This window comes from Saccopteryx bilineata, chromosome 6 (assembly GCF_036850765.1).
Source record: "Saccopteryx bilineata isolate mSacBil1 chromosome 6, mSacBil1_pri_phased_curated, whole genome shotgun sequence".
Taxonomy (NCBI): Eukaryota; Metazoa; Chordata; class Mammalia; order Chiroptera; family Emballonuridae; genus Saccopteryx; species Saccopteryx bilineata.
Window position 1 is genome coordinate 115,263,279 of NC_089495.1, and position 72,089 is coordinate 115,335,367.

The 72,089-nt window shown below is 40.5% G+C and overlaps 1 protein-coding gene across 1 annotated transcript; it reads left to right on the top strand.

Moving 5' to 3' along the window:
- The first annotated feature begins 22,163 nt into the window (after positions 1 to 22,163).
- On the top strand, positions 22,164 to 39,504 carry RFC3 (replication factor C subunit 3). Its single transcript, XM_066234972.1, has 9 exons — positions 22,164 to 22,356; positions 25,073 to 25,210; positions 29,187 to 29,254; positions 32,169 to 32,266; positions 33,941 to 34,122; positions 34,503 to 34,639; positions 34,721 to 34,819; positions 37,216 to 37,285; positions 39,214 to 39,504. The coding sequence occupies exons 1-9, from the start codon at positions 22,270 to 22,272 to the stop codon at positions 39,403 to 39,405; spliced, it is 1,071 nt and encodes a 356-aa protein (XP_066091069.1). The 5' UTR covers positions 22,164 to 22,269; the 3' UTR covers positions 39,406 to 39,504.
- The last annotated feature ends 32,585 nt before the right edge of the window (positions 39,505 to 72,089 follow it).

The window sequence follows — 72,089 nt, forward strand, 5'->3', positions numbered from 1 at the left end:
GGCCAGGGCACATAGGAGAAGCGCCCATCTGCTTCTCCACCCCTCCCTCTCTCCTTCCTCTCTCTCTCTTCCTTCTCCCGCTGCTGAGGCTCCATTGGAGCAAAGATGGCCCGAGCACTGAGGATGGCTCTGGATGCAACAGAGCGATGCCCCAGAGGGGCAGAGCATCGGCCCCTGGTGGGCATTCCGGGTGGATCCCGGTCGGGCGCATGCAGGAGTCTGTCTGACTGCCTCTCCATTTCCAGCTTCGGAAAAATGCAAAAAAAAAAAAAGTTAATTATTGATGTTTCTCATCTATCTCCGTTCCTGTCTCTCTGTCCCTGTGTATCCCTCTCTCTGACTGAAATAAATAAATAAATAAATAAATAAGAAAAATCTCCAGTAGCAGCTAATATAACAATTGTTATATTTTGCCTTCATGAGACAAAGGAGAAATCAAACTCCTGAAAAAGTAGAAAATTTCCCCCAAGTAGGCATTTATTATAATTATTATTTTTATTGCTACTTTTGGTATTTCTAGTAGTTAATGTTGTTACCATGGAGTTTAAAACCAACTGATGGCACTGACTGGCATGAGTGTGAGTGTTCTTAACAAAGAACACACACTAAAAGAATGCTTTCTTAGATCTGACTGGGAGAAGTTACTGCCTTTATGTTCTAGAGCACTTTTAAGTATTGCATTTTCCAATTGCTTTATTTATTTATTTATTTAATTCATAAGAGGAGGGGAGGCAGAGACAGACTCCTGCATGAATCCCGACCAGGATCCACCAGGCAAGCCCACTAGGGGGCTATGCTCTGCCCATCTGGGTGTTGTTCTGTTGCTAAGCAACCAAGCTCTTCTTAGTGCCTGAGGCAGAGGCCATGGAGCCATCCTCAGTGCCCAGGGTCAACTCAATCCAATTGAACCATGGCTGCAGGAAGCGAAGAAAGAGAGAGAAGCAAGGGGGGGGGTGGGGTTGGAGAAACAGGTGGGCGCTTTTCCTGTGTGCTCTGACTGAGAAGCGAATCTAGGGCTTCCACACACTGAGCCGACGCTGTACCACTGAGCAAACCAGCCAGGACCCCAATTGCTTTATAAATCTAAAATCTTCCTAAGTAGTAAATACATTCTTCTCCAATACTCTTTTCTTTTTCTGGTTTTATTTTTTTTAATTTGAAATTAATACTAATGCATGGTATTTCATGTTTGGCATCTTCCAAATATTGTTTAGGGAGGTACTTATCTTTTGGAAGCTCAGCATTATTGGATGGAAGTAATTTTAAAAATGATCTCATAGCCTGACCAGGCAGTGGCTCAGTGGATAGAGCGTCAAACTGGGATGCAGAGGACCCAGGTTCCAAACCCTGAGGTTGACGGCTTGAGCATAGGCTCTTCTGGCTTGAGTGTGGGATCATAGACATGACCCTATGGTCACTGACTTGAGTCCAAAGGTCGCTGGCTTGAAGCCCAAGGTTGCTGGCTTGAGCTCAAGGTTGTTGGCTTCAGCAAGGGGTCACTTGCTCTGCTTAGCCCCCAGTCAAGGAACATATAAGAACACAATCAATGAACAAATAAGGAGCTGCACAAAGAATTGATGCTTCTCATTTCTCTTCCTTCCTTTCTGACTGTCCCTATCTCTCTCTCTCTCTCTCTTTCTCTCTCTCTCTCTTTCTCTCTCTCTCTATCTCTCTCTCTCTCTCTCTCTCTCACACACACACACACACACACACTAATCTCACAAATTCTCATGATACTGGGTTCTTGGTATGATTTGGGCAGAGTACTACCATTTATGTTACTGATATTCAGCGCTTAACTTTAATAATAGTATACTCTAGAAATTTATGGGTTTACCATTTACCATCACAGCTCTAACATTAAAGGTGGTGACATGAAAATTTTCATACCACAAAGATTGAGGCTGCTATATAGGTGTGGGTCACTTGACTTCTGAGTACACCTAGCCATTGGCCTAGAATCTACTATTTGGCTGCTTTTCATGAAGTTGAATGCACCCTTAACCTATTAACCTGGCAATTTCACTTAGGCATTTACGCAAAAAAATAATAATAATAAAAAAGAAGTGTCCACAAAAGACCTATACCTGTATGGCAATAACATCTTTATTTATATTAACACAAAACTGGAAACAACTCAAATGTCCATCAAGATGTAAATAGATAAATTATGGTATAGCAATGCAATGAAAAATTTCTGAGCTATTAAAAGTAATAAACTACTTAACCTGACCAGGTGGTAGCACAATGGATAGAGCATTGGACTGGGATGCAGAGGACTGAGGTTCAAAACCCCAAGGTTGCTGGCTTGAACAAGGGGACATTCGGTCTACTGTAGCCCCCCAGTCAAGATGCATATGAGAAAGCATTCAATGAACAACTAAGAAGCCACAACAAAGAATTGATGCTTCTCATCTCTCTCCCTTCCTGTCTGTCTGTCTTTCTCTCTATCTCGGTCACACCCAAAAAAAAGTAATAAATTACTTAAATATGGAGGAATACAGATAAATTATCAGAAAATCCATTCCATTCCAAAAGATAGGAATCCATTTGAACCTCTAGGAAAGACAAATTTATAGGGACAGAAAGTAGACCAGTGTTCTAGGGACTGAAGATGGAGGACAGGAACAGATAGGGAAAGACCACAAGAAAAGCCTTAGGGTGAAGGCAGTACTTTGTATCTTGATCATGTGGTGTTTACACAGATGTTGACATTTGTCAACAATGATTGACTTGTAAAGATTTTATGTCATGTAAATTATACCTCAACACAATGACTTTTAAAAAGAAGAATGGGAAGCCAAAAAAAAAAAAAAAAAAGTAACAGTGATCATTGATTTGGTTTTATACAGAATCCAAAGGTTGACTTCCAATGCAAAGTGAAACTCCAACCATAGCCTCAAGGTAAGTATTCTTCTGGATTCTTCTATCTGGGTGCAGCACTGAGAAACTGAGGTAATAAATTGAAAATCCTTTCTTTGCTTCTCAACCTCAAATTAGGCTCTTTTTGTTTTGTTTTCTTCTTCTTTGTGATAGAGAGATAGACTCCTGCGTGCACTCCGATGGGGATCCACCTGGTAAACCCTATCTGGGGCTGACACTTTGCCCATCTGGAGCCATGCTCACAACCGAGCTATTTTTAGCACCTGAGGTGGAGGCTCCATGAAGCCATCCTCAGTAGCCGGGGCCAATGCTTTAGAACCAATTGAGCCATGGCTGCGGGAGGGAAAGAGAAAGAGAGAAAAAGAGAGAAGCAGGAGGGGGCGGGCTGGAGAAGCAGATGGTCATTTCTCCTGTGTGCCCTGACCGGAAATCAAACTCAGGACAGCTATACACCAAGTGGATGCTCTACCACTGAACCAACTGGCCAGGGCCAGTTAGGCTCTGTTTTATGTCCTGCTCCCTTCTGCTTTTCTAGCTCAACTCCTCTCAGCCCCAGGTACTGTAAAGATTTATAATGTGAAACTGTGCTGCTGTGAGTCAGGATCAGGGAGCAACAGCTGGGTAGAGAAAGTGTTCCCAGTATTCCAGTTTAAGCCCCTACTTACCACTGTTTGCTGCTGAGATTCTGCTGCTGTCATACCCAGAACTGATAGAATAGAATTGCATCTGGGCAAAGGACCACAGGCCTGGACCTGGAGCACTCCTAGTTGATTGCCAGCCATATATATAAGGTCATTTCTGGGCATAAGCATCAGCTCTAGGATGAGTCATTAGCTTAGAAATAAATTTTCTGGCTCAGATCTTATTCTAAAGCATTTGACATCATTCTTCTTCCTTTAAACTTGTGCTTAGTGTGGGAATGAATGCATTTGACCTTGCTAATAACAATGTTAGCCACTTTTGCAATATTAAAAGTACCTTTTCAATCTTGTCTCAGTTGTAGCATCATCTCCCAGGGAGGGCTTCCTCATTTACTGCTGCAGACACCTCTCACCCCACAACAGTCACACTCAATCACGTGACTGCACACTCTTGTCTTCCTTGAACTCTTCAATAGCTGAAATTATCTTGGTGCTTATTTACTGTCTGTCTTCTGCTGGAATTATATCCCTGTGGAGGGGGGAAAGGACCTACATTGCCTGTCTTCAGTATCCTGAAAACCATGCTCAGCTCTGAGCAGGTACTCCATGAATATTTTGGGAAGAATTTAACTATACAAGGTAGGGAGAACATTTTTTAAAAACCAGTGATGAGGTCCTGGCCGGTTGGCTCAGTGGTAGAGCGTTGGCCTGGTGTGCAGAAGTCCCAAGTTCGATTTCCGGCCAGGGCACACAGGAGAAGCACCCATCTGCTTCTCCACCCCTCCCCCTCTCCTTCCTCTCTGTCTCTCTCTTCCCCTCCCACAGCCGAGGCTCCACTGGAGCAAAAGATGGCCCGGGCGCTGGGGATGGCTCCTTGGCCTCTGCCCCAGGCGCTAGAGTGGCTTTGGTCGCAACAGAGCGACGCCCCGGAGGGGCAGAGCATCGCCCCCTGGTGGGCAGAGCATCATCGCCCCCAGGTGGGCAGAGCGTTGCCCCCTGGTGGGCGTGCCGGGTGGATCCTGGTCGGGCGCATGCGGGAGTCTGTCTGACTCTCTCTCCCCGTTTCCGGCTTCAGAAAAATGCAGAAAGAAAAAAAAAAAAACCCAGTGATGTAGAATCTACATTTAAATTCTTTCAAACATCTGTAATCACACTCCTGATGATTTAAAACCATTTAAAATATAAAATTGTTTTCCATGTTTCTTGTCACCTACTGATGAGAGTTCTGTAAACAAAAGCTGCAAAAATGCAAACTGCGCTGTAGTTTCTTTTTACTTAAATTCCCTTCAAAAGATCTTTTAAATTCTTAAAGTGAAACTAAAGTTTAGTTTCAATATTTAACACCACAGTATTTAGCTATCAAGTAGATACACACAATTGCTTTACGTAGGTGTCAAAGAACTTCAGGTGATTTTTTGCCCTTTTCATGGTTCAGAGGTTTCTATTTCAAAACTGTAAATAAAAGTTAAATGAAAATATGGAAATGTTCAGGGTAAAGTCACCTAGTGAATACAACTGGAATGAAGAGAAGGTGTATAAGCAAGATAGGCAATGTTCCATCTTCTTTAATTACAGTAAAGGAAAGAAAAAAGTAATGATGATTCAACAATTCCAAAGACCTTTATCATTTTAAACTATTGCTTCAGATTGCCAGCAACCTCAGAGGAGATAAACCAGGAGAGAAGCACAGATGGATTTTTCCTCTGAGCCTCCAGAAAGAAGCAACCCGGCCAGCCACTACCTATCTAGGACCTCTAGCCTACAGAACTATGACAGCGTGCATTACTATTGTTTTAAATCACCAACTGCCCAGCTTAAGTTTCATGTGGCAGCCCTAGGAAACAAACCGTTTTGTACCGTTTTCAATAGGCTTTCTTTTTGGTGTTCAAAATGTTGCAGAAGGAGATGTCTTCTTACTTTGCAGGCCACTCTGGGATGCTGTAACCTGTATCTTTGGGAAGTAGCCCTCTCATGTTCTTTAATAAAAAGCTTCTGGCCTTATCTGTGGTGGTGGGGCAATGGATAAAGTGTTCACCTGGAATATTTAGGTTGCTGGTTCCAAAATCCAGGCTTGCCCGATCAAGGTCAGGGCGCATATGACAAGTGACTACTATGAGTTGATGCTTCCAGTTGATGCATGATGTTTGAAAAGAAACAAACCAACAAGAAAGAGACAAATTTTAAAAATTGGCAAAAAGACTTGAATAGGCACTTTACAAAGTATATACTGATCACCAATAGGCACATGGTGAGATGCTCAATATCATTAGTTACCAGGATAATTAAAACCATAATGAGATTCCTGTACAAACCCACCAGATGCCTAAAATTAAAAAGGCTTGCTTTTGGTGAGTATGTGGAGACATGGAAACATTGCTAGTGGGAATATAAAATGGTGAAGCTATTGTAGAAAAGAATATGGTGGCTACTCAAAAAATTAAATACAGAAGCCTGACCTGCGGTGGCACAGTGGGTAAAAGCATTGACCTGGAACACTGAGGTCACCGGTTCAAAGCCCCGGATTTCCCTAGTCAAGGCACATATGGAAGTTGATGCTTTCTGCTCCTCCCTCCCTTCTCTATCTGTCTCTCTGTCTCCTCTCTCTAAAATAAATAAATAAAATCTAAACAAAAAATTAAGTATAGAAATAAACATATGATACAACCATTCCACTTCTGGGCATATACTTCAAAGAATTTAAAGCAGGGACTTGAACAGATCCTTGTACATCAATGTTCCTAGCAGCATTACTCACAAAGGCTAAAAGATATAAGCAACCCAAATGTCTATTGACAGATACATGCATAAACAATTATGGCATACATGTACAATGCAGTATTATTCAGCCTTAAAGAGGAATAAAATTCTGGTATGTGATGCAACATGGATGAATCTTGGAGACATCTGGTAACTGAAATAAACCATACAGAAAGGACAAATATTATATTCTACCATTTATATAAAGTACCTAGAATAGTTCAATTCATGCAGAACAAAAAGTAGAAGGGTGGTTGTCAGGGCTTGCAGATTACCAGCACAGAGAGGAACCTTTCAAAAGGCAGAGAGTTCCAGTTCTGAAAGGCACCGATGCAGGAGTTGCAGAGATGGAAGGTGGAGATGGTTGTACAACAATGTGAATGTCCTTATTGCCTCTGAACTGTACACTTAAAAATGGCTCAAATGGTACATTTGATGTTATGTGTATTTCACCACAATAATAAAAAAAGAGATTGGTTCGGTAGGATGTGAAATGTGTTAATTTCATTCTTTGGTAATGGGTGTGTGAATTGGCCCAAATATTTTTATAAACTCTTGTCAGTATCTGCTGCGGCTGAAAATGTGCCTACCTTTATCCTTTATCACCCAGGAATTTCATTCCTAGATGTATATAGCCAGTAGATATTAGCACATATCTCAAAAATATGTACAAGAAAGTTCAGCAATAAAATTCCTATGATATGAGCTAAACATGAAAACATCCAAACGCTTATCAATAGTGAAATGCATAAATACATTGAGATATCTTGATGATGACTGGCATCATAATAAACAGGTTTCGGTGCAAAATGGAAAAGCATGTGCCTTGTTAAGAAATTATTAAGAATGTCAAGATATCAACAGCAGAAAATTAAACCAAGCAGGAGGCTATGTGGCACTCCATTGCTGACATTCCCATGAAGACTGCCTTGATATTGATACAAGGGAATACTGCAGAGCAATAAAAAAGAACAACCTGCTGCTACATATAACAAGTGAATGAATTTCAAAGATATATGATGAGAAAAATAAATCAGACACAGAAGGAAATAGGCTATATGATTTAATTTATGTGAAGATTAAGACCAGAGAAGACTATATATAATGATAGAATTTAGATTTGTAACTTCTTCAGGGGTATACTCAATGAAAAGAGGTAGGAGAGAGCCTTTTAGGGTTGTCAAAATGTTCTATATCTTGACCTGAATGGTGGATAAACAAGTATATACATGTGTAAAAATCATAGTTATTATTTCTATTATGATTACTGGTGAAAGTTGTATTTATTGAATATTATCATGGGATATTTTATTATTGTGTGGAAATTTAATATAAAAAGTACAAACCCAATATTAGTAATTTTCAAAAGAATGGATGAATACATGGATAAGGAAGTGGATGATGGATAAGGAAAATAAAAAATGTTAGGATGCTTGGGCTTTGATGACACTGGCACCAGCAGGACTCTGCTCAGCATTCAGGTTCTGTATGTGTGTGTGTGGAGTACCCTCAGGGGAAGCCCTTAGGCAATGGAGTATGGAAACCAGTGGATGAATGTTTCTCCTTATGACTTTCTGATAGACAATTCAAGGAAATCTTTTCCTTCCTTCCTTTCTTCCTTCCTTCCTTCCTTCCTTCCTTCCTTCCTTCCTTCCTTCCTTCCTTCCTTCCTCCTTCCCTCCCTCCCTCCCTTCCTTCCTTCCTTCCTTCCTTTTTTTTGTGACAGAGACTGAGAGAGAAACAGAGAGAGGGACAGATAGGAACAGACAGGGAAGAAAGAGATGAAAAGCATCAATTCTTCATTGTGGCACCTTAGTTGTTCATTGATTGCTTTTTCATTTGTGCCTTGACTGGGGGTGGAGTGAGGGATTTGGGGGGGGGGTTCCAGCAATTCAAGTCACCCCTTGCTCATGCCAGAGTCCTTGGGCTTCAAGCCAGAGATATTTGGGCTCAAGCCAGCAACCACGGGATCATGTCTATGATCCCACACTCAAACCAGTGAACCCACGCTCAAGCTGGTGAGCTCATGCTCAAGCCAGATGAACCTGCGCTCAAGCCAGCAACCTCAGGGTTTTGAACCTGGGCCCTCTGTGTCCCAGTCTGACACTCTATCCCCTGTGCCACTGCCTGGCCAGGCTCAAGGAAATCTTTTATACATTCCTCAGAAAGTCTACAGAGGTTCAAGCCCCAGCTTTCCATAGAAGTGACCTTAAAGACACCTTCTTCCTTTTACTTTATTTCTTCCCCTATTTTACTTTCCTCAGTCCATTTCTGCTGATATGCAATCATCTCCCAAATAAATTACCTCATTTGCTTTTGGGGCAGTGCTGTGTTGGGAGAGCAATGGGAGTGAAGAAGCAGGGACTCAGGTTACTTCCATTTGAGCTTCAACTGTCCCCTAGAACTTCTGTGCCCTTCACTAGATTCTCTGCATTAAACTGGACAATAAGCGAAGAAAGTGTGGAGGAACATCTAGAAGTTTTAATGGAACAGGAATGGACATGGTGCCCATAATTAGGCACTAGTTTCCATTGGCCAGGACTTAGTCACAGATTCCACTAATTACAGAGGAAGCTTGACAAAATACCCTGGAGAAATCTCTGTTCAATTTTTTCTCCAGCTTACTATTTAATGTTGTTTCTAAGGTGCAGAGAAAAATATGCCCATTGGTCCTGCCTCAAATAAATAAATGGAATTATAACTGGACACTATCATTGCCTATCAGAGAACAAGTAATAAGAAAGAAAGGTCCAGAAAACTCCTTACTTTTAAATAGAAGTGAAGCAGGTGACGGAAAAATTTGCTGGGTTACTCTCTGGGAAGAAAAGTCAAATCTACTTAGCCATCTAAAAAAGAAAACAAAAGCATGGGTGAAGTCAAAGTAATACCCATTTTTTTAAGGATGTAAAATTATATACACCCCCTTGATTAGTCTCTAGGCCTCTTAATTCATGATGTAACTACCTTATCACTTCTCTTTAAAGAACCAAAATTATATTCTGCCTATGGAAAGACCTTACTCCTGATTCTGAGCAAGAACCATTACAGGTTTACCCCAGAGATGTGCATTGTGATAAACTGCTAAGGGTTAGAAACAGAAATGTAGGCAGTTCAATCCTTCAACTTGAGGGCCTTGGGAAGTTTCAGTTCATTCTGCCTAGTTCTCAGTTACAGGTACAAGATGACAGCTTTATCACTTTTGTTCAGATAAGCTCAATGCAGATTTAACCCTGCTGAGTTCTCATACCCTGTCATCCTCTATCACCAGTACTATGTCTCTCCTCATTAAAATATAACCACTACTTATTAAGTGACTTCTTTGTGGTTGGGTCTGCATTACCTCACTTAATCCTCAAATGAGCCATGGAAGGCAGGTTTCACCAGCCCTGTTTTAGAGCTGAGGAACCTGAGCCATTGTATAACTGGAGTTATAGTTTGCTGGCCAATCCTTTATATTCATAGCCCCTTCTCTGTAGACTTCTATCATGTTCTGGCTCTCCCTGAAAGATTTTATTTCCTCTGCAGCCATTTCTTGCATCCCATATATTCAAGGATCTGGAGTAGGACTGTCAAATAAAATACAGGACACCCAATTAGGTCTTAATTTCAGAAAAATGATGCTTTTGTTTGTTTGTTTGATTAGTTATTTTTTGTTTGTTTGGGTTTTTTTTTTTCAGAATTATGCCTGTGCAATATTTGCATTAATATTTAATAATACTAAAAAGTTATTGAAATTCAAATTAAATTGGAACTCCTGTATTAATATTTGTTAAATCTGAGAACCCTAAGTGAGCTAAGCGTTATTCTTGTGTATTGTTGTCCCCTCCAAACCATTTCTCCTTCCTTAGAACTTCTGGCAATTTTGAAAACACATGTCTTAAGACTGCACCCTCCACTACCCTTCCTTATTGAGTTTGTCATGCTCATGGTTACTCTGGTCAATTCATTGATCATTTCAGTACCTGGTGTAATTATTTTCATTATTACTTTTTATGATTTCAATATACATATCTATGGCATTTCAGTATCCTTGCTTCTGATTTTCTTTATCTCCTAATTTCAAACACTTTTTCTTCCATCCCAGTTCAAGAGGGGGCAAGCATGGGGAGTGTGGAAAGTTTTGAAGTATTAAGTGAGGTGGTCAGGGAGGCCTCACTGAAGAGATGACTTTGAGCTACCACCATAAATTGTTGTGGACCGGTAATGGCAAAAAGCCATTATAGATTCGAGGCTTGGCAGGGGGCTAAGTTCTCCCCCTTCCATCTCCATATTTGGCTTTGATGCTGAGTGTTTGCACCCACTCCACTTCCTTCCTTGGGTTGCAGGAAGCAATATACATGCCCTTCCTCTGACTCTGTTTTCAGATGTTTGTAAAATTCACTAATGTATACTGTTTTTGCCTTGGGAGAGTTCCTGTCTTAGCCTTTGATGTGCAACTTTGTATCAGGGTCCTTGATTTGCATAGGTCCATATAATAAAGCGAACTGGGGCTGTGAGGCACTCAGATGCTGCCAGGCAGTTTGAGGAGTCCTCCCGGTCCCATCGGTTTTGTTCTGACAAAGTGTGTTTCCTTAATTCCGCACCGTTATTTGGAAGCTGCGCTGGTCCGCGGCAAGTGGCGCCCGAACAGACGACTTGAGTATGAGGAAACTAAAACTGAAGGAAGGTGACAGAACTCCCCAAAGTGAAGTGTGCACAGTGAGTAAAGAAAGTTTTGGGGGAAAGTGTAGTTGGGAGTAAAAGAATATGGGACAGATAGGGTAAAAAATAAGGGACCTTTTTGTAAAAATGTTTCCATATGAAGACAAATCGTTGTCTGAAGAGTATCAGGGTAAGCCGGAAACAGAGGGATGTGAATATGAGGATAACTTGAAGTCTGAGGATGACAGGGGAGATGAAAAATCCGTGGCTATGGCTGCCTTAGCCGCGGGGCCTCTGCTGCCCTCAGCTCCTTCCTACTTTCAACCCTCTGCTCCTCCGTTCCCTTATCGGGCCGATTCCATAGTCTATAGCTCAAAATCTGGGAAATCTCCTCTCCAACAATCTATAGACCAGGCTTGAAATATAGGGGAAACAATAGATGGCTTTGCCTGTTTTCCTATTGTGGAAAGATAGGATGATACAGGGAGACTAGTGCGAGAACATGAACCTGTACCTTTTAAAACTCTGAAAGAGCTTAAACTTGCTTGTGCTCAGTATGGGCCTACTGCCCCTTTTACACTTGGTTTATTAGATACCATTAGTGCAAAGGCTCTTCCCCCAAATGACTAGAAGGCGATTGCTCGTGCTTGTCTCTCTGGGGGTGATTATTTGTTGTGGAAGTCAGACTTTCATGAAAAGGCTATAGAGCTGGATGAGAAAAATCAGCAAGAGGAGGTTGCTGTTACTGTAGATATGTTAACTGGAGAAGGACAGTATGCCCATACGGCAACTCAATTAGAGTATCGACCACCTATTTATGATATAATTAATCAGCTAGCCACACAGGCATGGAAATGCCTGCCTATTCCAGGGACCAAACCAGAAGAATTTGGTAAAATTAGGCAGGGTGCAGACGAGCGATTTCAAGACTTTGTCTCACGGCTAATTCAAGCAGTTGAAAGAATAGTAGGGGATAAAAATGTGGGAAAGGTTTCAATAAAACAACTAGCCTAATTCTGCTTGTCAGGCTGCAGTTCAGCTTCGCCGCAAGAAGGGAGATATAGAGGATTATATTAGAATATGCGCCGATGTTGGGCCTTCATACATGCAAGGTCTTGCCTTTACCACAGGTAATAAGGCAAGATTTCCAGGACAAAACTTTGATAAAGGACAGAACAAGCGAAGGAAGGAAGGTCAGGGAAGTACTTTTGCCCATGGAAACTGTTTTCAATACGGGGGTTCGGGGCATTTTGCTAAAAATTGCCCTGCTTTCCCCGGATATTGGTCTCAGCCTTTTCCTCAAGGACAGCCAGCCCTTAAGGCTCCGGACCTCTGCCCACTTTGTAGACAAGGGAAACATTGGAAGAATAAGGGGAGGCCTAAATGTACTACCGCAGGGCAGGGAAATGGAAAATGGGGCCCTCCCCGGCCCCATCAAACAATAGGGGCAATGTCAGTGTTTCCTCAGCAAATTCAGATTCCAGTAGGCCAAACATTGCCCAACTATCCCAGGCAACAACAGGCAGTACAGGACTGGACCTCAGTCCCACCTCCCAATTCGTATTGACTCCAGAGATGGGACCTCAAGCCATACCCACTGGAATTTTTGGGCCACTTCCCAGTAACACAGTAGGAATCTTGTTAGGCAAAAGTAGTTTAACTATGAGGGAATTCTTTGTTCTTCCTGGAGTGATAGACTCTGATTATGCAGGGGAAATTAAAGTAATGGCTCACACTTTGAGGAATATAGTCACTATCTCCCCTAATATGAAAATTGCTCAATTAATCCTTTTACCTCTTTTAAGACAAGGCCAAACCCCGCTAAAGGGACCCCGAGAGAATCAAAGATTTGGTTCCACTGATATTGCCTATTGGAATAAAAAAATAGGTCAGGAACGCCCTGAAATGGAACTAACAATACAAGGGCGTAAATTTAAAGGGCTTTTAGATACTGGGGCTGATGTATCTGTTATTGCAAAGCTACATTGGCCTCCTTCCTGGCCCACTCATGCAGCAGCCACAGAATTACAAGGTATAGGGCAGAGTAAATCCCCTCAACAAAGTTCTAGTTTTTTGCAATGGAAAGATAAAGAAGGTCATTCTGGATTTTTTCAGCCTTATGTGCTCCCTGGATTGCCAGTTAATTTGTGGGGTAGAGATGTTTTGAAAAATATGGGGGCATTGCTTGTCAGTCCTAATAGTTTAGTTAGCACTCAAATGCTTGATCAGGGATTTTTGCCCACTAAGGGTCTAGGGAAAGAACAGCGAGGAATTCTCACCCCCATAGAAGTGGCACCCAATACCAGAAGGCATGGATTAGGATATCAAAATTTTGCATAGGGGCCTTGGTAGCTCCTGCTACCCCAATAATGCACTGTGCAGACCCAATTACTTGGAAATCAGATAATCCTGTATGGGTAGACCAATGGCCCCTTTCTCAGGAGAAACTTAGGGCAGTTGCTCAATTGGTACAGGAACATCTACAGCTTGGGCACATTGAACCATCTAATAGTCCATGGAATATGCCTATATTTGTCATTAAAAAGAAATCAGGAAACTGGAGGCTATTACAAGATTTGAGAGTAATAAATAAGACTATGGAAATTATGGGTCCTCTCCAGCTAGGACTTCCTTCTCCTACTGCCATTCCATGGAACTATCACCTTGTAGTTGTTGATTTGAAGGATTGCTTTTTCCTTTAAGCCCTCATGATTGCAAGCGTTTTGCATTCAGTGTTTCTTCACTTAATTTTCAGGCTCCCATGGAGCGATACCAGTGGAGAGTTTTGCCTCAAGGTATGGCTAATAGTCCTACCTTGTGCCAAAAATATGTTGCTCAAGCCATCTCTCCAGTACGAAGGCAACACCCTAAGGCATACATAATTCATTATATGGATGATATTCTTATTGCTCATCCAGATAAAGACACTGTGTTGACCATTTTGCAACAACTAGAATATTCTCTGAAAAAATCAGGACTTTATATAGCTCCTGAAAAGGTACAGCAATCCTTACCTTTTTCTTATTTAGGACAAATTATTGAGGGACAACAAATTCGCCCACAGAAAATAGAAATCAGGACAGATCATTTGCAAACTTTAAACGATTTCCAGAAACTGTTAGGAGACATTAATTGGCTTAGACCTTCCTTGAAATTAACTACTGGAGAACTGAAGCCACTTTTTGATATTCTTAGAGGCTCAGCTGAACCAGCTTCTCCTCGGCTACTTACACCTGCGGGACAGCAAGCTTTAAAGCTTGTAGAAAAGGCCTTGCAGCAAGCACAACTAAAACGCATAAATCCTGAGGAATCAATTGCCCTACTAATATGTCCCTCAAGTTACACTCCAACAGGACTATTGTGGCAAGCTTCAGGTCCTATTGAATGGATTCATTTAGCTGTTACTCCTAAGAAAGTTTTATCTCCATATTTTGATCTTGTTGCCTCCTTGATTATCAAGGGGCATAGATGACTCTTGCAGCTTATAGGTTTTGAGCCACAGACTGTTGTTGTTCCTTTTTCAAAGGATCAACAACAATGGCTCTGGGAAACTTCCACAAAATGGCAAATCGCTTTTGCAAATTTTACAGGCCAAATTGATTCTCACTACCCAGCTGATAAAATAGTTCAATTTTCATTAATTACTACCTTTTTATTTCCTAAGACAATTGTTAATGAGCCCATTCCTGAAGCACCTACAATCTTTACTGACGAATCCAGCTCAGGAATAGCAGGCTTAATAATCAATGGACAGCTTTATACTGAAACAGTCACCTTAAAATCAGCCCAAAGAGTAGAATTACATGCCATTATCATGGCTTTTCAGCATTTGCCATACTCCTCCTTTAATTTATATACAGACAACAGATATTTACTTATGGTTGTTTCCACTATAGAGACTGCTATCTTAGGGACAACTGCTGATGAGGAACTATTTCAGCAGTTCCTCCTTCTTCAAAGACTTGTACGTCAACATACAGCTCCGTGTTTTATAGGACATATTCAAGCTCACTCCATGCTCCCTGGAGCTTTAGCGCAAGGGAATGCCCTTGTTGATCAAGCTACCCAAAAGAAAATTATTGGAGCAACCATGACAGATCAAGCAATTCAGTCTCATACTATCCATCACCAGAACGCTGCAGCCCTGCATAAACAGTTTCAACTTTCTCGGGAAGCAGCATGGCAGATTGTTAAATCTTGTCCAAGGTGCCCTATAGTACAATCTGTCCCTTCGTTTGGAATTAACCCTCGAGGACTCCTACCGGGACAACTTTGACAAATGGATGTTACTCATATACCTTCATTTGGCAAACAATCCTTTGTCCACGTTACAGTAGATACTTATTCTGGATTTATAGTAGCCTCTGCCAGAACAGGAGAGGCTGCTAAACATGTTATAGCTCATTGCTTGTATGCATTTTCTATTATTGGACTTCCTAAACTGATTAAAACTGACAACGCTCCTGCATATGTAGGAAAAGCATTTACTACATTTTGTCAGACTTTTGGACTTGACCTAAGGACGGGAATTCCTTACAATCCCCAGGGTCAAGGCATTGTAGAGCGTGCACATCAAACACTTAAAAACCAATTGGAAAAAATTAAAAAAGGGGAATTATACCCTCGAACTCCTGCAAATCTTCTTTGTCATGCTCTTTTCACTTTAAATTTTTTGAATACTGATGTACAGGGTCATTCAGCAGCAGAGAGACTCTGGAACCCTGCAAGGAAAGCCTTCCCTGAAGTGCAATGGAGGGACCCACTCACAGGAATCTGGCAAGGGCCAGACCCTGTTCTCTTATGGGGCCGAGGATATGTGTGTGTTTTTCCTAGGTCTGCTGAAGCTCCGAGGATCCCTGAACGACTGGTGAGACACCATGATTCTAGATGAGAGACTCACTTTAGAAGAGCAATTGCATAAGACTTCCTATGCTCTCTTCCCTTTCTCAATTATTATCTAATTTTTTTAATGTTTTAGATCATTTTATTTTCCTGATCCATTGCTTGAAAAGAGGGCGAAAGGGGGACCTGATTTGGGTATTGCTGAATAGAAATCTCATACGGCCGTCTTGAGATTTTTCGAGAGAGATCTCTGTTTAGTATAGATCCTTATTACGTTCCTATTAAGATAGCCCTACTTAAGATCAAGCAGGCCATAGTTTAATCTCTAAAACCTCGGGTTTCACTCTTGATTGTGTGATTGTATGTGAAGTCTTTGTTTAATGTCTAAGTGTTTTTGTTTATAAGGCCTGAATTAAGTCCTTACATGAAAAGTAATGATGATAATAGTTTTGGAAGTGCCGGCTGTAGTATTGAAAACAAAATGGGAATAATTTCATTTCCCTATATAAATATAATTTTGTTTGGAATAAGTAGAGCATGCTCATTTTGGATCCAAAAGACTTGCTGGTTTGGCCAGGCTGCTCCAGGCCGCAAGTGAAAGGCTTGAAGCAGCATAGATTTACATAATAAAGGTGTAAAGATTTTTTTGCTGTAGAAGAATAATGAAGATCACAATGGGATTTTTCAGTTTTGATATGTACTCTCTAAAGTGCCCATTAATTAATGTTAAGGGGGTGTTTTGATAAGTGTGGGAATGTTGTTTGGAGGTGCTTTTACTCTATTTTTGTTAAAAGTTAACAAAGTCAAGAATTTCTTGCAATAGAAGTCAAAATATTGTAAAGTGTGATTCAATTGTAAATAATATAAAAAGAAAGGGGGGGGGGGGGAGTCATGTCCTGGAGCTCCTGCAGGTCTACCCTGTTATGCTTTTTACTTCAAACAGTTTATCTTGAATGCTGATGTACAAGAGATGCCCAAATTTTTGTCCTGCAAACTACTACCCTTTTTTTATTTTTATTTGACTCCAGCTAATAACACTGTTTTGTTCTTTTCTGAATAGCTCCAGATATATAGGCAGATAGGGACCCTCAAGCCCCTCAGCGAGATCTTCTGAGCATGGCTTTTAAGGTACCAAGAAAGCCCAAAGGAGATCAGGTAAAATACTAGCTCTTGGCATACGCCCTCAGAGGCTCCAACGCTCCAACTGGAACTTCATCAGGGCCCTGCTTCAATAGTGGAAAGGATGGTCATTTGAGCCAAAGCCTGCCAGGCTTACATGCCTTTGCTGTGAGGAAGAAGGGACACACTGGAAGGTAGGCTTCCCCCTCACTCCTCTAAGGGAGGGTTCAGTCTCTTCCAGCTCTGCTCCAGCCACCTGTGACCTAACCTTGCCCAGAATACTGGGATTTGCCACTGATGGCTAAAAGGTGCCCGTCGGCCCCTTCTACGACACTGTGAATGAGCCTGGGGTATTTCTTCCAAGTAGCCGGTAGACTGGTCTCATTTACACAAGGGCCATTTAACTAGGTCTTGCCTGAATATTCAGGTTTTTTATTCTTCCCTCGAAGATCTCTGTTGTGGGTATTGATAGTCCTGTTTTCTGCTGCTTTGATTAATATATAGTCTTTCCTTTATTCCTCCTGCCTCAATGCCCCACTCATAGTTTAGGCTAGGACCTACTCCTAATTCAGAGCTCCTTTTTTCCCTTTTTGCCAACTTACAAATTTACCTCTGCCACCCAGCTTAGTGTATCCCAAGGTTCTCCTCACCACCCCATGGCTGTAAAGCTCCAGTATAGGACCCCTGGGTTCATCTTTCCAGTTTGAGGAAAACGGAAGCTCCGTCTTCATGCGTGCTGCAGATGGCTTTTCCAGTCTACCTGGGTCATTGCCAGCTGGGAGCAGCGGTCATTGGGACTTTGACGCTAACTGCAGAGTGTGGAAGTGTGACGGCAATTCCAGTGCCATGAGGACTTCTCCTGAAAGTGGACTTTTCCTGGACTCCTGCTCTTGTGACAATTTTTGATGGACTGAACTGGGGTTGGGTTGCATTTGCAGAGATTTGGAATGGTGTTGGTGCCAACTTGGACTTGGTGAACACTTTGAGGATATTACTCTTTTATAGATTCTTGTTGTATTATTAGCTTAAAGAGTTTGCTTAAAGGCTTTAATCACTGTGATGTATTAGTATACTTGTTTTGGGTATCTGTTAGCATTGGCTATACTAATTTTGTGTTTGTTCTGTATTTTTTCCATCTGCCTCCAAATTAGAAAATCAGATGAGTGCAAATCTCAGCACACAAATTAAAAAGAAAAGGGGGATATGTTGTGGACCGGTAATGGCAAAAAGCCATTATAGATTCGAGGCTTGGCAGGGGGCTAAGTTCTCCCCCTTCCATCTCCATATTTGGCTTTGATGCTGAGTGTTTGCACCCACTCCACTTCCTTCCTTGGGTTGCAGGAAGCAATATACATGCCCTTCCTCTGACTCTGTTTTCAGATGTTTGTAAAATTCACTAATGTATACTGTTTTTGCCTTGGGAGAGTTCCTGTCTTAGCCTTTGATGTGCAACTTTGTATCAGGGTCCTTGATTTGCATAGGTCCATATAATAAAGCGAACTGGGGCTGTGAGGCACTCAGATGCTGCCAGGCAGTTTGAGGAGTCCTCCCGGTCCCATCGGTTTTGTTCTGACAAAGTGTGTTTCCTTAATTCCGCACCGTTATTTGGAAGCTGCGCTGGTCCGCAGCAATAAATGAAGTGAGGAACACAGCTCTTTGACACTTGGGTAAAAGTGGTCTAGAAAAAGGAAATTGTAAGTGCAAAGGCCCTGAGGTTGAAGCTTTCCAGGCTTGTCTCAGAGTTTGAGAACAAGAATTAACTTTTACCTGATTGTGTTATTTACTGTGCCCAATAATATTTTACAGAATAACTCAGTAAATGTGTTGATAAATAAATTGTTGTTTAATAAGTAAATGAATGAGAGCTTGTTGGTCAAATAAGTTTGTAAATATGATATATGTGTTTTCTCGCTTATAGTTTGCATTGTGTGTGGGGGACAGGCTGTAAGACAGCCAGGTTGTTATAGCCTAAGGCAGGGGTCCCCAAACTACGGCCCACGGGCTACATGCGACCCCCTGAGGCCATTTATCCAGCCCCCGCCGCACTTCCGGAAGGGGCACCTCTTTCGTTGGTGGTCAGTGAGAGGAGCATAGTTCCCATTGAAATACTGGTAAGTTTGTTGATTTAAATTTCCTTGTTCTTTATTTTAAATATTGTATTTGTTCCCATTTTGTTTTTTTACTTTAAAATAAGGTATGTGTGGTGTGCATAGGGATTTGTTCATAGTTTTTTTTATAGTCCGCCCTCCAACAGTCTGAGGAACAGTGAACTGGCCCCTTGAGTAAAAAGTTTGGGGACCCCTGGCCTAAGGCTTACTTTTAAACTAAGCTTTTCCCCACACCCTTGACTGATTGCATGATATAGGTTGGTGCACTCTCATGAGGAATCCCATTATGCCTCAGATAAGTAACTTTGTATCAGAGACTTCTTTGTTTGTATATTGGATTAAAGCAGGGGTCCCCAAACTTTTTACTCAAGGGGCCAGTTCACTGTCCCTCAGACTGTTGGAGGGCCAGACTATAAAAAAACACTATGAACAAATCCCTATGTACACTACACATATTTTAAAGTAAAAAAACAAAACAGGAACAAATACAATATTTAAAATAAAGAACAAGTAAATTTAAATCAACAAACTTACCAGTATTTCAATGGGAACTATGGGCCTGCTTTTGGCTAAAGAGATGGTCCATGTCTGGTTCCATATTTGTCACTGCTAGCCATAACAAGTGATATGATGCACTTCCAGAGCCATGATGTGTGCATCCCGCGTCACCGGAAGTAGTACTGTACATGAGCGACGCCACATACAGTACTCTAGGAGCACAGGATGTGCATCCTGTGCTCCTCTCACTGACCACCAATGAAAGAGGTGCTCCTTCTGGAAGTGCTGTGGGGGCCGGATAAATGGCCTAAGGGGGCCACATGCAGCCCCTGGGCCATAGTTTGGGGACCCCTGGATTAAAGGTTTGGATTTCTACACTATAAAGTGGGGCAGACCAAGAGCTTGCTCTCTCTAGGTTCCTGAGATTAGCATTAGAGGAGAGAGCAGAGAAGGGCCACATGGAGGAGAGGAGAAACAGCCACGATGGTGGAGTGCTGAAGGAGAAGCCAGTTTGTGCAGGGAGAAGGAAGGAGATGGGGAACAGAGGTGAATAAGTTTGGTGAGCTAGAAACCTTTGATTCTAGGAAACTCAGATAAGTCAGTAGCTTTGTGAGCACTGAATTAGTGGGTTTTGGAGCCCAGTGTGTGTTTTTACTTGCCCGCTAAGTGCAAGCTAGGATTAAAGATGAAGGCCCACCAGTTCTTGGCTCCATTGTTTCATTACTGTCTGTCCGAATCTAATGCGAACCTGCATGGGCCAGGCTGCTGTGATGGTGGCTGTGTTTACTGGCTTTACAGAGCTCCTTGATATAAGTTTATTAAATATGTTTGAAAATCAATTGTCTCCTGTGAGGTCTTGCAATCAAATGACAGCAGTTAGGATTCTTTACAATATATAAATTAAAAGCATAAATTAAATAAGGAATTGATATTATGCACAACTACAAAAGTGCATTTGAGAGGCACAGTTGTCAATGGAAAAAAACTTCCAAACCTGTAAGAATTTTTTAAGAGTTTATTTGAGCCAAGCTGTCGACAATTGCTAAGAAGCAAAGTCTCCACAGATTGGGAAAATGGCAGTTTCACCACCTATTTTATAAAGGGGAAGAAGTAAGAGGGTTACATGAAATTGATTGATGATAGATTAGGGAGGCGGGAGAAAGCAAAACCGGGAAATCTCTGGGATTGGATAAAAGTGAAAATGTATACACTAAAACCTCTCTAACAGAGAGTGGCACAAAACAGGTTACTTTAATTAACATGATAATAATAACAATGATCGGCCTGGCGTGAAGTCCCGGGTTCGATTCCCGGCCAGGGCACACAGGAGAAGCGCCCATCTGCTTCTCCACCCTGCCCCCTCTCCTTCCTCTCTGTCTGTCTTCCCCTCCCGCAGCCAAGGCTCCATTGGAGCAAAAGATGGCCCGGGCGCTGGGGATGGCTCCTTGGCCTCTGCCCCAGGCGCTAGAGTGGCTCTGGTCGCAACAGAGCGTCGCCCTGGAGGGGCAGAGCGTCGCCCCCTGGTGGGCGTGCAGGATGGATCCCAGTCGGGCGCATGCGGGAGTCTGTCTGACTGTCTCTCCCCGTTTCTAGCTTCAGAAAAATATAAAAAATTAATAAAATAAAATAAAATTTAAAAGACAAAATAATAATAATAATAATAATAATAATAACAACAATGAAAGGGCTTGTTGTCCTGCTCAGGTAGGATGCCTGCCCTGAGGGGGCAGAAAATGAAGATAACTCCCATACCTCAAAGGCTTGTTACCAGATACATTATTGCAGGTGCAAAAGGCAACAGACTTCAAAGCAAATATTTACCCTCATTCACAAAGAGATTAACTCCCTCCTAGGACAGGATTACCACCATAAACTGCTTTTAGTAAAAAAGTCTAAATTTCAGATTATCCTGTGTGTTTACTTTTAGGTCCCAGAATTCCCAAAGCCATTGTGTAGGCTTTCCCTGAGCTTGTCAGGTTAAGTTAGTGGCCACATATTTATTAAAAAAAAATTTTTTCTTTTGTTTTTTTTCTTTGTCCACACAGTTAAAGGTACAATTTTAGGGGCACAATGAATGTTTTATATAGGTTTGATATGCAAAATATTCCCCCAAAGGTTTCACATTTTTCTCCTAATTTTAATCAGAAGGGTTGCCAAACATTCTGGATTTAGCATAATTTGTTAACCTTATGTATTTTCTCCGATAGGCCACATTTCTGTATTTTTTTTTATGACCTTTACATGTTAAATCCAGTAAGAATCTTGAGAATGGAGGCAAGATAGTGAAGATTAGCTCTCATTTTTAGCAATTTATTTACTATATTTATTGATTGTCAAGTGAGAAAAGCTCTAAACCTGATATAATTCAGTGTCATGTACAGAACTGAACACAATAAATGTTTTGTTTCTGTAGCACTGAGTAAATGAACGAATAAACGCAATGAGTCAAGGAAAAATTTGACGTCCAGTGTATCAGAGCCAAATTTCGCATTTTGCTTATAGTTCCTGGACTAGCACGCCGCAGAAGAACAAAGGGAAAATGGTTAAATAAGACAATAAATCTAATGCCCACGTGGCACCGATGTTGCAGCTAAGTCCGGCTCCACTAGGCCTCCGTAGTCGTTCCGTCCTAGAGTCGCGTACGCGCCCGAGGCCGGTAGTGACGTCGGGAGACTTGGGTCTCGCGAGCAAAGTTGTTTGGACGCCTGGGCACAGGATTTTCGCGGGCGCGCTGGCGCGCGCGGGACTTTCAAGCGTCGGTCGCGGGAGCTTCAGCTGCAATGAGCCTCTGGGCGGACAAATACCGGCCCTGCTCGTTGGGGCGGCTGGACTACCATAAGGAGCAGGCGGCGCAGTTGCGCAACCTGGTGAGTGTACCGAGCGGGGAGGACGGCTCGGCTGGAGCCTTTGTCGCCCTGTGGGGCGGGGCGGGGCGGGGGTGCAGCGGCGAGTGCAGCGGGGCGGGGCTCCGTGGCCCGGAGCATGTGAGCGGAAGGGGCGGTGTCCTGCACACTTCGCTACCAGTTTCAAAGTTCCTGCTTCGAAGTCATTGCCCGCATTTACAGGGAGGAAGGGTTTGGGTATATTCATTTTTAAGGCCACTTCTAATCCTGAAATAGGTTGTCCTTAAGTTCCATTTATTGTAGAGGATTTTCCCCCCTCCATCCCGCTGCCTGTCTTTATATTATAGCTTATAAAAGTGGCTGCTGGCAACGTTTTATAAAAAGCAAAGCGAATTAGGGAACGGACAGGGAGGAAGGGCCTTGAGAAAGAGCTGTCGCGTCGGTGCAGGCCGTTTGCCCGCTCCTAGAGGAACCGGGAGCTGATGACGGTGTTTTTGCCGGCAGTACTATCGAGGCACTTTTGGGAAACGAGAACTACATTGTTTACAAAAATTAGGGGATATTTTACAGCTTCGTGTTCATTTTGAAATATCCCCTAATTTTTGTGAGCAGTATGTACAGTAACAAAGGGACTCCTGGTTATAGGCGAGTCATTGGGAAAGTTGGTCGTCTTGTGAGATAGACTTTTTCTCTTCTAATATTGATATTTTATCTATTCTAATGTAAAATAAATCTGTTATACACCTGTCTGCTTTCTTTATAGACAAATTGCTTTTTCTCATATTAGCCTTTAATTTCCTTAGAGAAAGGTTACATTTTAGTTTTATTTTCTATGGCCTTTTTTTTTTATATACGAGATTTGGAAAAAATTTAATGTATTCATGTGTTAACAGATTTGCTTTTAAAAAATGTTTACCGGAGGATGTATTTGGGAGGGGACACTAGAATCTATGTAAACACAATAAATTAAAATAAATTTCATGTTTAAAAAAATGTTTACCTATTTACTGTTGAATCTCCAGTTTAATAAAATGAAACATTTAAAGCATGGCCTTTGTTTTTGATGAGATCGATGTTTTAGTGAACTAGGCAGCTAGTGTGTGAGGAACATGAACTATTTTCCATGCCCTGTATTGTATTAGGTGAATAATTCCTTCCTCCCAGTGCCACAGGTAGGGGAGTTTATAAAGTATTAAAATTTACTGTAGTAAGTACTGTACAACTGTTAAGATACTGATTTCAGCCTGACCAGGATGAGGTGCAGTGGATAGAGCGTAGAACTGGGATGCAGATGACCCAGGTTTGAAACCCAGAGGTCAGCATGGGCTCATCTGGTTTGTGCAAGGCTCACCACCTTGAGCCCAAGGTTGCTGGCTTGAGCAAGGGGTCACTTCGTCTGCTGTGGCACACCCCCCCCTTAGGCGCATATGAGAAAGCAATGAACAACTAAGGTGCCACAATGAAGAATTGATGCTTCTCATTTCTCTCCCTTCCTATCTGTCCCTCTGTCTCTGTTACCAAAAAAAAATTTACTGATTTCATTTTTTCTATAATGTTTACTTACAAATTTGTGCTCCACAGGATTTTATACACCTGAGAGCACAGACATGTTCTCGACTCTAGCCTTCTTATTGTTGATTCCTAAATCTGGCTGATCATCAGAATCACCTGGGAAGGTTTTTAAGAACAGCCTTGTCCTCCAGTGCAGTGGGGTCCATGCTCGGGGCCCCCAAACTTTTTACAGAGGGGCCAGCTCACTGTCCCTCAGACCGTTGGAGGGCCGCCACATACAGTGCTCCTCTCACTGACCACCAGTGAAAGAGGTGCCCCTTCCGGAAGTGCGGCAGGAGGCCAGATAAATGGCCTCAAGGGGTCACATACGGCCCGCGGGCCATAGTTTGGGGACGCCTGCTGTTGTCCCCTACTTCTAACTGATAAGTGCACCTCCCTGTGCTTGCGCTTCCTGGGCTTTCTCTTGCTGACACCCCTGAAGCTGACTGGAAGTACCTGGGGAGTAATGTCCTCCCTCCCCTGCTGCCTGCCCCTCCCTCCACTTTTCAGTTTGGGCTTGGACAAAGGATTGATGAGAGATGGCACATCCAACTTCAGCTTCTGCACCCCTGAGTGTTCAGTGCTGTGGTCTGCTTTAATATGGGCTTCAAGAGCAGCCCCAGCAGGAGCAAGCCCCAGGTGCCCACCATGGTATTTCAGTTGACAATATACTGTGCTTTCTTTTTCTTTTTCTTCCCTACAAAATTTTTCTTTACCTCTCAAATAAACCGAATGCAGTCAGTTCTTATCAAAGGTACTGTTTGTGGAAGCCCAAACTAAGACAGCTATTAATCAGTGATTAAATCATAATTTGATTGGGTGAGTCCAATAATTAGTCTTTTGTTTTAAAAAATTCTCTAGGAGATGCTAACAGCCAGGTTAAGCATATATGGTGTTGTATCAAGTATGTACTGTGCTGGGCATATAATTATATAAAATGAATGCCAGGGAATAATCAACATTCTAGAATTAATTTGCAAATATGTTTCTGTGTATACATGCACAAACGTGTGTATTATGTACACTCATACACGTGTGTTATTTATTTTATATTTATATATATATATACTTGAAGCTTCATAGTAGAGACGCAAAATATTGATACTTAAAAAGAGTTTAAGTCTACCTAGAACAGTTGTGTGATTAGGGAAAATGCCTCATTTTCATTTTTTGTTTTATTTTTTCCTAGGTGCAATGTGGTGACTTTCCTCACCTGTTAGTGTATGGACCATCTGGTGCTGGTAAAAAGACAAGAATTATGTGTATTCTACGTGAACTTTATGGTGTTGGAGTGGAAAAATTGAGAATTGAACATCAGACTATCACAGTAAGCATTTCACTTTGTGAACCTCCAAATATTTATAGCACAGATTTTTAGTCCTCATTATCTATTCCAGTGTTTCGACCTTTTTGCACTGAGGACCCAAGAAAACAGAATTATTTTGAGGAGTGCTCAGGCAGAAATCACTTTGAGCATAAGTGAATTTGAATAAGATCATTCGTTGGGTCTATAACTTTCATACAACAATATCAGGGTGGTTAACCCTTTCCTGGACTGGACAGTATTTCTGGCAGACCAGTTTGGGGTCCAGCAGTTAAGAACACTAGTTTATACCCCCACCCCCGCCTGCATAGCTGCCCCCTGAGTGATTTAAGTAAGGATTTCACAGGTAATCTGTCTGCACAGGATTGAGAGCCAGTGATTTATACATGTAATTATAACCAGACCAAAGTCAGTTACGTTAGAGAGCAAGTAAAAACAACAGGAATTTGGGGTAAAATGTGGATAGTGATAGTCTTTTTAGATTACTTGGAAAATCAGTGGCTCAGTTGAACTAGAACTCAAGTTTTTAAAGTTCATTATTCTGAAGGCAGTAGTGGGTATGGAAAGAAAGGGAGAGATTTCGAGGATTATTTAAATGTGGACAAGGCGACTTGGTCAAGATTGGGCAGTTGACTCTCTAGGAAGAGGTGTGAGGCTTGGGATGGTCAGAGAGCTCCTCTGATGTTGCCTGGCCGAGCTTTCCAGCCTCATTCCATGTAGTGCGTTTTCACACTCTTCCCTTCTAGACCGTGTTTAAGACCCAGCTGGAATGGCTTCTTCCAGAGTGCCCCCAACTCCGTTAGAGTTACTTTTTCCTTTCACTGTCCAGTTTATACTTTTTAAGTACTTTCTTTGTTTTGCCTTCGGTTATATCATAGCTTATACATCTTTTACTTTGACAAGGTAGTATTTATTATGAAATTATATAGCAAAATAGCATACTCACTTTCATATCCTTTAGTGCCCCTGGTATATTATCTTGTACATACCAGACATTGACAGAATGTATGCTGAGTGACTGGATAGTAAGTAGCACTATTAATAGAACATTTAGGATGATAGATTTTAGGCTAATGTTGATTATCTTGTGTTTAGACTTGTTGAATTTTATGTTCATCCTGGTAGAAATTTTTATAAAATATTCAGGGACAAATTTAACAAGAAAGGTATGGGTCCTTTCTGTTGGCAGGAAACTAGAACACAATAGGACAAAAAACAGCGGGTCAAATGGAAAGCTGCAGTACATCCTCAGATATGTGGCTTAATATTTAAAAGTATCTGTTCGCTCCCTAGTTAGTAACTTTTAATGAAATTAAAATCCAACTTATTTTTAAATTGCATGAAATTATCTTAATGTACATATGAAATAATACATTTCTGAGACTAACTAAAGTAATTAAAAATAATTGTGAATTGGGACTTGCATTAACAGATATTAACTCATTGTAAAGCTTCTGCAATCAAAATAATACTGTATTGTCATGGGTACAATTAGGTTAGTGGAACTTAATAGATGAGGATCTATTTCAGATCAGTAGGAAGAGTCAGTACATTGTACTAATATAACTAGATATCTACTCAGAAGAAAAAGTTGAATCACTGTGATACCTAATTTGTAAAGGTAAATTCCAGGTGAAGATTTAAGTGTTAAAGTAAAACATTTAAGTTTCTTTGAATAAAATTTCATAAGCAGCCTATGGGTCAAGAACACCTTTTGGTAGAAAACATGGAAGCTATAGAAGAAAAAATATATAGTTGAGATATACATGAATTTTAAAAGTTTGTTTGACAGAAGATAACAGAAAAACAGAAAAATGAAAGATTATCAAAAAATATTTGAAAGGAACATTTTAGGTATAAGATTTTTACAAACTCACAATGGGAAAGACAGGCTGGTAGCAAATGGAATAAAAAATAGTCAAAAAGAGGGCCCTGGCCGTTTGGCTCAGTGGTAGAGTGTCGGCCTGGTGTGCAGAAGTCCCGGGTTCGATTCCTGGCCAGGGCACACAGGAGAAGCGCCCATCTGCTTCTCCACCCCGCCCCCTCTCCTTCCTCTCTGTCTCTCTCTTCCCCTCCCGCAGCCGAGGCTCCACTGGAGCAAAGATGGCCCGGGCGCTGGGGATGGCTCCTTGGCCTCTGCCCCAGGCACTAGAGTGGCTCTGGTCACAACAGAGCGACGCCCCGGAGGGGCAGAGCATCGCCCCCTGGTGGGTGAGCCAGTGGATCCCGGTCGGGCGCATGCGGGAGTCTGACTGTCTCTCCCCATTTCCAGCTTCAGAAAAATACAAAAAAAAAAAAAAAAGTCAAAAAGAAATATAGATGACCAGTAGACATATGTAAAGTCGTTTACCTTTGATAGACAAGCAGAAACAGTGTGAGTTTATCATTTGTATTCTTTACTATATATACTCATATACTATATCACGTATTTACTATGTTATATATCATATACTCATCAGCTGACAAAAATGGAAGGTATGATGTAAAACCTTCAATGGAAAGTTGGAGAAGAGTATTCATTGCCAGGGGAAATGTGAAGTGTTAGATCTTTTTTAGAAGGGAGGCTGGTATGCATATATACATAGGTAGAAGTTTAGAAAACATACCCCTTCAATCCGGCAAATTATCTATTGGGAATCTATTGCATAGAAATGAAAACATTTCATGAGACATGTACAGTGATATAATTGTGGAATTGTTTGAGATGGCAAAAAGCAGGAAACACCAGCTAGAAGCAGCGGTCATTGGGACTTGGACATGAGCTGCAAAGTATAGAATGGTGACAACAATTCCAGTGCCATACGGACTTTTCCTGTGGGGAACTTTCCTGGAGTCCTGCTCCCTGTGACAGCTCCTAACAGACTGAACTGTGGTTGGGTTGCATTTTTCAGGGATTTGGCATGGTGAGGGGGCCAACTTGGACTTGGGGAACATGTTAAGGACACTACTCATTTATGGATTCTTGCTGTATTGGCCAAGAGTTTGCTTAAAGGCTTTTAATCACTGTAAAAAAAATAGAGGACTAGATGAAGAAGATGGCGCACATATACACCATGGTATATTATTCAGCTAGGAGAAATGGTGACATTGGATCACTTATAGCGGAATGGTGGAGTCTTGGTAGCATTGTGCGGAGTGAAATAAGCGAATCAGAAAAAAACAGGAACTGCAGGATTCCATACATTAGTGGGACATAAAAGCGAGACTGAGAGGCATGAACAGGAGTGTGGTGGCTATGGGGGGTGGGGGGAGGGAAGGAGGGAGAGGGGGAGGGGAGGGGGAGGGGTACAGAGAGAACTGGATGGAGGGTGGCAGAGGACGATCTCTCTTTGGGTGATGGGTATCCAACATAACTAAATGACAAGATAACCTGGAAATGTTTTCTTTGAATGTATGTACCCTGATTTATTGATGTCACCCCATTAAAATAAAAATTTATTTATATATAAAAAAAAAAAAAAGCAGGAAACAAAATGCCCATCAATATGACTAGTTTGGTGACATTTCTGTTTATACCAGTTTTCTGAGAGGGATTTGCCTAGATGTATGTCAAGTAGGAAAAGCAAAACAAATATGTTTGCCTTTTATTTTTTGTAAGAAACCCTGACATTCTATATAAATATATAGAAATAGACTTGAATTTATTTTTGTGGGGTTATGGAAAAGACTGTAAAGGACATGTGCAGGTTGTGTACAAAGATGACCTGGTAACTAGAAATGGTTTGGAGACTTCTGGAGGTAGCAGGAAAATATAACCTCAATAAAAACATGATATGTATGACCTATTATGTATAAAAATATGTTTATCTGCACAGTAATAAAAGACTTGGGCTAATGAAGTTAAAACAGTGGTAGTTCTATAAAGTTTTATTTTTGTAAGCATAACTTGTTTATGTAATAAAGGAATCAGTGAAATACAGAAAAGAGGAGAAATAGTTAATAAATTAATGTTAAAAACAATTATTTTCTTTGTCCACAGACCCCATCTAAAAAGAAAATTGAGATTAGCACTATTGCAAGCAATTACCACCTTGAAGTTAATCCCAGGTGAGCTGCTACTACTGGTATAATAGAAATAAGCATTTTTAGAATAGTGGTGTTCAGGCTTTTTTTTTTTTTAGGGAATAGAACCCTTTCTTGAAGATAAATCATGTATGAAAATACAGTATATAAAACAGATAGTAGTGAAATTGCCCTTTGTGAAAGAGCCTAGAACTCACTTTGCCTTTTCTCTGAGACTCCCTCAACCAAATAATTTTGACAATTAAGTGTCTTGTTCTACAGAGCTCGGTGTTTTACACGAAGTACATTATATCAGTGGTTGGTTTTCAGCCACTGGTCCATAGACTGATGCCAGTCTGCAAAAGAGTTAACCACCCTGATGTTGCATCAAGATTATAGAGCCAATAATTATAGACTATAATCTCCATATGACCTCAGGGTGGTAATACACTGCATTACATAGTAATAAGAAAAATTAAATGGACTCATTCAGAACTGATGAACAAAGTGTTTAAAGAGTTTATAATGCCTGGAGTAAATATTTCATAAAGTGAATTTGGGCAGTCACATACCATCGTTTCCGTTTCTTGATTAGAGGGTCTTATCACAGGCCACCAGTCATCATTTGTTTTATCTATCATGGGTTAGTAAGAGGAGGGTCTTATTGGGAGGCACAGTGCAAACTCATGCCCAGCAGTAGAGTATGTTTCAGTATATGATGTAGAAATGATTGTATTGGGAGCACACTCCGGTAAGGTCCAGCGTCCGTGGGGCATTAGCGATGCTGATGGAGAGCAGAACCAAGCGCATCTTTAGGTGACGGCAGCTTGACGGGAATGGCACAGACCAGAGTGAACACCCATTTCAAGACTGAATAGGGCAGGAGGTGTAGAATTTAAGCTAATACTTATTCAGTATAAGGCATCCTGAGAAAACTTTTACATGGATTATTATATTTAGTCCACAAAACAACCCTAACAGACAGGTATTGTTAGTATTTTCCCTAGATAATGTCAAAGAAAATGAAGAGAAATAAGGTTGGTGGAAGGGTCTGATCATAAAAGTAGAGGAAGTGTTAATTCCATAGACAAAAGGAAAATTGTGTATTTTTGACTAGAAAATGATTTAAAAAAAGATACTGTATACATATTGATATAATAATAGTGAATTGAGAAAGACTTGATAAATAAAGCTGACTTCTCTGTCCTCTTTTCTCATTCTGAGTTTCTCTGTAACAAGAATAGTCTGGTGCCTGACCTGTGGTGGCGCAGTGGATAAAGCATCAACCTGGAACGCTGAGGTCGCTGGTTCAAAACCCTGGGATTGCCTGGTAAAGGCACATATGGGAGTTGATGCTTCCTGCTCCTCCCCTCTTCTCTCTCTCTCTTTCTCTCTCTCCTCTTTCTCTCCTCTCTAAAATGAATAAATAAAGTCTTAAAAAAAAAAAAGAATAGTCTGTTAGAGATTAAGCTGATTGTTTTTCAGGTGTTTGAAGTTGATATTTCAGCCTAAATTAATCAGATTTATGTTGGTCTGTGAGGCGCATGTCTTAAATGCTAAAGTAGTATGTGGGTATAAATGACAGATAATGCCTATAGTAAGTCATTGGCTTACAGAGTTCTGACTTTGTGTCTTAAACCCCATTTGCCTCGGGGGAATGAGGTCTCCCTGCTAATGCAGGGAGCAGACGTGTCTAGACTTGTGTTCTCTTGTATTTTTGCCGTTTTGATGATGGGGAAGAAGAACGGAGATGAAATTTGTTTTCAAAGAGTTTTTTTTTTTTTTTTTTAATTTATTAATTTTGACAGTGACATTGATAAATCAGGATACATATGTTCAGAGAAAACATCTCCAGGTTATTTTGACATTTGATTATGTTGCATACCCCTCACCCAAAGTCAAAATGTCTTCGTCACCTTCTATCTGGTTTTCTTTGTGCCCCTCCCTTCCCCCACTTCCTCCCCCCCCTTTCCTCCCCCGGTCCCCCCCCCTTACCATCACATTCTTGTCCATGTCTCGGAGTCTCATTTTTATGTCCCACCTATGTATGGAATCATAGTTCTTAGTTTTTTCTGATTTACTTATTTCACTCAGTATAATGTTATCAAGGTCCATCCATGTTGTTGTCAATGATCCGATGTCATCATTTCTTATGGCTGAGTAGTATTCCATAGTATATATGTACCAAAACGTTTTAATCCATTCGTCCTCTGACGGACACTTGGGCTGTTTCCAGATCTTCCCTATTGTGAACAATGCTACCATAAACATGGGGGTGCATTTCTTCTTTCCAAAGAGTTATTTTTATATATGGAGTAATTATAGATAATTTAAAAATTAGCTGTAACTAGGTAATAATTACGTGTACAGAACTGTTAAAGTAATTGCAAATTGCAAATTAGTTATTGCTCTTTTAAGTAAACTTAAAAGAACATATTTAGTAATTTCAGTGATACTAATTAAATTGTAATTGTGTATTGGAATATATTTTTAACTTTTTTTTTTTTTTTTTTTTTATAACAGAGTGAGAGTCAGAGAGAGGGATAGATAGGGACAGACAGGAACGGGGAGAGATGAGAAGCATCAATCATCAGTTTTTCGTTGCGACACCTTAGTTGCTCATTGATTGCTTTCTCATATGTGCCTTGACCGTGGGCCTTCAGCAGACCAAGTAACCCCTTGCTCGAGCCAGCGACCTTGGGTCCAAGCTGGTTAGCTTTTTGCTCAAGCCAGATGAGCCTGCGCTCAAGCCGGCGACCTCAGGGTCTCCAACCTGGGTCCTCCGCATCCCAGTTCGACGCTCTATCCACTGCGCCACCACCTGGTCAGGCAGGTCTTATTAATTTAGATTAAAATATTAACTACTTAAGATCTTCAAATTTTTTCATTATAATAAGAATAAGGACATAATACTTTCAGGGTGTGTGTGTGTTTGTTTTAACCATCTTTTTCTGTATAGTGATGCTGGAAATAGTGATCGGGTAGTAATTCAGGAGATGTTGAAAACAGTGGCACAATCACAGCAGCTTGAAACAAACTCGCAGAGAGATTTTAAAGGTATGTGGTAAAAACAGTTCCTTATTATTTTATTATTTTTTAATAAATAAATTTTTATTAATTTTAATGGGGTGACATCAATAAATCAGGGTACATATATTCAAAGAAAACATGTTCAGGTTATCTTGTCATTCAGTTCTGTTGTATACCCATCACCCAAATTCAGATTGTCCTTCGTCACCTTCTATGTAGTTTTCTTTGTGCCCTCCCCCTCCCCCTCTCCCTCCTTCCCTCCCCCCCCCCCCCCGTAGCCACCACACTCTTGTCCATGTCTCTTAGTGTCGTTTTTATGGTTCCTTGTTATTAATCAGACTCTCAAACTGTAAGCAATGAGTATGAGAAAATATAGTGGGGAATTGTAAATTTCATCTATTCAGCAAGTATTTATCAACCTTCTCTATGCCAAGCATTGTGCGAGGTTTTAGGGTGGGGGAATCTAAAAGTGAATAAGAGACTGGTGATCTCTGCTCATGGGAACTGATTTTTTATGGAAACAGGACTATACTACCTGTTTATTATTTTAGAACTAGATGAATAATGAAAAACACTTTATTTAAAATAAGAGGTTATATGAATTAGAAGTAACTATTCTTAGGACCAAAGTTCTGTGTTCATGATCAAATATTTAAATGAAAAGAAAGTTAAAATCAGCTATAATCCCACCACAGGCAGACAGTTATTGTAGCGCCTTTGACGTTACTTTCCAGTGTCTTTGGATTCTGTTTCCAGAGTGTCTCCTTATTGTGAAGCACTGTCTTGGAAGGGCGCACTTCATTTTGTTACTTGTAGTCTGCTACTCCGTCAGACCTTATTGCATCAGGGGCCCATTGCTCCCAGCCGTGGAGTGGTCCCCATGGATGCTGCTCTCAGGTTGGCCCTTGGTGCTCTGCAGTGTGTTCTTGTGGGTGATTGGGGGAGTCCCCTGTCCAAAAGGCTGTCAGAAACCTAGTGGACCCCAGCCTCTTCCTCCCATGCATAGTGTTTGTTTTCACTTGCTCATATTTGGGGTTCTTACATAAAGCTTGTCACTGAGTTTTGTTATAAACGTTGTCTGTGAGTCTTTGGTTTTGGAACCTTCAGTTCTGTCTGTTTCTGTGAGAGAGGTTCAGATGCTCTGCTGCTGCCACCATCATCTTCTAGAAGTAATGTGGCATCATGAAAAACACAATAGTGGATTCAGTCTGTGCCTGCATATTATTCCTGAAAGACTTTAAGGCCAGTTCTTGATTATGGCAAGGAAGAGACTTAAGTACAAGTAACCTGTATCTCCGTGCCTGTTGTTTTCCCAAGTATATTCCTTAGAATGCTAAGATTAAAGGTCTTCACAGTCACGTGCTGCTGAGAGCACGTATTTTGGGAAAATGTAGCACCACACATTCTTGTTTTGGTGATTGTTTTTTTTAGTGCATATAATGGTTATAAAGGCTGCAATGAATTCTACAGCACGGTGACCTCTTTAACTTCATTTAGCCTAGAATTTCTGAGGCTTATTCTAGAATTTTTCAAATAAAAATAAATTATTTTCACTATACCTATAACTTTTATATGTCCTTGCCAAAGAAAGGGAAGAGTAGTTTGTGAGACTTATATTTAGGATTTCATGCTGAATAATGAGGGGGAAGAGGCAGATAGATATCCAAATTAAAGATTGTTTTTTGTCTCCCCTTGTCTCAGTGGTTCTATTGACAGAGGTTGACAAACTCACCAAAGATGCCCAGCACGCCTTGCGTAGAACCATGGAGAAGTACATGTCCACCTGCAGGTTGATCTTGTGTTGCAATTCTACATCTAAAGTGATACCGCCTATTCGTAGCCGGTGTCTGGCAGTTCGGGTGCCTGCTCCCACCATTGAAGATGTACGTCAGGTTACGCGTTTGTTTTTATAAAAGCACAGTAACGTGTGTCAGTAATTCAGGAACATCTGTGTACTGGATGCTAATCATTGGTAGATGTACAAACCAATATATATATGGTATAGTAAATATCAAATACTAATATATTAAAAGTGTTCTTTGCTTTAAATTTCTTTTACCTTAAACAAGTAGTTATTACCAATTTTACTAAACTAGGGGAAGGTTAGTTATTTATTATCTTCTACTTCAACCTGTTTATTTGGCTTTGGAGGAGCACGTGGGTTCTGGTAGGATATGACCAAAGAAAGGTCTGTAAAGACGTTAACAGAGATTATCTCAGTATACTGTTTGACAGATTGCTCGTTTTTGTTACTTTGTTGTAGATTTGCCATGTATTATCTACTGTGTGCAAGAAGGAAGGGCTGGCTCTCCCTTCCCAGCTGGCACACAGACTTGCAGAGAAGTCCTGCAGAAACCTCAGGAAGGCGCTGCTCATGTGTGAGGCCTGCAGAGTGCAGCAGTGAGTGAGGGCAGTCGCCACAGGAGACTTGGGAAATAAGCACACTTCCGTTTAAGTCACTGTTTTGTTTCTGTCATGTAGATACCCTTTCACTGCAGATCAGGACATCCCCGAAACAGACTGGGAGGTGTATCTGAGGGAGACTGCCAATGCCATTGTCAGTCAGCAGACCCCACAAAGGTAACATGACCGTGTGAGCGATGACCATAAAAGTCGGGTCCTCGAGGCAGTGCAGCTGTTCTGAGTCTTAAATTAGTGTTTTTGTACCAGCACTGCGTAATTTAGAATTATAATTAAATCTTAAACCTAAATACTAAACTTTTAATGAAAAGGTAGGATATGATTTGAGAAATTTAATGGTTTAGAATAGTTGGTATATGTTATGACTTTTATTAAGCTATTGACATGTAAATGTGCAGCTTACACATAAAACACATCTTGGAATTTTAATTTTCTTTTTAGGATTTCAGGTGACTTAGCATTAGTAATAACATAATGTGTCTGTTTTTTAATATTGAACAATATTTAACTTTGTAATTGCCACCTCATATTCAAGAAAGACACCAGATTGAGTCAGACTTCTAGTTCTTCTACTTATTTTTAGGTATGATGATTGGTTCTGTTAAGAAAAACATTGTGTATATGCCATTAGGATTCAGGAAGTGTTTTTGCAACACATGTTGCACAGTTGGTTCATACGCCTGGCCAACGCTATATCCACTGAGCCAGCCGGCCAGGGCCAACCACATGAGTTTTGATAGAAGTTTAATGTCTCTGAACTTTTAAGTTCTTTTCAGTAAAAGAGAGTGGTGGTGTTAGGAATAAATGTGAACTTCATAGAGAGTAAGGGGTTAGAGAAATGCCTTGTCAGACATTGGAGGGGTTGGACTTTGGAGTAACAGATCTGTGCTTAAATTAACTCTGCTGTGGTCAACTTTGTCAGTTGACATAAACTACCTGAGTCTTAGATTTTCATCTAAAAAATGTGGGAGATAATGCCCACTCACAGTTGGTGTGAGGACCAAGTTTTAAATTATTAGTTACAGTGTCTTCTTGCACATAGCACGTGCTAAAAAAAAAAAATGCTAGGTTTTAAAAAAAACTCTTACTAAGCTTTATTGTGGCATAGCTTCATACTCCTGGATTACCAGAAAGGGGGCTGGACCTCCACTTTTAAGAACTTTTTCATAATTCACTTTCCTGATCATGTGAAATATTAGACATCTGTGATATTATTTTAGTAAAGATTCAGAACAGTTTTCTTCTCTCCTTTAAGGTAGGTAAGTATATTTACAGAGAGATAAAGACTTGTTTTATTTGTATTTAAAATTTTAATTGTCGCCTGACCAAGCAGTGGCGCAGTGGATAGAGCGTTAAACTGGGATGCCTAGAACCCAGGTTCGAGACCCCTGAGGTCATCAGCTTGAGCGCGGGCTCATCTGGTTTGAGCAAAAAGCTCACCAGCTTGGACCCAAGGTCGCTGGCTCGAGCAAGGGGTTACTCAGTCTGCTGAAGGCCTGCGGTCTCATATTGCACATATGAGAAAGCAATCAATGAACAACTAAGGTGTCGCAATGCGCAATGAAAAACTAATGATTGATGCTTCTCAGCTCTCCGTTCCTGTCTGTCTGTCCCTGTCTATCCCTCTCTCTGCCTGTAAAAAAAGAAAGTCACTGTTTTCTTACTGTTTTAAAATGCCTTGTATATTTTTCTACTTCACTGTTTTTCCTCCCAAAAATGTTATGAGAGGGGTCTAGAATTAAAGGCTCAATGAGCCTGGCTCCATGCTCACCTGTGAGCTCTCATATGGCCGTTTTATGACAGGACAGCCTTGTCTCCTCTCCGTAATGCTTTTTATGTTGCTTTAGGCAGCAGCGTGATACTGTATCTTTATGTTCCTTTGTCTCACGTGTGTGTACGGCCAGTGATTCTTCAGTCTTTTTATTACTACTTTCTGAATGTCCTCAGTATCATCTATTTGGGGAAAAAATAAACATTACTTGATGTGTCATTAAAGAATGTTAAAGTCCATGGTGTGCAGTAAACTTAGCCCTCACAATATGAAGTCTTCATTTCTGTCTGGTACTTGCATGATACTTTGATGTAACTGATGATAACCCTGTATTGTCTAACTTGAAAAAAGTTCTGAAAATTTTCTTTTAGAAAAATCAGCTGAAATTAGGAAGAGCTTCTATATGAATATGCTAAGTATATAAACCATTTAAGAAAATGTCTGTATTGGGTTGTTTACTTTATAAAGTGAAACAGCACAGTAGTTACTGTATTTCCCCATGTATAAGATGCACCCTTTTTCAAAAAATTTGGGGTCTAAAACTTGGGTGCGTTTTATACAGTGGTTGTAGGTTTTTTTACTTGCATTTCCTGTTCTACCATGTAGCTGAGGAGTTGTATGAATTTTATGATAAATAAAACTTGAGTTCAGTAACTTTATAGAATACATTTTTTTTTCCAAATTTTGGGCCAAAAATTAAGATATGTCTTATACATGGGGAAATATGGTACTTGGGAAAATTACCTCTTATTTTTATCACAAAATATTATTATGTTTTATGTAGGCTCCTTGAAGTTCGTGGAAGACTCTATGAGCTTTTAACTCATTGTATTCCTCCTGAAATAATAATGAAGGTAACCTAATATCATATCTTGAACCTTTTATTAGACCCACCTTTGGTCTTTGGGCGGGTGATCCCAAGGCTGTTGTACAATAGTTCTGAGATAACATCACCTCCTATCTAGTTTATTAATTCAGCAGATATTATATATTTTTTAATAGTGTATTTTTTTTATTTTTATGTTTAGATTTTATTCATTTTTATTGGAGAGAGAAAGAAAGGAAAGAGGTAGAACAGGGGGAGGAACAGGAAGCATCAACTCTCATATGTGCCTTGAGCAGGCAAGCAGGGTTTTGAATCAGCGATCTCAGTGTTCCAGGTTGACGCTTTATCCACTGCGCCACCACAGGTCAGGCCAATTCAACAGATATTAATTGAGCCTCTCCTGTATTCTAGGCACCATTAGGGGAGTGTTGAACAGGGCAGGAGAGGTTCTGCCTTCAGGGAGGTTATATTTCAGTGGGGCGAGATGGGAATGGAGGGTGGAACTATGGAGAGTCAGCAGTAGCGTCTCTAAGAAAGGTTATGTTTAAGTGGAGACTTATAACATTAAAAGAAGTGAACACCTTTTAGCTCACCGGGGAACAAGTATTTCAGACTGCTGGGTCCAGTGCACGTAGGGAATGAGGTTAAAGGTGTAGGCAAAGTCTGGACTGTGGAATACTGTAAGCACAGCTTTAAAGTTGGCCTGTAAACTACCTAGCTAACTAAATTGATAAAAAAGATAATAAAATAAAGATGTACCCTTTCATTTTCATAAGGATAACCAGTTTTAACAGACCTGTATTCTGTTCACATAGAAATAAGCTCATGTATATTCTGCACTGTCTCATTCAACATTGTAGCATGGATGTTGGTTCACAACAGTACATATTTACTTTACTCATTTTAGTGGATGAATGGGATTCCATTGTATAACTATATCATAGTTTTTTTTTTATTGTGACCCCTATTGGTGGAACTTTAGGTTGCCTATAGATTACACCATTATATATTTAAATCAAGGGTAGTCAACCTTTTTATATCTACCGCCCAATTTTGTATCTTTGTTAGTAGTAAAATTTTCTAACTGCCCACCGGTTCCACAGTAATGGTGATTTATAAAGTAGGGAAATAATTTTACTTTATAAAATTATAAAGCAGAGTTACAGCAAATTAAAGCATATAATAATAATTACTTACCAAGTACTTTATGTTGGATTTTCGCTAAGTTTGGCAGAATAAATCTTTATAAAACAACTTACTATAGTTAAATTTATCTTTTTATTTATACTTTGGTTGCTCTGCTACTGCCCACCATGAAAGCTGGAACGCCCACTAGTGGGCGGTAAGGACCAGATTGACTACCACTGATTTAAATATTTGGAATTTGGAATATGCTAGATAATTACCACATTTCTACATTATAGAAAAGGTGCACAGTTTTTTTGCTTTTGGATGAAGACTGCCAGTCCATATAAAAAAATTTAAGGATTTCACAAATTAATAAAAGAATATGTTGAGCCTGACCAGGCGGTGGCACAGTGGATAGAGTGTCGAACTGGGATGTGGAAGGACCCAGGTTCGAGACCCCGGGGTTGCCAGCTTGAGCACGGGCTCATCTGGCTTGAGCAAAAAGCTCACTAGCATGGACCCAAGGTCACTGGCTCTAGCCTGGGGTTACTCAGTCTGCTGAAGGCCCGCAGTCATGGCACATATGAGAAAGCAATCAATGAACAGCTACGGTGTTGCAAAGAAAAACTGATGATTGATGCTTCTCGTCTCTCTTCGTTCCTGTCTGTCTGTCCCTGTCTATCCCTCTCTCTGACTCTCTCTCTGTCCCTGTAAAAAAAAAAAAAGATTATGTTGAACTTAAGATTTGCCTGTTTTGAATGAGAAATAAAGCTTGTTTGACTAGTATTTTGGGGAACAATTTTTTAATTACTAGTTGTCTTTCTTTAGGGCCTTCTCTCAGAGCTTTTGCATAATTGCGACGGACAGCTGAAAGGAGAAGTGGCCCAGATGGCAGCTTACTATGAACATCGTCTGCAGCTGGGGAGTAAAGCCATTTATCACTTGGAAGCTTTTGTGGCCAAATTTATGGCCCTTTATAAGAAGTTCATGGAGGATGGATTGGAAGGCATGATGTTCTGACATTTATCAGCAATTCTTCCTCTGTGTCTCAGTATCAGCATTTACGTTCAGTTTATATTGGATAAGCTGCAGGTAAAATAAACTGACTTTACTTAATCATGTCTTGTTTGTACTTTTTTATAATAATTCCTTTAAACTATTATTCTCTAAGATAATTACTCTTATACTATTGAAGTATATTTAAAGGACACAGCTAGAAACTTCAGAGTTTAGAAACGTCATTTTATTTGAAAAATTTGTTATCCAAGTACACAATATTGATCCTCCCTTTTTCCACTTAATGTCTCGTCTGCTGATGGAAATTTACACATAAAACAAAGACTATTTTCTGTCCTCCAGATGTCTTATTTTTGGCCAGGTACATAATAACTCTGCTTGGCAAGGACAGAAAGAAAAGGTCTGGGAGGAAAAAAGACTGTGTGACTTATGGGCCAGTAGTAAGAAGTTAAAAAGAGAACAACTTGAGTCCCAGAGGAGTGGGCCAGGAAAAGAGTTAAAGAAAATGGTGAAATTTATCCACATTTCCATTTTCATTTGTTTTAAGATGCTTTTTTAGTCATTGGTTTTTTGGGAGTATGGTGTTTACTTTCCACGTATTTCTGAATTTTCCAGCTTTCATTCTGTTACTGATTTCTAATTTCATACCATTGTGACCAGAAAAGATACTTGGTATGACTTCAGTGTTCTTAAATTTGTTAAGACTTGTTTGTGGCTGATAACATATGCTCTATCCTAGAGAATGTTTCATGTGTCAATAAGGATGTGTGTGTGGATGCTGTTGGGTGGAATGTTCTGTATGTGTGATAGTTTAGTTCAACCTAAAGTATGGTTCACATCCAACATTTCCTTATTAATTTTCTGTGTGGCTAATCTGTCTATGATTGAATGTGTGGTATTGAAGTCCCCTGCAATTATTGTATTGTCTAATTCTTTCTGTAGGTCTGTTAATATTTGCTTAATACACTTAAGTGCTTCGATGTTAGATGTATATACACCCCCCCCCCAGGGACAGAAAGTCAGAGAGAGGGATAGACAGGGACAGACAGACAGGAACGGAGAGATGAGAAGCATCAATCATTAGTTTTTCGTTGCACATTGCGACACCTTAGTTGTTCATTGCCCTCTCATATGTGCCTTGACTGTGGGCCTTCAGCAGACCAAGTAACTCCTTGCTGGAGCCAGCGACCGTGGGTCCAAGCTGGTGAGCTTTTTGCTCAAGCCAGATGAGCCCGCGCTCAAGCTGGTGACCTCTGGGTCTTGAACCTGGGTCCTTCTGCATCCCAGTCCAACGCTCTATCCATTGCGCCACTGCCTGGTCAGGCAACATTTTTATAATTGTTATATCTTGATGAACTGACCCCATTGTCATATATAATGTTCTTCTTTGGCTCTTGTCACAGATTTTGAGTTAAAAGCCATTTTGTTTGATATTAAGTGTAGCTGCCCCTACTCATGGTTTTCACTGTGTAGATATCTTTTTCCATCCATTCACTTTCAGTCTGTGTGTCCTTAAAGCTGAAATTGTCTCTTGTAGGCAGTATACAGCTGAGTCTTTTTCCTTTCCTTTTTAAGTATTTTTTCTGCTCCTCTGTGAATTATATATATGGTCCCTTGGCATATCCCAACAGCTTCATCAAAGGCCCTTCTGGCTTGACCAGGCAGCGGCACAGTGGATAGAGTATCGGACTGAGACATGGAGGACCCAGGTTCAAAACCCTGAGGTCACCAGCTTGAGCACATGCTCATCTGGTTTGAACAAGGCTCACTAGTTTGAGCCCTATACTCTGGTTTCTCTTCAGATCGTATAAATCTTTCGCCTTTTATTAGTTTGAGCCCAGGATCGCTGGCTTGAGCAAGGGTCACTTGGTCTCCTGCAGTGTCCCAGTCAGGGCACCTATGGGAGAGCAATCAATGAACAACTAAGGTGCCGTGCTGGGGAATTGGTGCTTCTCTCTCTCCCATCCTGTCTGTCCCTATCTGTCCCTCTCTCTGTCTCTGTCACACACACAATAAAAGGCCCTTCTGTCGACAGATGGATGCTCAATTTTTGTGTTGAGGGCAGAGGTGACAAAAACAAGCAATTTCTTAGGTTGCCATGAAGCTGATGTCCCCTTTGACATTGCTTTTATAATATGAATTAAAAGTTGTTTCTAAGATTTGAAGTTGTTCAATATATATTATAACAAAAACTCTTGTGGTGGTTTTACTTAAATGCTTTTTTTTTTTTTTTAATACTCTGAGTTTGGAACTGAGTAATAGAAATTTAAATGTTATTTCCAAGTATAGCACTCCAAATTAAGGAACACATTCCTTAAAAAGTAAAAAAAGAAAAAGCCCTTGGTAGCAATTTTCCTTGTTTATAAGTTCTCACAAAAAAATCATTTCCTGTTTATCCCTGGTTTCTTTCCCATTTACAATTCCTGTGGCAATTTGGAACATTATCATGAGATATATATGTATTTTTTACCGGTTTTGTCATGGTGTGCAAGACTTATAATAAATTACTTCCCTCTCACGAGCTTTACAAAAATAGTGGTGCCCACAAGCACTTGCTTATGTCTAAATACAGCCTAATGCTGGTTATAGGCATTAATCTGGTACCTTTGTGGCTTGATACCTTCTGTGCCTGTTGCAGCTCTTAGTGATCCGGCTGCTTACTGAAGTTACCATCTCTGATGCAGCAGCATAGGAAACTTCAGCTTCCTGAAGAGCAGCTGTGCGAAATAACCCCTCATGGTAGGGATGGGAAGAACTCCACACGGCTTTTCTAGAATAGCGTTGAGTACGTTTATGTGAGGCACTTCGTTTTCCTAACCGTCTTTGAGCCAGACATTCTTATCCTATTTTGCAGATGAGGATACTGGATCTAAGCAGCTGAGCACTCCAAGAACTTCACAGTTGCCAGCAAAGAAATAGGCCCTCAATACTGGCCAACAACCTCATGTTTCTCTCATCAAGTCTCTACAGTGCCTCTTTCAAAGCTTCTTTTAGAGCCAATAACTTGATCTTCTTACCCGTTAGCTACCCAAACCAAGCATGTAAGCATTCTGTATTGTGGTTTGTTGATTTGTGTGCATCCCATTCTTTGTGCATTCGTATTCTGCTGCTGCGGTACAGACACTGTTCATCTCTGTTTTTAAGTCAGGTGTTTTCACCTGTGCCTTGGATTTCACCAATTTTAGCCGGTCTCTAAAAACCTTACAGTGTCCTTTCTCATTTTTAGTCCCTCTCAAAACTGGATCCTTGCTTTGGTTTGGATTTTCATGTGTCTAATACCGAGAAAGTTGAAAAACACTGACAGTGAGCATTCTCACCAATGTTACAGTGGACATTTAACTGTGTTTGCTTTATCACATATCTGTGCACCCCTCCAACCTTCCGTCATCTTAGGTTTCTGCTGAACTTCAAAGTTAACAGACTTGAGTACGTTTTGCCCAAATTTGTTAGCAGCTGTATCATTAGTCTGTTTAATAAAGCAAGAAAAATATATAATAGGCATAAGAAAACAAAAGAGTAGATGAAAGTTCTTTTTATTAGCAGATGAAATGATTGTTTACCTAGAAAGTCCTAAATGATTTCTTTAACACATACTCATTGTGGCTGCCCTGGGCTTCTGGCTCTTCAGCAAGACTGTAGGGTTTCCATAGAATTTTTGCCATTTAATGTGAACTGGGGCCTGCCCTCAAGCTTAAAGTCTGAAAAAATGGGAAACTGTTCCTTCCAATATTTTATTCTTCTAATTGTGAGTCCCTTCCGGTTTCTTGTTTTTCTTTCCAGATTTTTTATATATTTTGTTCAAAGTTTATAGTTACTGTGTGCTCTGAGGCTGGCCTCAGAGGAGCTGTCAGCCATACCAGAAGCAGACGTTCCTTCCTATAGTTTGTAAATACATTCAAGTCTCTTCAATTTAAAGAAAAAAAAAAGCATTCATATACCCCATGTTCCTATCTTGCAGCCTCTTATTTTAACTCTTACATTCTTCTAAACAATGTTTTCTGTTCTTAGTGATATTTTCTCACTAATTTCCCTCATAACTTCAAAAACCATATAGTCTAAAAATATGTGTGTATGTGTTTATGTGCATGTATTTCCATTCAGTGAATTTCTTCTCTGTATCCAATGAACTCTGTACTTGACCTCAGCAATATTTGTTGCTATTTCTTGAATTATTTTTTTTCATAGCTTCCATGAGGTAAATACTCTCTTGTATATTTTTTCCCTCTTCTTTGCTTACATTTCAAGCTTTATTACTGAACTACTATTGGTAGAGTATGATTTTATCAATTCCTCTACTCATAGAACTCCTTGGGGGACCTTATTCATTAGCTGACAATTTCTTTTATAAGTGCTCAGAGTTTTTCTGAATTTCAGATGTCTACCTCTAAACACTAGCTGATATTTATTCAGATACTTTGATGACATCTCAAATGGAGTGTGTCCCAGACTGAGCTTTTGATCCTTCCAAGCTCCCAACTGGATTTTCGAGGGTTCCCTTCCTCAGTGTCATTCTTCCTGATTGTTTTCAGTGTTCTGCAGCTGTCAGAATTTTCTGTGTTCTCATCTTTAGATGATCAGTTTAGTGTCTGTGTCTTGTGTTTGTATGTCTGTTTCTCATTTCTGCTTCTGTAGCCTGAGACAACTTAGTTTGGGGTTTAAAATGATACATATGTTGATGATTCCTATGTCCAGATATTAGCTACTAAATTTATTCAATAACAACTTCACCAGCTTTTGTCTTAAATGTGCTACTCTTCTCAGCTTCTTGCTTGTGTTGAGAGGGGAGAAACCAGAAGAATATAGAAGGGGCCTGCAGGAATGACTGGCTCAGCCAGTTAAAGATTATCCACATACTATAGATCTCTAACTGATCTCCTGGAGACTTACAATACTCACGAGAAAAACAGGATCTGTAAATAGATAGGACCAGGAGTCCGGGAACCCTTCCCTCTTGCTGCCCCGCCCCACTTTCAGTCATGAGGTGCATGTCGGACCTCAAAGGAATCACGCCTCCCTTGCATGGACATTAAAAGGTATATAAGATGTAAGAAATCTAACTTCGAGGAGCTGGTGCATTGGTGCTATTAGTCCCGTGTGCTCCGCTGGCTGCTAATAAATTCTTGGTACCACAGATTTTTTAAAAGCATTGGTATAATACAAAACAGTTATGTGTTTAAAATGACATAACTTTATACTCAGCAGCAAGTAACTTATTTCTTTGTAAGAAAGTGATACAGAGAAGTATATTTAGATTCAGACCACTAAGTGCAGATCCTCTGTTACTGAGCACCTGCTATATGCCATTGTTTAAAAAGACACTGGAGATACAGCAGGACAAAACATCCTCCCTTGTGAAATCAATACTATACCATCAGGAGATGAATGGTAAATGATAAGTACATAAATACTGGGTGTCAGATGTGCCATGGAGGAGAATTGGTTTGTTGTTTTACATAGAATGATCTGGGAAAGCCTCTTAATAAGGGAACTAATCCGAGATAAGATGATTCCAGGCAGAATCCAAGTTGATGCAGACAGGAGCAGGAAGGAACATGTGGGTGGAGTGGGTTGGGCAGAATGGGAAAGTGGTAAGAGATGATGTGAGAAGTACGCTGGGCTGGCATGGAGTGGTATGTACCACATAGGGTACTAGTCTACTAGTAAAGGTTTGGCAGCTGGTTCTCAGTGGTGGGGGGGATCAATAACAAAATGTCCTGATTTGTGGCATTTGCCAGTTTCTCTGCTCTAAATATTCCTGCCATGGCCATCAAGCTACCAACATGAGATCAACCAGCTATCAAAATATTCTAAAAATTTAACAGCTCTTATGAACTGGTATAAATCTCCAGCACACCACTGATTTGGGGGTCTTATAGGCCATAAAACTTTTCTTCAGTGAGAAAAGAAGCCAGTAAAGGGTTTTAGAGAGATGATATGGTTGTTTATCTATTAACAGAGTTAATCTAACCCCTGGGTTGAGAATATTAATTACTATTTATATAAATAATTGGCTGCAAATTTCTGGCTTATAAAGTTTTGGGGTTTTTTTTGTTTACTTGGTGTTGGCTTACACATTGCTTGAAATTATTTTGTTAGTTGCCAATATTTTAAAATCTAGGGATATCCTGTAAAAGTTAGTTTCTCAGTTCTCTTAGGAAATCAGAAGGTTGACATTCCTTGGCATTAATTTGTCGGAGCTGAGGACTGTTTGTCTTTTTTAGATAGAAAATGCATTCTCCATTTTGCCACAATTCTAAACCGATCCTTTAATGTCCTTGAGGTTTAGTTTAGGCAATCCACATCTGCAGTTTTCTGTTTGTTTTCAAATGTGAAAGTGGGGAAAATGAGCCTTTAACAACTTTTCCATTAACAGTGACAAAATGAGAAGTGAGAGAGAGCTATATAATTCAAGAAAAGTTGAGGAAGCACATTTTTGTGTAGGTGAGAAAAGTATTTCTATGCATAATGAAACATCTCTTTGAAAGGAGCATAAGCTAATAGAGTATATCTTTATGAAACAAACCACAGTAGGAGCTATGATGAGCTATGAAAAAATGAATTTTTGTTTGAAAATTGATGTACTGACAAAACATCAAAATTTTATGAGGTTTTGATTTTAAATTGAGTACATTATATTTCTATAAAATTTATTCTGTTGAGGAAGGAAGGGCAGGCCCCCTCTTTGAGAAGAAATGAAAAGAATACAAGGGAAAGGAGTCAGCAGGGGTAACCGAGTCAGCCAGTGATAAATTATCTATATCCCATAGTACAATACAAAGCAAGAACAGCAGGATCTGTATGTAACATGGCCAGTGTTCTAGAAACTCCTTCCCCCTTGCTGACCCCACCGAAACTTTCCCCTCTCGAGTCCTAGAGACATCACATGCCCATTGCTTAGATACTGTAAAGGTATATAACCTGTAAGAAAGTCAACTTCAGGGAGCCCGTGTTTTGGAGCTACAAGCCCCATGTACTCCACTGGCTTTAATAAATCCTACTTCTTTCATCAAGTTCTCTGGGCTTTCTTGTTCTTTTAATTCCTGCAATAGTGTACTAAGGGAAAAATTGCCAAGATATCAAAATAATTTGCAAATGTCAATTTCATAAATAAATGAGAATAGAAGTTGACTAATATTAGCAAAAGTGTATCTATCTAAACAGAAATATTGTTTTGAAAATATGGTTGACTTATAGGACATAGTGTGTCATTGTTATGATGATGTTAAAGATGATTGTATGGCCAGTAGTCATGGCCATCACAGCCAGGCATGTGCAGGTCCTCATTAGATTTCGGGCAGACAGTAAAGAAACGGGAGCCAAAATATGGTGGGCCATTCCTCACAACTGGCTGGTGAGTAAACACACAGCAGAAAAACACTTCCCTTACTCATACCGTTTTTCCTAGAATCAAAGGCCCCACCAGTCTCAGCCACCTCTGGTTCCCCATCTTACCAACATGGCTTCTTACTCTGCAAAACTGGCTTCTCCTTCTCTTCCATCTTGGCTTTTTCTTCTCTCACTCTCTAAAAATGGCTTCTCCTTCAGCACCCTGCCATCTTGGCTTCCTTCCCTGCAAAAAAATGTGGCTTCCTTCTTCCTCCTTCTTCTTCCTTTAAACTTTTTGGCGTGAAATCCCTCCTCCAGCAAACATTAGCACAACAATGGCCTTTTCTAAGCAGGAAGGCAGTCCGCAGTTTCACCTGGGCAGTGCCATTTTTAACAATAAAAATGAACAAACTCAAAAATCATATTTTACAAACTCATTCGCCCAACAATGATTAAAGCATAGATACTTAAAATTTATCACTGAATTAAGTTATATTTAATTATATCAATAAGAATTGTAATGAAACCAGAGTCTAAAAGCATGTTACCCATGAGATTCACAAAGTAAGAAATCATTTTACATTTTGAAAAGAAGTCTTGATAAGTTTATTATAAATTGTATAAATTAATTGAATTAGAAAATGCAGTTAAGATAATTCTGCAGTAGTTGATGGTAATTTTGTAATTTTTTCCTTATAAAATATATAGATCCAGTTGTAGGTATATAGAACTGAGGTCTATTCTTTGCCTCATTTGGCATGACTTGCTTTGTAAAAACAAGCCAAAATCCTGTATGGAATGGGAAATTAACACCATGAACTAGATTCACTCTTAAGGCTTGACCTATAAATAGCATAATGTTTTGTTGATAAGCTTAATACCTAAGGTGTCTGCTGACTTGGAAGTTTTGAAATAAATCAACTTTGTCCATCTAAGGGAAAATCTACTCATAATTTTTCCCTACCTCCTGCCTTCTGCTTTGCAAAAACTGGATTCTTTAGCTCAGGGGTCCCCAAACTTTTTACACAGGGGGCCAGTTCACTGTCCCTCAGACTGTTGGAGGGCCGGACTATAAAAAAACTATGAACAAATCCCTATGCACACTACACATATCTTATTTTAAAGTAAAAAAACAAAATGGGAACGAATACAATATTTAAAATAGAGAACAAGTAAATTTAAATCAACAAACTGACCAGTATTTCAATGAGAACTATGCTCCTCTCACTGACCACCAATGAAAGAGGTGCCCCTTCCGGTGTGCGGCGGGGGCCGGATAAATGGCCTCAGGGGGCCGCATGCGGCCCGCGGGCCCTGCTTTAGCTGATAGTACAACACATCTAAATAGTGAATATTTTTGTGTGAGGTTATTATTCTTAAAGCATTGCACACACATATGCTCCAGTGCACTTAGTCCTAGTGATTTTTTGGCAGGGAATAATCTGGCCTACAATTTTATGGGAAATAAATTTCAAGGCATTTAAATAACAGACCTAACTAAATACATTCCCCAAATTGTGGAGTTAAGTGTTGAATTCTAAAATGGTCTTTTTGATATCAAGTCCATGAAAATGGATTAACATTGATATTGTGAAATATGTTTTCCATGAATAGGATTTATTAAATTGCAGTGTGTTGGGCAGATAAAATATATATATTTTTAATTTTTTTTATTTACTTTTTTTTTTAGATTTTATTTATTCATTTTTATTAGAGAGAGAGAGAGAGAGGGAGAGATAGAGAGAGAACAGGGGGAAGAGCAGGAAGCATCAACTCCCATATGTGCCTTGACCAGGCAAGCCCAGAGTTTTGAACCGGTGACCTCAGCATTTCCAGGTCGACGCTTTATCCACTGCGCCACCACATGTCAAGCAGATAAAATATATTATGCTCGCTCTGTTAAAGATGGCGCTGCCCACGTGAAAGCCTGTTGCCCAGGTGATATTAATGTGTGTTGGGGGTGGGCTGTGGGCAGGCAGGATCCTTGTAGCCTGGGGTTTGGTTTTAGGACTAAGCCTTTCCCACCCTTTTTGATGTGGGGTGGTGCAATCGCATCATGACTCAGATAAGTGACTTTGAATTAGAGACTTCCCTATTTTGCATATTGGATTAAAGGTTTTGATTTCTACACTATAAAATGAGGGCAGACTGGGAGCTTGCTTTCAGTTCCTGAGATTAGCATTAGAGAGGAGAGCAGAGAAAGGCCACGTGGAGGAGGCCAGGAGAAGCAGCCAAGATGGCGGAGTGCTGAGTGAGAATCCAGTTTGTGCAGAGTTTGTGCAGGGAGAAGGAGATAGGGAACAGAGGCGAATAAGGCTGGTGGGCTAGAAACCTTTGATTCTAGGAAACTCGGATAAGTCAGTAGCTTTGTGAGCACTGAATGAGTGGGTTTTGGAGTCCAGTGTGTGTTTTTAACTTGCCCGCTGGGTGCAAGCTAGGATTAAAGATGATGGCCCACCAGTTTTTGGCTCCGTTGTTTCTTTACTGACTCCGAATCCAGTGTGAACCTGCATGGGCCAGGCAGCTGTGATAGTGGCCGTGGATACTGGCTTCACAAGTGCATTATAGTTAGGAACACTGAATATGAGAATATTACACTTCCAAAATTACACAAATATCTTGAGGAATGTTACCTTTAACATAAAAACCAGTAAGTGAAGATTATATGTTTACAAGGATTGCTAGCTGGAATAATTTTTACTTAATCTTTTCTGTTGTAAAGTACTGTACCTTAATCCACGGGTTATATAGAGACACCAAGTCCAAATGAATTTTTGAAGAATTTATTGGTTAGCCGGCTAGCTACATGGGGCACAATCCCAAATCATGTAAGCCCTTTCACCGTTCTATACCTTCTTTTATACAAAATCAAGTACTGGTTGGGGTGGGTAAGGAGGGAGCATGGTACAATAGTCAATTACTAACAAGCTTACAACATCTATCTATTCTACAGGATCTATAAAAGGAAAAAGCATTCTTACACATCAAGACCACAAGTAACAGAGTAGTGATAATTGTTTTACATACCTGGCAAAGACATTCCCAAATCTTCTAGTGTCTACCCCCCATCCCTGTCGCCACAACGAAATGGTTAGCTTAGGATAAGGAGAGAGGCCAAATGAAAAATACCTTTGCTAAAAGTGTTGGGACTAGCTTTAGTTTACAAGTTTTATACATATAAAGAATTTCATAAGGGATGATTATTAGAAAGCATATAAAATGTTACAGAATGCAGGTTTTTCAAACAAGGGTAGTGGTCTCATGATCCCTTTGTCTAGAGGTATAGGTCACTCTCAGGACTCCTGGAGGGGACAGTGAGTCAGAGTGTAGGAATTCTTAATTAAGGTACATAACATTCTTTTCTAAAGGCTGTTAAGAGAAGTGAAGGGATTCTTAGATAAATTCTATCTTCCTTGCTCTGTAGTAAATTATGACTTATCTGACCCAGTTGTCCTTGCAAGCCAGGAAGCTCCTGCATTCTTCTTCCTCCATTCTCCACAGAAAGGAGAGGGCAAGAAGCCTGACCTTCTCTCTTTAAAATGGTGTTGCCAATACTAAGTTTTACAGTTCTTTGGCACCTTATCACAGTTTCTTCCTGTGAAGTGAGCTCTATAAATGTTACTCTAGGCCTCTTTTCATCCTTCATTTGTAGGGAATCACCCATTTAACCTTGAATTCTCTATGCCTTGGATTGGGGAACTTTAGTAAAAAGTCCTGAGTGAATGTCTGTTGGGCAGATAAAATATATGATCACTTTGTTAAAGATGGCACTGCCCACGTGGAAGCCTTTCGCCCAGGTGATAATATTAGTTGCCCTTCTTGCTTGGAATGGGTGTGATTGTATTAATGTGTGTTGGGGGAGGGCTTTCGCTCCAAAAGGTTTCAAAAGGAAGGGAGATCATGTTCTGGGGGAAGAGTGATTATGTTCTAGAAGGTGGACAGAGAGCAGTGAGGAGAACAGAGTAAGGCCACGTGGAGGAGAGGAGAGGTAGCCAAGATGGAGGAATGCTGAAGAAACTAGTTTGTGCAGAGAGAAGGAGATGGGGAACAGAGGTGAATAAGGCTGGTGAACTAGAAATCTTTGATTCTAGGAAACTCGGATAAGTCAGTAGCTTTGTGAGCACTGCATGAGTGGGTTTTGGAGCCCAGTGTGTGTTTTTACTTGCCTGCTGGGTGCAAGCTAGGATTAAAGATAATGGCCCACCAGTTCTTGGCTCCACTGTTTCATTACCATCTGTCCAAATCTAATGTGAACCTGCACGGGCCAGGCGGCTGTAATGGTGGCCGTGGATACTGGCTTTTCACGGGTTGCTGGGTGGATCCCTGTAAGGCCAGAGGCTGCCACCATCATGGCCATTCACATGGAGGTAAATTTGGGCAGATGGTAAAGAAACAGCAGAGTTGGAGGATGGTGGGCCATTCTGTTTATTGGTCTCACCAAGACAGGCAAGCCACAAGAAAAACCAAGGGAAAAGCAGAAAACCTGTTTTTCCCATGGAGGGCAAGGGATCAGGGAGAAGAGAAAAAAGAAATCCTCCTGCCCCTCTCGGTGGTGGGGGCAGAATGTCTCTTCCAGTAAACAGTAAGACATGGCTCCACCCAATCAGGAAGGCAACCTGCAACCTCACAGACCACTATATCTGGTGTTGCCCAGCCCCCAATGCAAACTATAAGCAAGCAAATATATACATCATATTTACAAACTTATTTGACCAACACTCCACTCCTTTGCTTGCTTTAAAATCTATACCACAGGTATCTTTCACGATGTTCACTGTGCGAGGAGTGAGATCATTGCAGAAACAGAAAGAGTACAAACTACAGCAATAGAATTACCAAATCATAAGCTATGGGTGAAACGAGAGAGCTGTCAGCGGCACCAAGAGAGGCAAATCTTTTCCTTCTGGCACAATACAGGTGTTGGTCAAATAAGTTTGTAAATATGACATATATGTTTGCTTGCTTATAGTTTGCATTGGATGTGAGGGACAGGCTGTAAGCAGGCAGCATCCTTATAGCCAAAGGCTTAGTTTTTTTTTTTTTTTTTCTGAAGTTGGAAATGGGGGGCAGTCAGACAGACTCCCGCATCTGCCCTACCGGGATCCACCCAGCATGCCCACCAGGGGGCGATGCTCTGCCCATCTGGGGCATCGCTTTGTTGCAACCAGAGCCATTCTAGCACCTGAGGCAGAGGCCACAGAGCCATCCTCAGCGCCCAGGCCAACCTTGCTCCAATGGAGCCTTGGATGCAGGAGGGGAAGAGAGAAACAGAGAAGAAGGAGAGGGGGAGGGGTGGAGAAGCAGATGGGCGCTTCTCCTGTGTGCCCTGGCCGGGAATCGAACCCAGGACTCCTGCACGCCAGGCCGACGCTCTACCACTGAGCCAACCGGCCAGGGCCCAAAGGCTTAGTTTTAAGACTAAACCTTCCCCACCCTTTTTGATGTGGGGTGGTGCACTCTCATGAGGAATCCCATTATGCCTCAGATAAATGACTTTGTATCAGAGACTTCCTTGTTTGTATGTTGGATTAAAGGTTTTGGTTTCTACACTATAAAGTGGGACAGACCAGGAGCTTGCTCTTTCTTGGTTCCTGAGATTAGCATTAGAAAGGAGAGCAGAGAAAGGTCATGTGGAGGAGAGGAGAAACAGCCAAGATGGCAGAGTGCTGAGGGAGAAGCCAGTTTGTGCAGAGAGAAGGAGATGGGGAACATAGGAGAATGAGACTGGTGAGGTAGACATCTTTGATTCTAGGAAACTCGGATAAGTCAGTAGCTTTGTGAGCACTGAATGAGTGGCTTTTGGAGCTCAGTGTGTGTTTTTACTTGCCTACCGAGTGTAAGCTAGGATTAAAAATGAAGGCCCAAGAGTGACCTCACGGAAATGGCGCCGTGAGCAGCGCGTCCGACAGATTTCCCCAAAATCACAACAAATTTATCAACTAGAAACAAAAAAATTTATCCTCGGAGCATTCTGGAGTTCCACACAAACTAAAAGCGAAAGGACTGTTATCACTTGAATCTGAGAGACAAGGGTGTGGAGGAAGCTAACTACCGCAGGGACGTTCATTCAAGCCGCAGAGGGAATGCGCCTGTGGTGAGTCAGCCCACACTCGGGAGCAGCGAGCAGCCGCCGGCGTGCACCCGGTCTGGTTGCAGAGCGAGCACCACTAACGTTCCCAGCGGCCCGCGCACTGCGAGTGAGAGTCCCCAGCCACCGGTGCCTGGAGCACCCCATTCGCGTGCATGCCCTGGGCATCCCACGCGCCCAGAGCGCCCTACTGGCCCGCACACCCAGGGTGCCCCATTATCCTGCGCCCGGTGCGCCCCAGCCGCCAGCGGTGGGGCGAGCAGGAGAGGTGCCAGGGCGGTCTTCCCTACTTGGGAGATTCTCTCCGTGGGCGGGGCACCTCACCCAGCCATTCAAGCTAACAATCAAGCGTTGGGGGAGGGGCACGCAGGCAGCCTGAAATACCTTCAGGAGCACAGCTGCGGCCCCAATCACTGAAATTAGCTTAACCCACGAAATCTGCACACCCACGGGGCTCTAATTGATAAGATCTCTCTCAGTTCAGCGATCCAAGACAAGAGGCGTGATATTTTTTAGTGCCTCTCGCTAAAGGGGCGGGGGCAACTTCTGATTGATAGAGCCTCCATATTCAGGGATAAACGCTAACAAGAGGGACTTGGCAGATAATAATATCTATACTACACTAGTCGCAAGCAGAGACTAGTGCCTCTTCTACCCAGCCAAAACAGGCTACAAAGTGTGGAAAGCCTGGGTTGAGTGGTCCAACTGAATGCTAGGCGCTGAACAGTCACCTTGACAACAATTGACTCCCACCCCCGCCTGATTACACTGGAGGCTCTGACTGCCAGAGCCTTTCCCAAAGCCTTGCGCTGAGTGGGGATAGAGTGGGGATTTCCTAGCTCTTTGAGCCTCTTACTCCCCAGGCAGAAGCAGTAGCAGCCTTATAGCTGGATCACCAGGCTGCTAATTCAGGAAGGGGGGACTAGGAGAGAGACTCCAGGAAAGCAAACTCTCTCATCGTTGGACCCTGCAAACGCCAACAAGCCTTGACTATCAGCTAGACTAAAGCCAATTATATGACATTGCCATAGAATCCCATCAACTGCAAATCCCTACCTAAGTGTGACACAGGGGCAGAGCCTGGGGTACAGAGTCACCGACCAGGAAGAGGGAGAGAAAAGAAAAAGGAAGAAGTTAACCTCTCAAAATCAAAAAAAATCCACAGACTTTACAACTTGTTCCACTAATTTTTTTTTTGTTGTTGTTTGTTTCTTCTATCTTATTGCCTTTATTATTATTATTTCTATTTCCTCCACCTCGGTCCTTCTATTCTCTGCCCATCTTATGCTTCCCTTTTCTTGAACTACACTACCCATGAGTGTTACATTTTATTTCTCTTCTTCATCCTCACCCTCCTTTAAGGTTATACTCCAAAACACTTAACTCTCACTCTCTCCTCTTTTGTTTTTTTTTTTGGTTTTGCTTTATTTTGTTTTTTTCTCTTCCTTTTTTTTCTTCCTTCGTTTTTCTCTTTTTCTTATTTTTTCCTTTCTATTTGTTTTTTCTTTTCTCATTTTACTTTTACTCCCATTTAATCCTCAATCACGAACGAATTAGTTAATTTGGGACTCCAGGGTTTTTTTTGGTTTTATTTTTCTTTTTCGCTTTTGTTTTTGTTTTTTTTGTTGTTTGTTTGTTTATTTTTGTGGCATTTTGGGTACTTTTTACATTGCTTTTTAACTCACTAGCATTCCTCCCAACCCAAGGTCTCCATTGTATTTAGTCTTCGCTACACTTAATACAACAGATTTTTACTTATTATTTTTATTTTTTTCTTCTTTATTATTCTTTTTATTTCTCCTTTTTTTCTGGTTCCCTCTTATCCCTCTCATTATATCTCTTAGTCGACCATCACTTACAAGCAAATCATCTTATGCTTGTCTAAGATTTTCTTCCTTTTTTTTTTTTTTTTTTTTTTTTTGCATTTAGTAGGTCCCTACTCCCTTTTTTTGCCCCTTGAACTCTTCACCCCAAATCAGGCCCTCCATTATAGGCAGTTTTTGTTCCATTTAGCATAATATAATTCACAGGTCATCACAATATTTCCCTGAGGAGGGGAGAGGAGGGAAAGAGAAGAAAGAAAAAAAGGGGAAATAATAAATTATTACTGTTTTTTTTTTTTTGTGGGGTGTTTTACATTTTTTTTCTTTTTTTTTACTTTTTACTCTTTATTAAATCTAATTAGTGCTATCAACAAGACCACCCTCAGATGCCAATAAGAAAGAGGAAATCGAATATTATGGATACAAAAGAAAGAGAGGTAACACAAATAGATGTGGAAAAATCTATGGAGAAAAGACTTAACATATTGGAAGTCTTGGAGCCAAATGAGAGAATTTAAAATAGAAATCTTAAAAATACTCAGAGATATACAAGAAAACACAGAAAGGCAATTTAAGGAGATCAGAAAACAACTCAATGAACACAAAGAATATATTACCAAGGAAATTGAAACTACAAAAGGAAATCAAACAGAAATGAAAAACTCAATTCACGAGCTGAAAAACGAGGTAACAAGCTTAACTAACAGAACAGCCCAGATAGAAGATAGGATTAGTGAAATAGAAGACAAACAACTTGAGGCACAACAGAGAGAAGAAGAAAGAGACTCAAAAATAATAAAAAACGAGAAAGCCCTACAGGAATTGTCTGACTCCATCAGAAAGAATAACATAAGAATAATAGGTATATCAGAGGGAGAAGAGAAAGAAAATGGAATGGAGAATATACTCAAACAAATAATAGACGAGAACTTCCCAAGCCTGTGGAAAGAACTCAAGCCTCAAACTCAAGAAGCAAACAGAACACTGAGTTTTCTTAAACCCAACAAACCCACTCCAAGGCACATCATAATAAAGATGACACAAACCAATGACAAAGAAAAAATTCTCAAGGCAGCCAGGGAAAAGAAAAGTACAACATATAAAGGAAGGCCTATTAGATTATCATCAGGTTTCTCAGCAGAAACTCTACAAGCTAGAAGAGAGTGGACCCCAATATTTAAAGCCCTGAAAGAGAGGAAATTTCAGCCAAGAATACTATACCAATCAAAGCTATCCTTCAAGTACGAAGGAGATATAAAAACATTCACAAATACAGAAAAGATGAGAGAATTTATCAGCAGAAAGCCCCCACTCCAGGAAATACTAAAGGGGGTTTTCCAACCAGATTCAAAGAACAAAAGAAAACAACACCACAAGTAACAGCTCCACCAAGAACACAATAAAACCAAACTTAAACTGTGACAACAAAGGAAAAAAAGGGGGGAGAGGATGGAGATTAACAGTAGCAGAGGACGATGAAGTGCAGAAATACTCATAAGATAGGGTACTACAATGAATATGGTAGGTACCCTTTTCATTACTTACTGGTAACCACCCTTGAAAAAACCACCACAAAAACACTTGACTTAAAAAAGGTAGCAACAGAGGAAAGAAGTATGGAACACAAACAAACAAAAACAAATGATTAGAAAAACAAAAGAGAAGAATCAAACAAGATACAAAACTAACAGAAAGCAATTTATAAAATGGCAGTAGGGAACCCACAAGTGTCAATAATTACACTAAATGTAAATGGATTAAACTTACCAATAAAAAGACACAGAGTAGCAGAATGGATTAAAAAAGAAAATCCAACTATATGCTGCCTACAAGAAACACATCTAAGCAACAAGGATAAAAACAAATTCAAAGTGGAAGACTGGAAAACAATACTCCAAGCAAACAACACCCAAAAAAAAGCAGGTGTAGCAATACTCATATCTAATAATGCTGACTACAAGACAGAAAAAGTACTCAGAGACAAAAATGGTCATTTCATAATGATTAAGGGGAAGTTGAATCAAGGAGACATAACAATCCTTAATATATATGCACCAAACCAAGGAGCACCAAAATATATAAGACAGCTACTTATTGACTTTAAAACAAAAACTGACAAAAATACAATCATACTTGGAGACCTCAATACACCGCTGACAGCTCTAGATCGGTCATCCAAACAGAGAATCAATAAAGATATAGTGGCCTTAAATGAAATACTAGAACACCTGGATATGATAGACATCTACAGGACACTTCATCCCAAAGCGACAGAGTATACATTTTTCTCTAGTGTACATGAAACATTCTCAAGAATTGACCATATGTTGGGCCACAAAGACAATATCAGCAAATTTAGAAAAATTGAAATTGTACCAAGCATATTTTCTGATCATAAAGCCTTGAAACTAGAATTCAACTGCAAAAATGAGGGGGAAAAACCCACAAAAATGTGGAAACTAAACAACATACTTCTAAAAAATGAATGGGTCAAAGAAGAAATAAGCGCAGAGATCAAAAGATATATACAGACAAATGAAAATGAAAATACGACATATCAGAATCTCTGGGATGCAGCAAAAGCAGTAATAAGAGGGAAGTTCATGTCACTTCAGGCCTATATGAACAAACAAGAGAGAGCTGAAGTAAACCACTTAACTTCATACCTTAAGGAACTAGAAAAAGAAGAACAAAGACAACCCAAAACCAGCCAAAGAAAGGAGATAATAAAAATCAGAGCAGAAATAAATGAAATAGAGAACAGAAAAACTATAGAAAAAATCAATAAAACAAGGAGCTGGTTCTTTGAAAAGATCAACAAAATTGACAAACCCTTGGCAAGACTCACCAAGGAAAAAAGGCACAGGACTCAAATAAATAAAATCCAAAAAGAAAGAGGAGAGATCACCACAGACATCATAGATATACAAAGAATTATTGTAGAATACTATGAAAAACTATATGCCACCAAATACAACAATCTTGAAGAAATGGATAAATTCCTAGAACAATACAGCCTTCCTAGACTGAGTCATGAAGAAGCAGAAAGCCTAAACAGACTAATCAGCAGGGAGGAAATAGAAAAAACTATTAAAAACCTCCCCAAAAATAAAAGTCCAGGCCCAGACGGTTATACTAGGGAATTCTATCAAACATTCAAAGAAGACTTGGTTCCTATTCTACTCAAAGTCTTCCAAAAAATTGAAGAAGAAGCAATACTTCCAAACACATTTTATGAGGCCAACATAACCCTCATACCAAAACCTGGCAAGGATGGCACAAAGAAAACTACAGACCAATATCTCTAATGAATACAGATGCTAAAATACTAAACAAAATACTGGCAAACCAAATACAACAACATATTAAAAAAATAATACATCATGATCAAGTGGGATTCATCCCAGAATCTCAAGAATGGTTCAACATACACAAAACGGTTAACGTAATACACCATATCAACAAAACAAAGAACAAAAACCACATGATCTTATCAATAGATGCAGAAAAGGCTTTTGATAAAATACAACACAATTTTATGTTTAAGACTCTCAACAAAATGGGTATAGAAGGAAAATATCTCAACATGATAAAGGCCATATATGATAAACCATCAGCCAACATCATATTAAACGGCATAAAACTGAGGACTTTCTACCTTAAATCAGGAACAAGACAGGGTTGTCCACTCTCTCCAGTCTTATTTAACGTGGTGCTAGAAGTTTTGGCCAGAGCAATCAGACAAGAGAAAGAAATAAAAGGCATCCATATCGGAAAAGAAGAAGTAAAGCTATCACTTTTTGCTGATGATATGATCCTATACATCGAAAACCCGAAGGACTCCACAAAAAGATTATTAGAAACAATAAACCAATACAGTAAGGTCGCAGGATACAAAATTAACATACAAAAGTCCATAGCCTTTCTATATGCCAACAATGAAATATTAGAAAACGAACTCAAAAAAATAATCCCCTTCACGATTGCAACAACAACAAAAAATACCCAGGAAGAAACATAAGAAAGAATGTAAAGGGCCTATATAACGAAAACTACAAGACATTGTTAAGAGAAATAGAAAAAGACACAATAAGATGGAAAAATATTCCTTGTTCTTGGATAGGAAGAATAAATATAATTAAAATGGCCATATTACCCAAAGCAATATATAGATTTAATGCAATTCCCATCAAAATTCCTATGACATTTTTTAAAGAAATGGAACAAAAAATCATCAGATTTATATGGAATTATAAAAAACCCCGAATAGCCAAAACAATACTAAGGAAAAGAATGAAGCTGGGGGCATTACAATACCTGACTTTAAACTATATTATAGGGCCACGATAATCAAAACAGCATGGTATTTGCAGAAAAATAGACACTCAGACCAATGGAACAGAATAGAAAGCCCAGAATTAAAACCACATATATATGGTCAAATAATCTTTGATAAAGGGGCCAACAACACACAATGGAGAAAAGAAAGCCTCTTCAACAAATGGTGTTGGGAAAACTGGAAAGCCACATGCAAAAGAATAAAACTCGACTACAGCCTGTCCCCGTATACTAAAATTAATTCAAAATGGATCAAAGACCTAAATATAAGACCTGAAACAATAAAGTACATAGAAGAAGACATAGGTACTAAAATCATGGACCTGGGTTTTAAAGAACATTTTATGAACTTGACTCCAATGGCAAGAGAAGTGAAGGCAAAGATAAATGAATGGGACTACATCAGAATAAAAAGTTTTTGCTCAGCAAGAGAAACTGATATAAAAATAAACAGACATCCAACTAAATGGGAAATGATATTTTCAAACAACAGCTCAGATAAGGGCCTAATATCCAAAATTTACAAAGAACTCATAAAACTCAACAACAAACAAACAAACAATCCAATATAAAAATGGGAAGAGGACATGAACAGACACTTCTTCCAGGAAGAGATACAAATGGCCAACAGATATATGAAAAGATGCTCAGCTTCATTAGTTATTAGAGAAATGCAAATCAAAACTACAATGAGATACCACCTCACTCCTGTTAGATTAGCTATTATCAACAAGACGGGTAATAGCAAATGTTGGAGAGGCTGCGGAGAAAAGGGAACTCTCATCCACTGTTGGTGGGACTGTAAAGTAGTACAACCATTATGGAGGAAAGTATGGTGGTTCCTCAAAAAACTGCAAATAGAACTAACTTATGACCCAGTAATCCCTCTACTGGGTATATACCCCAAAACCTCAGAAACATTGATACGTGAAGACACATGTAGCCCCATGGGTTCATTGCAGCACTGTTCACAGTGGCCAAGACATGGAAATAACCAAAAAGCCCTTCAATGGAAGACTGGATAAAGAAGATGTGGCACATATACACTATGGAATACTACTCAGTCATAAGAAATGATGACATCAGATCATTTACAGCAAAATGGTGGGATCTTGATAACATTATACGGAGTGAAATAAGTAAATCAGAAAAAAACAAGAGCTACATGATTTCATACATTGGTGGAAAATAAAAATGAGACTAAGAGACATGTACAAGAGTGTGGTGGTTTCCAGGGGTGGGGGGAGGGAGGACATGGGAGGGAGGGAGGGAGAGAGTTAGGGTAGGGGGAGGGGCACAGAGAACTAGATAGAGGGTGACGGAGGACAATCTGACTTTGGGCGAGGGGTATGCAACATAATTTAATGACAAAATAACCTAGACATGTTTTCTTTGAATATATGTACCCTGATTTATTAATGTCATCTCATTACCATTAATAAAAATTTATTAAAAAAAAAAAAGATGAAGGCCCACCAGTCTTGGCTCCATTGTTTCATTACCATCTGTCTGAATATAATGTGAACCTGCACGGGCCAGGCGGCTGTGATGGTGGCCGTGGATACTGGCTTTACAGCCATCTTCTGTTTTGCTGTTTGGGACTAGTCTGTTTGTCTGGATCTGCCATATGAGGATTGGATGCAGTCTTACTCATGTGGTAGGCTCTCCAAGACCAAGATGTCATTGGAGAGTTTTGGGTTCTGCCTTAGGCTTATTTGGGACGCATCTGGTTGTACTCTGGAAGAGACGTCCATTTGTGTTTGCACAATCATTCGTACTCTAGGAAGACAATTAGTGGGAATTGAGTCAACCAGGTTGATCAGTTCTGTCTTAGGCTTCCAGAGGCATCTGTTTGTGTTTGCACATTTGTTTGTGTACTAGGTAGACCATTAGTGGGGACTAAGTTAACCCCAAACTTCCAGAGACACCTGGTTGTACTCTCAGAGAAAGAACTGTGTGGGGATATTTGGTGGTGCCACATTTGGTGGTGCTCTCAGGAAGAGACCTGAGTAGGGACCGAATTACTTCCAGGGACACCTTTGTGTTTGTCGAGATCTCAGTCTTTGTTTTTTTTTTTGTTTTGTTTTTACACAGACAGAGAGAGAGACAGAGAGAGGGATAGACAAGGACATACAGACAGGAATGGAGAGATGAGAAGCATCAATCATTAGTTTTTTGTTGCGCATTGAGACACTTTAGTCATTCACTGATTACTTTCTCATATGTGCCTTGACACAGGCCTTTAGCAAACCGAGTAACCCCTTGCTCTAGCCAGAGACCTTGGGCTCAAGCTGGTGAGCTTTTGCTCAAACCAGATGAGCCCGTGCTCAAGCTGGTGACCTCGGGGTCTCGAACCTGGGTCCTCGGCATCCCAGTTTGATGATCTATCCACTGCGCCACTGCCTGGTCAGGCTCAGTCTTTGTTTTTAATGTTTTGTCTAAAACCCTTGAGTGAATTAGTGTGTGAGTGAAAATCTCTGATACATGAGCCTAAGCCCTTCCTTCCAGGGACGTGGCCTGCAAGCACCTGAGAGGCCACTAAGGGGAACCCTTCCCTTGTCTATTGAGCTGTTTGAAGTGATCTGTTTTGTCTTTTTTGTCAGAAAATATCTCTAGTATAATTTTAATTGGAATAAGTAAAGCATGCTCATTTAAATTTCTTGATTTATAATTTGTGTATGTGAAGTCTTTGTTTAATGTTTAAATGTGTCTGTTTTTAAGGCCTGAATTAAGTTTTTACATGCACCTCTAGCTTTTGGGCCCTCTGTTAGACTTCTCCCCTGAAGAAATTATTCTCTTCTATTGGCTCCTTCCCCTTGTCTTGTGTAATAATTAATACCTCTGTAGTCAAACATCCTTTATTCTGAGTAATCAGAATGGCCTACTTTCGGGATTGGATGGCCATCAGCCGCGACTTTTAATCTCCGGCTAGTAAGGGCAGTTTGGAACATCGTAACTGAGGATCCAGGCCACCTAGATCAGTTTCCATACATTGATCAATGGCTAAAATTAACAATGAATCTGCTGCAATGGCTAAAAGCTTGCTCTATACTAAAAGGGTGCTACGTCTTCCTAGTCCGGCCAGATTTACATCTAGGACAGAAAGGGAAACAGGACCAGGTAAAAAGGTTAAAAAATTAACAAACCATGAGTGTAGACCTTGCTGGTTATCAGTTCCTTGAAATAAATTGCAACTCCAGAAGGAGTAATGGGATCATGAGTAACAGGATTATAGGGATGGGATTATCAGAGACAGGCCCTCCAGCTGCCTCTCCCCTCCCCCTCCCTAGGACCTGGGGGTCACGTGGGCCCTCCATGGGTTGGAGTGATGGCTTGTTGCCCTCTACTGGTGTGTAAAAAATTACAGAAGGGAAAACAAGTGTAAAATGTACAAAACTAGCACTGGGAGAAGGGTTCCGACTCTCTCCCGCCAGGCTGAGGCAGGTGTTGGGTCCCCTTCAGATCTCTCAGTTCCTTCATATGGCATGATTGTTGTCTGACGTGGGGGCGTAGGGTTCACTGGGGGGATCCACTGCTTTCGCCATAATAGTAAAAAAATTGTAAAAAGAATGCTCAGGAAATTTTGCAGGGAAATAAAAAAACCTCATGTGGACTAAAGCTGCCCACTGTTAAGAAAGTAAATTTATAAAATTTATGATTTTTAATTTGCTGCTTTGGTTGTAAGAAATAAAATTGGACAGCTGCTGAGGGAGGGGGGTGAAAGTTGGTTTAGTTCTTGGAAATGCCGGGTTGTGCAAGAAGGGACAGGCTGGCCGGATGCCTCTGCCTCTGCCTCTCCCCCTTCCCTAAGGACTCTGGTCGGCAGACTGCCACTTGCAAACAGCTCATGGACCACACGAGGCCTTTTCCCCCTTGGGTGTAGCTCTCCAATGGAGTGCCATGTGTGGGCGCTACCTCAGTAGGGAGTTTAAAACTTGGCTCTCAAAAGAAATTTCAATTATTATACTGTTAATATTTGGCTATATTTGTTGACTAATACGTTTTCTGACCACTAGGTTAAAAATATATGCATTATTTCAAAATCTCTTGTTAATTATTTTTATTTGCTATTTCATAGCTCTGTAATATTGAAATCTTAGTTTGGATATTGGGAAATATGTAATAGTTGATAATTTTTTTATATATAGTGTTTAGTTTATTATTATTTTGAAACAGTATTGTTCAATGTTAGGTTACATTTGGTCAAATAAGTTTGTAAATATATATGTTTGCTTGCTTATAGTTTGCATTGGGTGTGGGGGACAGGCTGTAAGCAGGCAGCGTTATCATAGCCTAAGGCTTAGTTTTAAGACTAAGCTTTTCCTCACACCCTTGACTGATTGCATGATGTGGGATGGTGCACTCTCATGAGGAATTCCATTATACCTCAGATAAATGACTTTGTATCAGAGACTTTCTTGTTTGTATACTGGATTAAAAGTTTGGATTTCTACACTATAAAATGGAGCAGACCAGGAGCTTGCTCTCTTTCAGTTCCTGAGATTAGCATTAGAGTAGGAAAGCAGAGAAAGGCCATGTGGAGGAGAGGAGAAGCAGCCAAGATGACGGAGTGCTGAAGGAGAAGCCAGTTTGTTCAGTTTGTGTAGCGAGAAGGAGATGGGAAACAGAGGTGAATAAGGCTGGTGAGGTAGATACCGTTGATTCTAGGAAACTTGCATAAATTGGTGGCTTTTGGAGCCCTGAATGGAAAGGGAAGTGTTTTCCCACTGTGTGTATTTCTTGCCTGCCAGGTGCAAGCTAGGATTAAAGCTAGTGGCCCACCAGTTATTTGCTCTGTTGTTTCATTACTGTCTGTCCGAATCAAATGGGAACCTGCACGGGCCAGGTGGCTGTGATGGTGTCCGTGGCTACCGGCCCTACAGTCACCAAAACCCAGAGTAACAGATATTACTATTGATTAGCCTAACAGTAAAATTACAGCATAAATAAAGTGTGCTCAACAAATGCTTAAAGGTCAGTTGTAAATGATAAAAAAGGCGAGTCATATCCTGGAACATCTGCAAATCTATTTTTATCATGCTTTTTACTTAAAAATTTTTTTTGAATGCGAATGTACAGAGTTATTCAGCAGCGGAGAGAATCTGGAATCCTACAGGAGACGCCAAACCTGTTTCTCCTGCAAACTTCTACCCTCTTTTATTAGATCCAGCTAATAATGCTGTTTTTGTCTTTTTCCAGTCAGCTCCAGATATATGGAAAAAATTTATATAGGCAGATGAGAACCCTCAAGCCCCTCAGTGAGATCTTCTGAGCATGGCTTTTTTTTTTTTTTGTATTTTTCCGAAGCTGGAAATGGGAGAGACAGTCAGACAGACTCCCGCATGTACCCAACTGGGATCCACCCGGCACGCCCACCAGGGAGCGATGTTCTGCCCCTCTGGGGCATCGCTCTGTTGCGACCAGAGCCACTCTAGTGCCTGGGGCAGAGGCCAAGGAGCCATCCCCAGCGCCCGGGCTATCTTTGCTCCAATGGAGCCTCGGCTGCAGGAGGGGAAGAGAGACAGAGAGGAAGGAGAGGGGGCGGGGTGGAGAAGCAGATGGGCGCTTCTCCTGTGTGCCCTGGCCGGGAATCGAACCCGGGACTTCTGCACACCAGGCTGACGCTCTACCACTGAGCCAACTGGCCAGGGCCCTGAGCATGGCTTTTAAGGTCTATAATGACCAAGAGAGGAACAGAAAAGGCAAATAGAGCCCAGAAGAGGTCAGGCAAAATACCAGCTCTTGGCATTTGCCCTTAAAGGCTCCAACACCCCACAGGGGCTTCATAGGACTCCATCAGGGCCCTGCTTCGAGTGGAAAGAAAGGTCATTGAGCTAAGGCCTGCCAAGCTTTTCGACCCCCACGAGGGACATGCCTTTGCTGTGGGAAAAAGGGACACTGGAAGGTAGGCTTCCCCCTTGCTTCTTGAAGGGAGAGTTCAGTCTCTTCCAGCCTTGCTCCAGCCACCTGTAACCTGACCTTGACTAGCCTGCTAGGATTTGCCACTGAAGGCTAAAGGTACCCAGGGCTGTCAGCCCCATCTCATGACACCATGGACAAGCCTATGGTATTTCTTCCAAGTAGCAGGTAAACTGATCTTGTTTCTTATGGACATGAGGGCAACTTACTATAACTTGCCTAAGTATTCAGGTTTTATTTATCCCCTCGAAGATCTCTGTGGTGGGTATTGATAGTCCTATTTTCTGCTGCTTTGTTTAATGTATAGTGTCTCCTTTATTTCTCTTGTCTCAATGCCCCATGCCTATTTTAGGCCAGGACTTGCTCCTAATTTAAACTAATTTACCTCTGCCACCCAGCATAATGTATCCCAAGGTTCTCTTCATGCCACGGTTGCAGAGCCCCCTGCATTCATCTCTCCAATTTAAAGAAAATGAAAGCTCTGTCTCCATATGTGCTGCAGACAGCTTTTCCAGTCTACCTGAATCAGCTAGAAGTAGTAATCATTGGGACTTAGACTCTAGCTACAAAGTGTGGAAGTGTGACCACAATTCCTATGCCTTGTGGACTTTTCCTGAATATCTGTGACTCCTGCTCCTTGGGACAGTTCTCAGACTGAAGTGGGGATTAGGTTACATTTGCAAATAATATGAAGCAGTGATGGTGTCAACATGGACTTAGTGAAATTACATTAATATGTTAAGGACATTTAAGACTGTAAGAATTTTATTTTAAATCCTGTTGTATTAGTTAAGACTTTGCTTGATAATTTGATATGCTTTAATCACTTCATTGTATTAGGACACTTGTTATAGTATCTGTTAGCATTGGCTATTTTACTTTATTTTTTATTTTTTTATTTTTTACAGAGACAGAGAGTAAGTCAGAGAAAGGGATAGAGAGGGACAGACAGACAGGAATGAGGAGAGATGAGAAGCATCAATCATTAGTTTTTCATTGCACATTGCAACACCTTAGTTGTTCATTGATTGCTTTCTCATATGTGCCTTGACCATGGGTCTTCAGCAGACCGAGTAACTCCTTGCTGGAGCCAGCAACCTTGGATTCAAGCTGGTGGGCTTTTGCTCAAACCAGATGAGTCCATGCTCAAACTGGCGACCTCAGGGTCTTGAACCTGAGTCCTCCGCATCCCAGTCCAATGCTCTATCCACTGTGCCACTGCCTGGTCAGTCAGCATTGGCTCTTTTAATTTTGTTGTTTATTTTATATTTTTCCAGTCTGCCTCCGAATCACAACATAGGAATTCAAATGAGTATGAAGATGCTACATAAAACCAGTGGGTTGAAAACAGCATTCTTCATACCTAGTTCCCAAAGGACCTTTACTAACTCACTGTAACACTGCCACTGACTCATTGCCCCTGGCAATTCTCCAGCATTCTGCCAGACCATACGAATGGTGGCCATCACCCATTCTAATAGGGTATGGTTTTCTGGGTTGTCATGGTAGTTCTGAAGACGCTGCCTCAAGGAGGAGTGTGTGGTAATGGCGGCCAATTTCCCCATCTCTGTTCTAGAGAGCATGATGCCATCCACCCCTATGTCCATAATTGTAATAACAGCCTACAAGGGATTCAGTAGGTTTCTGCCTAAATTGTGCCCCCAACTCCATCAGCTCTGCCTGGGTATAGGGCCGGACCAGAGAGGGTTCCATTACTTGGGCAGAAGGCTGTGGCTGCCCCTGAGGGTCTCTTTGCTGCTAGGTTTTTACCTTCTTGGCAATCACTGGTCAGGCTCTGAGTGTGTGCAATGCAGCTTCAGCCTGAGTCTTCTCATCCTCAGAAGAGGTGTAGGAAGCAGCTGACTCAAAGCCAGTCCACTGGCACAAATGCTGCTGCTCCTTTGGCGACCATTTAGGCTCCTGTGGCTGCTGCCTCTGGCCAGAAGCTAGACTAGAGCTCTTGAATCCACAGTTGTTTCTCCAACAGCTGCCAGTGCAAACTGCGAACCCGTAATTCCTTCTCCAGTGCTTGCTCCAATTCCAGCCTTTTCTGCTGTTCGATTTGCAATTCATCCTGGAGCTTTCAACCTTGTGTGGCTTCTCACACAGAACTGGTTTTCTCTTGAGTAGAAAACACCCAGCCCACAACTCCTAAAAGTACAGCCATGGGGAGCCATACCAGCAACCAGTCCTCTACCCCACCCCTCAAGGGTGGCAGCTCCATACCAATCTGATCCGAATCCTGCTGCAAACTATGCCAGTTGTAAGGCCAGGGACTGCGGTCACCATCGTGGCCATTCACGTGCAGGTTTTCATTGAATTTGGGCAGACGGTAAAGAAACAGTGGAGTCAAAGGATGGTGGGCTATTCTGTTTATTGGCGTCTCATCAAGACAGGCAAGCCACTAGAAAAGCCAAGGGAAAAGCAGGAAACTACCCCTTTTGCTCACTTTCCAATCCACAATCCACATCACTGGCATTCCTGTGCAAGGAAATTAGGCACATTACCAAAATTACAAGAACAGCACAAATCATACAGTTTCAACAATTAAAAGGATGCCTTTCACCTGTCTCTGAGCACTTTGCCCAAAGCACAAAATGTCCTTGGAGCTTCTCTCCAACCAGATGAAAATATTCCCAGTGTAGGGGGCCTCCACCAGTCCTGCTCCCCCCCCCCCATCAGGGTATTTCACATTGTTCAAAATCCATAAGTCTATCCAAGAAGGGAGCTAGTGCCCACTCCGGTCATAGTCCAGGAATCAGTCCATGCACATGGGACTGCAAGCCCCCCCCCCCCGTTTCATCCCTGAAGTCCTGGCAGCTCTTAAACTGTCCCAAGGAGGAGCATGTGGCAATGGCGTTCAGCATTTCCACCCCTTTGTCCCAAAATTGCAGCAAACCTACTAGGGGTGTAGAAGGCACTCCCCATTGTTTCAGAGGCCATTTGGTGATGCAAGCCTGATTCCTGGGCCGCCCATCCGTCCTCCTGCCACCGCCGCTGCCACTGCCTTTTACTTTATGAAGTCTGCAGACTGCAGTTTTGGTCTGATTCTCCTCATTCTCTGAAGGGGAGCTGGAAACACCAGCTCCTGCTGCTGGGCTTGAGCCCCAAGCTGCCACTGCCTACCACCTCATGAGCCTTGCAACCCCAGCCCTGGCCTCAGCCCTGACCTCCCTCTGCCGCTAGCTTTTGGCAATTTCCAGGGCAATCTGCAACTCACACACCTGTGATTCCTTCTCCAGCACTTGCTCCATTTCAAGACAAAACTTGCAAACCTGGTCGGCCTTGTTCTCCGGTGCTTGTTCCAGTTCTTTCTGCTGCTCAGTTTTCAGGTCCCGGGCAGCCTCTTCCACAGACCTCTTAGTTTCCTCATGCATGGCTGTAAAAGTCAATCAGCCAGCCTTGAGCTCAAGGGTGATGGTGATGGCGGCTCCATAACAATCTGATCTGAATCTTGCCAACTATGCCAAATGTAAGGCCAGTAGCTCCGGCTGTCAACACAGCTGCCTGGCCCATGTAGGTTCGCATTTGATTCAGACAGACAATAATGAAACAATGGAGCCAAGAACTGGTGGGCCATTAGCTTTAATCCTAGCTTGCATCCAGCAGGCAAGAAATATACACAGAGGGAAAACACTTCCCTTTTCATTCAGGGCTCCCAAAGCCACTGACTTTCTCCATTTTTTCCCAAGAATCAAAGGCCCACTAGTCTTATTCAGTCCCCTCTGCATGCCTCCATTTTGGCTGCTTGCCTTCTCTACAACCATGTGGCCTCCTCACCAAAATGGCCTCCTAGCTTCTCCTTTTAAAACCTTTTGTTGGGACAGTCCCTCCCCCAGCACACATTAGTATAACCAAGCCCCTTCCCAAGCATGAAGGTAACCAGCCACCCCACATGGGCAGCACCATTTTTAATTAAAAGTGAGCAAAACCAAATAACACAAATTCTACAAACTTATTTGCCCAACACTGCTTTTCCCATGGAGGATAAGGGATCAGGGAGAAGAGAAAAAAAATACTACTGTGCCTCTCAGTGGTGAGGGTAGAATCTCCTTCCAGTAAACATTAGCAAGACAATGGCCCTCCCAATCAAGAAGGCAACCTGCAACCTCACAGACCACTAAATTTGGTGTTGCCCAGCTCCCAATGCAAACTATAAGCGAGCAAACATATACATCATATTTAGAAACGTATTGTCCAAGAATCCCAGTCAGGGTGGATGTGGAAGTCTGTCTCTTATCTCTCCTCCTCTCACACACATACATACATACATACATACATAAATATAATAATACTGGTTTCTTTATGGTAAGGTGATCAATTGTCCTCCTTTAGAGAGGACAGTCTTTCTTTTGTAAGTTCTGTCCTCCCTCAAAAAGTGTCCTCTTACATGTCCTCCTTTTTGATATTGGAAGACTAATCTGTAAATGTCCGTATTCGATCAATGCAGAGTCGATCCATTGCGTATGATGTGACGTATTTGTATTTGACATGATGATTCATCAAGGATCAGTACAGTGCGGTGAGACATGATTATGAGATGCATGCACTCTGCACGGGAGACCCTGAGAGTGCGCAATGTACCAAATGCACAAATGGTTTTGTGTACTTCTTACTGAAACACGACATGGCACATACGACATTGTAGACTCACGATTATTTCTTTCTCAGTGAATATTCAATCTTAGACAGGTAAGCACAATTCATGTTTTATTAATTCATTATCTATTTAATAATTTCCAAATACATATAATTTTATTTACATTTATTTTCCAGAAATTCGAGTTCTAAAATGGACCTCAAACCATATCTATTAATAATGCATTTTGATTAAATAGTTGCATAAAATAGACATTTTAAAATTAGAAAATGATGAGTACACCCAAATATTACTCCAAATTAGTGATTTTGTTTGATATTTAGTTTTGTTAATTCAGCTTCTGGAAAATTCGCCTACCATGATATAACATTTTCAGTTCCTAATGTGCTTGCATCGTTTGTATAGCTTTATTTTATTTTTAATTTTAAATTTTATTTAAGGGATGGAAAAATAAAAAAAGAGAAAATGCCACTTCAACGATAAATTGAAAAAGGAATTTCCATTCCTCATATCAAAGAAAGATAGCAGCATTGTTTTCTGCAATATTTGCAGCAGAGAATTTTGTATTGTAGTTGGGGGCAGAGCAGTGATAACGAAACACTTGACCACCAACAAACATAAGCAATCATTAGATGCACCGGCTTCCAGTTGTAAAGTAACAAGTTTTTTTAAAAACTTCAAATTATTCTGAAGATGAAAAACAGTTGGCTGCAATGGAGAGAACATTTGCATTTCATACCATAATTCACAAAAAAGTTATTGTGATATGGATTGTACAACTAAATTATTGAAAAAGTTTCACAATGCAAAATTTTCATGTAGCAGGACAAAATGCGTGGCTATTTTGAAATCAGTATTTAAAAATTACTGTGACAAAATACAGAGGATTTGGAAACTGCAGCATTTGTAATGATTTTATCTAATGCATCAAATCATAATAAAATTAAATTGTATCCAATAATAGTAAGATATTTTAATGTTACCAAGGTCATTCAAGTAAAAATTTCAAATTTAGAATCTATTGAGGGCGAAATTTTGTCATACCATCTATACAGAGTAATAAATGAAAACAATTTGAAATCCAAAGGTGTTGCACTAACGGCTGATAATACAAATACAAATTTTGGTGGGTGAAGACGCAAAGGAGTGAATAATGTATATGTAAAATTACAAGAGTTACTCCAAAAGAAAATACTAGGAATAGGTTGTAATGCACATATTTTGTCAGATGCAATCAACACAGCGTCATGTGCCATGCCAATTGATGTAGAAGTAATAATAACTACAATTTATTTGCATTTTAGTCATTTTACCATTTGTGTTGCTACTTTAAAACAATTTTGTAAAGAAACAAATGTTAAATACAAAAAACTTTTAGGATATTCTGAAGTTAGATGGCTTGCTCTAACACCTGCTATAGAGCATGTTCTACAATTATTTGAGCCTCTTCGTTTATATTTTTTAAGTTTAGACAAATGTCCTAAAATCATTTTTAAATAATAAAATATCTGAGATATTGATGCATTTTGTACATAATCAAGCATATATTTTTCACAAAACAATTCAAAAGATTGAAGGTGAACACATTTCAGCTACGGAAGTTAGTCTTATTTTGAATGACTTTATCCTTCAATATGAATCTCGTTTTGAAGAAAAATTTCTTCCTTTAATTATAAAAAGAAAATTGTCAGATTTAGGAATTAAACCCGGGCATAACAGAAAAGTTTATCAAAGAAGTGCAGAATTTTTACCAGACGTGTTTTTATTATATCAAAGAATAGTCTGAAACAAAAATCACGGGAAATAACAGTTTTCAATGGTGTTTTCTGACTTCATCGGAAGTATATTGGACAGATATTCAATCTTGTCTTGAGTTTTTATCTGAAGAAATGCCAGACATCAAAATAGATGACAGTTGTCTCTTAGAAGAAATTAGAAGACTGAATGCATATTTAAATCCTGAAAGATTAATACAATGTGAAAATGAACATGTTGAAATTGATAAAAGATGGGTGGAAATAGCCATTTCAGAAATGAACATATTCCATATGAAAATTTATTTATTCTTGTTCAATTTACATTGCGCTGCCCTGGAACTAATGCAGCAGTTGAAAGAATTTTTCAATTGCTAATGATTTTTGGACAAGAGAGAAATCGAGATTGAATGTTGATTCTCTAGCTGCAGCATTTGCTGTAAAATTCAATATGAAGGATATTTCTGGTTCAGATATTTCCAATATATTGTTACAAGATGATACATTGACAAAAAATATTCATTCAATGGAAAAGTTTTACAACTATTATTAAAAATTAATAGGTATGTAAGCATAATTATAATATAAAATATTACAAATGTTTTTTATTATGCATTTATCATATTATAATGTATTGTTGCAATGAATAAAATGTTTCTTTTATTTACAATATTGTTTTTTTCAATTTATTCTTTCCTCCTTTTCATTGTAAAAAAGTTGATCCCCTAACTCTAGGGGCATGAGCTTTAGAAACATCAAAATTGTTCAGTGCAGGAGTCTGTGGAGGGCGATTCTTTAGCTTAAACAAATTGAGAATGAAGGTGTGTTCCTTAGAGGGT

Bases quoted from the DNA above. Each gene is read 5' to 3' on its own strand.
- RFC3 (XM_066234972.1), top strand. From the start codon at position 22,270: ATGAGCCTCTGGGCGGACAAATACCGGCCCTGCTCGTTGGGGCGGCTG. The intron at 25,211-29,186 runs GTAAGCATTTCA...CTTTGTCCACAG, and splicing joins TTGAACATCAGACTATCACA to ACCCCATCTAAAAAGAAAAT. The intron at 29,255-32,168 runs GTGAGCTGCTAC...TTTTCTGTATAG, and splicing joins CACCTTGAAGTTAATCCCAG to TGATGCTGGAAATAGTGATC.